At 46.8% G+C, this 70,381-nt stretch overlaps 5 protein-coding genes and 1 long non-coding RNA gene across 7 annotated transcripts; all 6 read right to left on the bottom strand.

Annotated features, from left to right (window-relative positions):
* Positions 1-15,041: 15,041 nt before the first annotated feature.
* LOC120646268 lies at positions 15,042-17,465 on the bottom strand. The gene is made up of 8 exons (XR_005664346.1): positions 16,752-17,465; positions 16,513-16,680; positions 16,333-16,446; positions 16,146-16,258; positions 15,837-16,077; positions 15,632-15,763; positions 15,355-15,426; positions 15,042-15,262 (listed from the first exon to the last, which is right to left on the bottom strand). It is a non-coding gene; the product is annotated as an uncharacterized LOC120646268 (long non-coding RNA).
* A 1,274-nt stretch (positions 17,466-18,739) lies between these two features.
* On the bottom strand, positions 18,740-21,693 carry LOC120646269. The gene is made up of 4 exons (XM_039922918.1): positions 21,500-21,693; positions 20,985-21,123; positions 18,917-20,875; positions 18,740-18,830 (listed from the first exon to the last, which is right to left on the bottom strand). Exon 3 carries the CDS (start codon positions 20,707-20,709, stop codon positions 19,465-19,467), a length of 1,245 nt encoding a protein of 414 aa, XP_039778852.1. The 5' UTR covers positions 20,710-20,875; positions 20,985-21,123; positions 21,500-21,693; the 3' UTR covers positions 18,740-18,830; positions 18,917-19,464.
* On the bottom strand, positions 21,615-22,811 carry LOC120645643 (vegetative cell wall protein gp1-like). Its single transcript, XM_039922413.1, has 3 exons — positions 22,786-22,811; positions 22,638-22,647; positions 21,615-22,283 (listed from the first exon to the last, which is right to left on the bottom strand). The coding sequence occupies exons 1-3, from the start codon at positions 22,809-22,811 to the stop codon at positions 21,615-21,617; spliced, it is 705 nt and encodes a 234-aa protein (XP_039778347.1).
* A 2,427-nt stretch (positions 22,812-25,238) lies between these two features.
* On the bottom strand, positions 25,239-35,539 carry LOC120644448 (NAD-dependent malic enzyme 59 kDa isoform, mitochondrial-like). 2 transcript variants are annotated; one of them, XM_039921074.1, is made up of 19 exons: positions 35,283-35,539; positions 35,064-35,160; positions 34,843-34,961; positions 34,555-34,722; positions 34,116-34,244; positions 33,878-33,938; positions 33,597-33,700; positions 33,436-33,519; positions 33,227-33,333; positions 33,024-33,129; positions 32,804-32,917; positions 27,447-27,512; positions 26,625-26,697; positions 26,422-26,508; positions 26,281-26,335; positions 26,133-26,204; positions 25,874-25,936; positions 25,638-25,752; positions 25,239-25,551 (listed from the first exon to the last, which is right to left on the bottom strand). In XM_039921074.1, the coding sequence occupies exons 1-19, from the start codon at positions 35,430-35,432 to the stop codon at positions 25,480-25,482; spliced, it is 1,842 nt and encodes a 613-aa protein (XP_039777008.1). In that variant the 5' UTR covers positions 35,433-35,539; the 3' UTR covers positions 25,239-25,479. The 2 variants fall into 2 exon arrangements, with proteins under 2 accessions (XP_039777008.1, XP_039777009.1); XM_039921075.1 differs by lacking the exon at positions 27,447-27,512 and having other exon boundaries at positions 35,283-35,535.
* Positions 35,540-51,424: 15,885 nt separating this feature from the next.
* LOC120645644 lies at positions 51,425-57,011 on the bottom strand. Its single transcript, XM_039922414.1, has 3 exons — positions 56,999-57,011; positions 54,855-55,723; positions 51,425-52,282 (listed from the first exon to the last, which is right to left on the bottom strand). Exons 1-3 carry the CDS (start codon positions 57,009-57,011, stop codon positions 52,262-52,264), a joined length of 903 nt encoding a protein of 300 aa, XP_039778348.1. The 3' UTR covers positions 51,425-52,261.
* A 5,272-nt stretch (positions 57,012-62,283) lies between these two features.
* On the bottom strand, positions 62,284-69,355 carry LOC120644449 (leucine-rich repeat protein 1-like). The gene is made up of 8 exons (XM_039921076.1): positions 69,271-69,355; positions 69,054-69,186; positions 63,222-63,293; positions 62,994-63,137; positions 62,778-62,921; positions 62,582-62,662; positions 62,438-62,490; positions 62,284-62,321 (listed from the first exon to the last, which is right to left on the bottom strand). The coding sequence occupies exons 1-8, from the start codon at positions 69,353-69,355 to the stop codon at positions 62,284-62,286; spliced, it is 750 nt and encodes a 249-aa protein (XP_039777010.1).
* Positions 69,356-70,381: the final 1,026 nt, after the last annotated feature.

The raw sequence follows: 70,381 nt of genomic DNA on the forward strand, positions 1-70,381 counted from the left end.
TGGAATTCTAGAGTATCGCTTATTAATATAGATATGGTATCTAGGTTAAACAAGTGTTACTGGATGTCGCACTTTCCCACGGTTTGTAGAGGTAGCCTATAGGTTGTGACAGACCTGTTTTGCGCCATCAAAACCCTCCACGTTCAATTAGGGGGTAGGAGGTCCACAACTAGTACCGTAATGGTTGGACAGTCTTATCTGTCCGTCATAAGGGTCTCCCGGTAGTACTAGGTTGACTAGAGCGAGGATAATCATGTGTATGGTGTAATGTATAATACAAGTTGTATAACTATTGACGCTCGATAACGACCCATTTTAAATGTCAATTTGATCTAAAAATCATGAGAATTTAAATCTCATGCTTGCATATTTTATCCAAAAATAGCCAATTCCACGTTTCCCTTAGAAAATATTGCTATATCAAAATTGGATAGAAATGCAGGTAAAACACACTCCAGGCTCCAAGCTACAAACCTGACCAGTCAGAGTACGCCGGTTAGACTCCCATGGATCAAAACAGGCCATCAGCTCCTGCATGAGCGCATAAAAGACGAGCATCAACATTAGTGGTAGGAGTTAATACTAATAAATTCCACAAAGTGTTGGTGAATATTTGTATGCAGGTTGCTTATGCTTGGCAGCCTAACATGAGAAGAGAACGCAGCCCATGAGAAAGTAACACACCATCGATCCAAGGGAAAACTCTCGACGAATCAGGCGCGAGTACGAGGATTGATGGGCCCACATGGCAGCCTAATATGCAAGGAGACGTGGCATGCATGGTTGCACCAACCTTGGGGCCCATCAGGCAGCTTCCAAACCAAAGGGGAGCCGGTTGGCCACCAAAACCGACCGGGTTTTGGTGCTACCGCCTTACCTCTTGCACGTGTCACCTCCTGATTGGTGTACAATGGTGGTTCCAGGTGATTGGAGGCTCAACGCGCGGCAGAAGAAGCCATGGCCTCCTCCTATAAATATGAGGGAAGGAGGTGAGAACAGAGACATGCCATTCACTTCCTCCTTTGATATTTCACTTTCATACTTGAGCTTTAGGCTCTCTTGGAGGCTTAGTGCTACCTAGGTAGTGCTAGGAAAATTGGGAGAGAGTGAGGGAGAGTCGGGGAGGTGCCGGGTTTGCGCTACTGGCACGTTTCTCCCACTTGTACCTCAACGGATGCTTATCAATCATAATAAGTATTCATGATCTTCTTTGTGCTTTAGCTTCTTAGTCAAGTAGTGCTAGTCCCCTAGTTGTTTATGGGACATTGTTCACTAGTTTAGTTAATATCTCTAGAGTAGGACTCCTGATAGAGATGGATGCTCTTGATCAACTCTAGAGATACTAGAAGATGGTGTAGACATGATGTCTAGACTAGACTCTACCTTTGGTTGTGGTATAGGCCCACAATTTGTAGAGGTAGCCTGCAGGTAGTGACAGCTATGTTTTGTGCTAGCGAAACCCTCCACGTTCGCGTATATCATAGTAGCTGTTTTACCATAACTCGCTGGTTTTATCCAGGGGAAGCTGGTGGCCTGAAGTAAACAACTAGTTAGCTCTACCTTATCTTTGATTCTTGGCCTTAGAAATCCTCTCTGTCCCTTACCTCTTCGATAGTGTGGTGTCCTGATGAATTAAAACCTTAGATAATATACCCACGTTCCTCAGTGGATACGATACCTTAGAATACTCTTGGGTGAAAGCTACGATGATATTCGTGGACGATATCCATGCGCTTGCGGATTCTATTCGTGACGCTACGAAATATCAACAATAATTAACTTAAGTACATGAAACTTGAGCTGCTAACTTCTTCCTTTCTCCCTGCCTTTATCCTATCCTGAGTTTGAGCATGAAACTTGTGTGTCAAACTACCTCTCATCCATTATTTATCTTACCCATATTTATGCAATTGAATATCCAATCAAGATTACTTCAGTAACTTACCTATATATTAACCGTTGCCTTCTCTGAGGAAATATAAGTCACACCCCTGGATTACTCCTGGGTAAAATGCTACAGCGGTATTCCGTGTGCTTGCGGATTTATTTGTAGTTTACGAAATCACCACCTTGGTGTTTGCAGGCGCCGCTGCCTAGGAACACCCACGTAGAGGTGATGCTGGTAAATGCCAACAACTGGATGATATTTCTGGATGTTTCTGGTACTGTATATCGCATAGTGTCTTCAATGACTAGAAAAAATTCTAGAAAATTGTATATTTACATAGATGACTAGGAAAATTTCTAGGAATTGTATATTTACTTAGATGACTAGGAAAATTTCTAGAAATTTGTATATTTTGTGGGTACACAATTATTTGAATTTCAAAATAATTTCATATTTCTTAATTGTTTTATTTGTATTCAATTGTTAGTTAAAATGAAATTCATGAATATTTCCCGTATATTGCATAATGACTTTAACTACTAGAAAAAATTCCCGTATATTGCAATTCTTGAATATTTCCTGTAAATTGCATAGTGACTTTAATGACTAGAAAAATTCTAGAAAATCATATATTTACTTATAGGACTAGAAAAATGTCTAGAAATTTGTATAGTGGCTATTTTGATTAGAACAATTCATATAAAATTGCATAGTGACTTTAAATACTAGAAAAATTTTAGGAAATTTGTATATTTCATGGGTACACAATTTGAATTTCAAAATAATTATATATTTCTTAATTGTTTTATTTGTATTCAATTGTTAGTTAAGATGGACCTACGTGGAGAGGAGGATGAACAGTTCCTAGTGGATATGATTGCATCCGGTAGCGGGGCTCCTCATGTCAAACAAGCAAATGCCAGCGAACAAGACCATGATGCCATCAATACCGACATATATCAAAATATGTGAGGTGACGGAATTGAGCAATTCGGAGATGATGATGCTGACCAAGAAGATAATGTATATATCATAACAGCAATCTTTCTGTTTAAATCAAATTTACAATGAGTAGTGACCATTATATGTATGTATTTTTTAGCCCTCTGGAACATCGGAGAAGCCTAAAAGAACAAAGCGAGGCCCAACTAAGAAATTGGAAGGTCGATACAATATAACAGACGTGTCTCCAAATGGCAAACCGATCGCTCCTGAAGAAGCCGCAAAGAAATGCATAAGACAATGCGGATGTCTTGTAAGGGACCACATCCTGATTAGCTTTAGGTTATGGAAAGCTAACTATCCAAGCGAGTGAAGGGATGTGGTACCTACAAGAGAAAAGGAATAGCTTTGGCGGGAGCTAATGAAGAACTTCACAGTTCCAGCTGAATCAAAAGCATCAATTAAGCACTGGACCCTGAGCAAGATGGCCACGCAAATGCAGACATTTAAGAAGAATTTGATGAAGACTTATATCAAGCAAAAGAAAACACCAGACTTTACTGGATAGCTTGCAAAGTAGAAGGAACACTAGGATGCATTTGTGGAATACAAATGTTCAGAGCTTGGGATTCAATGGGTGCAAAGGAACAAGGAAAACGTCTTGAAGAAAGTATATCATCACACTCTAGGGCAAGGTGGCTACAAGCACGCAAAACCAAAATGGGACAAGATGGAGTAGGATTTGATTGACAAAGGTATCACACCTGCAACCATCAACTGGCCTGAACATTTAAGGAACTGGTATTATGCTCATGGTGGAAGCTTGGACCCAGTGACTAGGGCGTGCATCTTTGGACAAAAAATTCAGCAAGAAGCCAAGAGACTACAAGAGGCCATACAAGCAGTTGCCAATGGAATATTCAATCCTGATAGAGAAAAGGATGAGTTGACTCACGCCCTTAAGAATCTAGAACATCCAGACCCATGGAAGTATGGGTTCAAGCAGTACATCGAATCGTACAGAGGTTGGCAAAGAAGGAAGAATAAGGAGAGAGAGCACTTGCGAAGGCTAGAGGAACAACTCCTCTCACATGATCCAAGAATGGCGGACGAGGTTAAGCTTAAAAAATGAGCCAGCAGCAGCAATCACAAGCGGTGCCTCCAAAGCCTAATGTTGCGATGGATCTATCTCTGCAAAAAAGTAGCTGCGCTTTGACGGGCCTCCCTGCTGATGCGGGAATCCCCACAACTAAAACAACAGCCCAGCAGTGCTATCCAATGGATGAGATCACCCAGCAGACACCTTGTGAGCTGCAAAGTGCCATTAAGAACTTAACATTCACGATTGTGTATGCTACTGCTATGCCAACCCAACCATGTGATGTGTACCATGGGTAGGAGATTCCATCTGGATACACTAAAGTTGGAGTGGAGAAGGTGTGCAATGATTGGAAAATGCTCAAGCTCGATATTCCTGGAGGAGACGGGGAGATGATACTAGCAGAGGCCATTCATGGCTACATCCTATGGGACAAGTGCTAATCATCCTCAAGGCTACTGATCAAGCATCAAGGCCGGCATCTCCGCAACCCCCTCAAAGGGCACCCAGCATGAATCCACCATCTCCGCGAGCTGCACCGTAACAGTCTCCTTCACCATCATCTCCTGGGCAGCCGTCGACTCCTGCTTCTCCGTCGTGTCCTGGTTCACCTTCTCTGCCACTGGCAAAGAAGAAAAAATAGGCATCGAAGTTGCAAGCATCGTTTAAGGAGCCTCCAAAGAAGAAATCCAAGGAGGCTTCTACATGACCCTGGGATGCGAGCTATGAAGAATGTAGAAAGTTTACTCAGGCCGCCGTTAAAGAGCACTTCAAAAAGAAGGAGCCAGAGAAGAAGGATAAAGCAATAAATCCTGGATATTTGAATTCGTCCGATGTTCCATGACTCAGAGCCCAAAATAAGCAGTCAATAGAACCACTCATTGTGCTAAACAAGGAACAACAAGGGCTACTTGCTTTTTTGAAATCAACAAAGCTCACGCCTGCTCAGATTACAGGGTCAACAGAATTTCCACAGTCAACAGAATATCCGGTAGCTTTAGTGGTTCGATGGCCATATAAGGAGGGCACCAGCTTTGTCCTCCCAGAGATCGTGCATGTGCTTCCAACCCAAATACGAAGGCTACATGATTGATAAATGGAAGCGATGTCAAATTTAAACTTCATGCAGGGCGCAAAGTTTACATATGATGATTTCCTTCGTGGAGAGGGTGTGATATGGTTGAATTGGGAAGAAGTGTACCAACTATACCATCAAGACGCCCTCGACATCTCTATCGTCAATTTGTGGTGTTCTTTAAATTTTATTTATTAACATATATAAGTAACGAATATTATTACATGATCTCAACCTATTGATTCCTTGTTTCATTTTGTACAATGTAGAATGTAGATTCAAACTTGCAGGAAAAAAATGGTACTACCACATCAGCTCCATGGACCCCAACGGTTGTGAATTGCGGGAATCTACGTGACAAGCCTACAAAAATATTTAAGAACTTATACAAGTACTTATCCGTTCAGCACTACATTCCTTACAACTTTGCGTGAGTTTTTTCTACCATGTAACTCTTTTAATTCGGTATAATTCAACATTTTTTAACCCAAACAAGAAGTGGCTCTGATTCTTATAATTTTGCAGTAATAACTGGATACTAGTTGTTACATTTCCTGACAAGAGGTTAGCTGTAGTTATGTACTCATTGAGGAAAGATCCAGAACTATAAAAAGATAAGACTGGCATGTTAAAAAGTCATTAATTCCGGTCATACCCCCTCAGCCACCATTCCGTTGAAATCATTCAGTAAATATATTTATTCATTTTCTATCATGCGCAGGGTTTGGAAGAAATTCATTCAAAAATATAGAGGTATTTTCAGCACCGAACTAAAATTTAAGACAGACTTTCCGGTGCGGACTGGATTCTGCTTTGCACATCCTATTTATTTTATTATATATTTAAATGGATATCTTACGACTTTATTTTCTCTTAAAGTGTCTAAGGTAGGCACAGGGCAATATTTATGCGCATACTATGTTATGGAGAACATCCATGGTCTAGTAGGTGCTCAGACGGCGTATACCTAATGGCAGACAGAAGTAAAAAACTTTGTCAATATTTCAACTCATTTTGTAAGTTGTTGTAATTAATATTCTCACTTTTCCATAGATCACTGCAATGTGAGATCAGCTCCTACCAGAGTAAAGGGTTTTTACGATTTAAGAAGCCCTTTGCGGATACATTAATCGGCAGGTCCTCAACAAGAATAGCGAATTCTACTATGATGGAGTGTCAAACATAGATAACAGGAGTAAATATGATAATATTGTGTAAAACTTTTGTTGCACTTAGTATATAATTAAGTATATGTATATATCTATATTTGTTTAACTTTTTATGTAAATAAGTATATGTATATACATATGCATATCTATGTATGTGTATGTAAATATATATGTGAACTCCAATAATATATATGTATATAGATATTCGTTTATATAATATTTATCCTTAATATTTACCTTATATATAGTAATTCATATATTCATATACATGTATATGTAAATTCCTTTATATATGAAAAATATTAAGAACAAATTATATATATATATATATTAGTGGAGTTCATACTTAGCTTGAATTCCAAAACAAAAGTATAATCAAAATAAAAAAGAAAAGAATGCAAAGGAAAAGAGGGAAAAGGAAAAAAAAGGAACCTTTGGCTCTTTTGTCCCGGGTCCTGACCCGGGATGAATGGTCATCCCTTTTGTCCCGTCTTGGCGGTCCCGGTTTGGAAACCGGGATAACAAGGGTTTCTCAACTGAGACAAATTAAAGATTCCATAGTAGTGTCTGCAGGGAGACTGTTAAGCATGAAGGGAAGGAGAGGTCCAGGGTTTTTTACTGGCAGTGGTAGAAGAATGCAGCCAACTTCAGCATTGAATTGAATGGTTGTGGTAGACTTGTAGTGGTAGAAAGGATAACCCGTGAAATGCATCTGCTAGTATTTAAGTGCTAGTAGTTGATTTACCTCTGTCAGTGTTGATTTCTATTTATTTCGGGCCTATTTTTTGTTAATTAATTTCAGTGCTTTTAGCTTTCAGTGATTTCCATAGCAGTAGTGGCTAGTGAGTCTTCTTTACTTTTAGCTATTAATTTGGGTAACTTATAGTTAATTGTCCTCATGCTGTGCTTTTATCTTTGTAGACTTATTATTCTTTCACTTGAACCATAAACATATACTGTTTGCAATTGCCATGTTAGGTCCGGATGCTGAGTTTACAGTTGACCGTAAACTCAGTAACTCACGGTCGATTCCATTTCCTTTCCGTGCCCCGCAGCCTTCCCCTTCCCCATTCCCCCTCACCATTTTCTTCCCTTTCCTCTCGACAGATCTGACCCCGCGGCGCGCCCTTTCCTCTCGATGGATCCAGGCGGGATCTAGACCGGCGCGCCACCACCGCCGCAGCCGCGCGCGCTGCCTCTCCCTTCCTCCTTTGAAGCCGCGCTCTCTCCCCTACCGAGTGCCGCCGCCTCCATGAGCGCCATCGCCGGATCCGAGCTCCCCGCAGCCGCGCGCCGCCGGATCCGCACTCCACCGCCGCGCGTGCCGCCGGATCCGCCTCCGCGCGCCGCGCGCCGCTGGATCCACGCTCCAGCGCCGCCGCGGGCTCCTCCGGCACCGCCGCTGCCGGATCTACCTCCCTGGATGCGGCGGCCGCGTGCTTCCCTGGGCCGCGCGCTCCCCCGCCGGTGAGGGGGACGACGTGACGACCAGTTTTTTTTATTTTTTAGCTGAGATTTTTTATTTTTTATGTAAATTTTTTTGTCTTTTTGTAATTTTTTCTCTTGATTTTTTTGAATTTATTTCGTACAATTTTTTTTGAAAATATTTTCTGCTCTTCATTTTTTTCTTTGATTTTCTTCTAAAAATTTTTTCTCTCTCCATTTTTTCTTTGAAAATTTTGCTGCTGCTCCAAATTTTTTCTTTAATTTGAAAACGACAAAAAAACTTACTATAAATGGTAAAAAAATATCTGAAAATCGACCGTACGGAGAGACTCCGTACGGTCGATCGTAAATTAGCGACCCCCATGTTAGGTGCCGCTTTAGTCCCTTGTCATTGTAACTGATATGCTTGTCTTTGTTTTTACCACCTTATCCTATTGTATCATACTTTTGGTTTTTAATTGCAGTGTCACCCCCGTTGCAATGCATTTTATTGCATACTATATGCTTGGTACAACGCCTGATGATCTCCCTAGTTATTTCCATATGAAATAACTGGACTGAGTCTCACATAGTAGCGAGAACTTGGCTTCATTGGTGTTTTTCTATGCACAAGTAGGAGCATTGGTTACGACTGTGTTTCATCACAAGAAACAATATACTTTTCAGTCTATTTGTGCAGGGACAACAACAGCTGAGGTCTTTTCTCGTCGACGGTACAAGTTGCAGCTCGACTTCTCTCAGCTTGGTCTGACGGTCTCCTGCTCAAGCTTGGCACTTTATCAGGTAAGCCGGTAAGGAACAGATATGAGGTTTGTCCACAGATGGTTGAGGTAGTTTATTTACTGCATAAACTGTTATCCTTTGCTTGTCGAGTGATCTAAAAGCACGAGCTGTTATGTAAATCATTATCTTCTTTAAATCGTTGTGACTTTTGGATGAGTCTTGTGGCGAATGATTTAAATAATATTTATTTCTTGCAGCCGTGGCTGACAGCACTAGTTTGGTGTTAAAGTATTTATCTGTAGCTCGATTCTTATCTTTTTTTTTAGTGCTTGGTAGTCAGTCCATCTGCAACTATCTCTATCTCTACTACTAAAAAATGCTTAATCTCTACTACTAAAAAATGCTTAAGCGGGACAAAAACTTCCGTCGTGTGTCGGGGGCGTGCGATCCTGCTAAGCTCGTTTCGTTCAGCCGCTAAGCATCTTGCACCGTCGGATTAGCGCTCACCGCTAATCTTTTGGTTCACCTCCGATTTGGATTTTCCTTTGTTTTTCCTCAGTGCATTAACAATTTAGAAATACTCAGAATTCAACATAGCCTCATAAAAAGCATATGAAAAATACTGTAAAAATGGTCCATACAGAAATCGCAGCGTGCTGATGGCGCCAAGCGAAGTTGGTATTGGGCCGGTAAGCAGATTGTCCCAAAGATCCAAGCTGATAGAGCTCCATGAACAAAAGGCCGGTAAACAGAAGGAAAAGTATATTGTGGTTTTTCTAGCTATTACCAACAACTTCCTTCTGTTTTGATGTTTCCTAGAGATGCAAGGATAGAGCTCCATGAACAAAAGGCTCTTTAGATTTTCAATCAATGGTGGTATGCTCCCAACTTGCTTGGAATAAAAGACTGTTGTGGTGGTATACTCCCTGTCTGGTTGTTCCCACTTAACCTCCTGCAGACTATCAGTACATTTTTTTTATGTTTAAACAATATGCAGTGGGTCAAACGCAACAATCTTTGCTATTGTCAACATCTGAAACTTTTTGATTCACAAATCACATACAGAAACCGCAGAATGCTGATAGCTTCTTGGACTCTCAGACTAGTCTATGGATTCGACGGAGCTAAACAGTGGTTACAGCCTTACCGGCCCATACTGGAGCTTCTTCCGTCCTCCCAGCAGAGCACTAAAGGCCCTGAGACGCAAGCATTTTCCATACTCAAGAAAAAAAACTATTTGTTTCATTTTACAATATATCTTCAGATAAGATTTTACTGAGTAACCTAACTCCGCACGACAAATATCGGTTTTTGTAAAGCAAAATAGCTAAAATCTTCCTTAAATTATGGTGCTCGGCTCAATTTGACCCATTAACTATAAAGACGTCCAATTCAGTTCCTGAACTATCCTAACCGGCTTAATTTCATCCTTGAAACTGACTTACCACGCCATGTAAGCTCCACTAGTCACCATCCATTCAGCTTTTTACCCTCTATCCATGCATACGGAATCACAATCTGTCTATCTCATCAAATTCGACTATCCTAACCGGCCCAACTTCATCCTTGAATCTAACGTGGCACGCCACATAAGCTCCTCCAGTCACCGTCCAGTCAGTTTGGTGTGTAAAATACCCTTTTTACCCTCCATCCGTACCGACAGAATCACAATCTGCCAGTGTTATCCTAAACGCTAAACGGTAAACAGTCGGTCATCTGCCGTTTAGCCTATTATTCGGGCAAAACAGGTGTTTAAACAGGCAAAATGACCGTTTAAATGGTCAAAACAACCAATTAAACGGAAACGGTGTACCACTGTGCAGCGTTTAAACGGTGTGTAAACGGACTAAACGACTGTTTAGGCTAACAGTGCAATCTGCCGATGACTCATCAAATCTGCGTGTTGTCCTTCTCCTTGCTATGGTTGAGCCTCTCCTTTAGCCCGCTACTTAAAAAAAGATTTGTAGGAACGTCACTTTTTAGAACGGGTCAGAAAAGTAACCCGCTTCTACAAAGTGAGCAGAACAATAGACACTTCAGGACGGGTTAAAAAAGTAATCCGCTTTTACAAAGGGAGCGGAACAGTAGACCCAGAACTGAAAATATATTTTTAAAAATAGGTGACATCATTACTCGTTCCTAAAATAGATGCTATTTTTAAAAGGGTTGATGATAACATCACCCACTCCTATAAATACCATTCGAAATTTGGATGGGCGGGCAGCCCGCTCTGCCGACCCCAAAAATTGAGTGGTGAGCGGCCTGGTTTGGGCGGTGACTGGAGAGCATGCTGCTGGGAGGGGGTGGCGAGTGGCTGGGAGGGTGGTGCCGCACTGCCCGGAAGGGTGGTGATATGGTTTTATGGATGGAGGGTAAAAGGGGTATTTTACGTCTCAAGCTGATTGGGCGGTGATCGGAGAAGTTTATATAGCGTGCCACATCGGATTTAAGGTGAAGTTGGATCAGTTAGGATAGTTCAGGGACTGAATTGGACGTTTTTATAGTTCATTTATAAAATTGAGCCGGCACTATATTTTAGGGATGATTTTGGCTATTTTACTTTTTTAACAAAACAAAATTCCTTAATCTTGACATAAATGCGCAACTTATGATGCTACATGCTACAAAAGGATGAAAAAAATATATATAACATGGAACGTACGAGCAGATTGAAACGGGCTTACACACGGATGTCCGAGCTATCATCATTACAGGTCATATGAAATCAGGTGCATGGATTGAAAAGAGTTGGTCCCAGCTCTGCATTTCGTTGTTGGGGTCCCTCCCATAGGCAATAGTCGCGTGAGGCTGCGGAGAATAGCTGCTGTTCCACCATTGCTGAAGTTTCCATAGTATTACTTGGCTACAATGAGTTATCTAAACAATCAGGAAAGGTATTTTATACAGCTAAAATGGTCAATATGACAATATCTGAATGATTTTTTTGACCTCAAGCGTTGAATCTTCATGAAATGGTTAAGCTTTCTAGTATATTTACTAGGGTTGTCCGTTGTCATCTTTTGAAAGGACATGTGGCGAACAAGCAAGTCCAGATCTAGACTCACTTTCAGAGTAAACCATGGACTGTGAGTCCTTGACCCTGGCCAATTATCTAGTGATGGTTGGCGTGCTGAATGCAGACATAGCGTTCTTGCATAACGAGAGTTCTTTTTAAATGAAATAATTTGGACATAGTTAACAAAAGATTCCTTTTTGGCCAACACTCTTGCAATGTAGTGGTAAGCTTCCTAGTTTTCAAAGACACCAACCAAGGTTCAGATCCTTATAGCAGCAAAGAAAAAACCGTCGCTAGCAATCTAGAAAATAGTGGTAGGTCGCTGGCATGTGGCGCCTGCGGTTGGTTTGGATCCACCTACCAGGGGTAGTGACAATGGTCGCTAACCAAGTGGGTTGTGCTCGCCCAGGTTACCGTGTAGCCCTATAGGGTGAAGCCGGAGTTCAAGAGTTTTCACGACTGGTTTGGCTAAGGTTTCCGTCTTTACCCCGTAGATCAAGTTTTTTTTAAAATTTCTTTTTTCATTTCGTTGAGAGCGAGAACAAGCGATGCATTCGAAGTAGAGAGAATTATTTTTTTTTGTCCCTATCGGAGGGGAAGCTCCAGCCGGGTGGCGGATTGCACCCGCCTAGCCCCAGAGGGTGAGTACTCGGGGAGATGGCTAAGCGTATGTCTGATCTAGGAGCAAGAACACGAAGAACACACAAGGATTAGAGTGGTTCGGGCCGCCGGAGCGTAATACCCTACGTCCACTTTGTGTTTGTATTCCTGAGTTGGGAGAAGGTGTGTGTTGAGTGAGTTCAGTGGAGAGAGCTTGCTTGTCCTGCGTGTAGCGAGTGCGCCCCTCTTTATAGTCCAGAGGGGGCACATACATGATTGCTGGTACCCCGACAAGTGGGCCCAATGCAGGTGCATTAAATGTAATGCACAGGTTACTAAGGCGCTGCGCCCACCGCTGATTTCTTCCGGTCTTGCCTTGACTTGTTGGCGTGATTCCAGTAGCATAGGTTGCGGCGTAGGCTGCTGCGTAGACCGCGGCATAGACTGTGGCGTCAGCAAGGTAGACTGCGGTGTAGGCGTCATGATGTAGAGGCGAGCTGTCGCCTCCGCATATTGCGGTGGACAGGCGCGCGCGGCGTCCGTGATTTACTGCTCACCTCGGTAACTTGCGACCCGGGCGCGCGCGGCGCCCGTGACTCTACTGTTTATCTGGGTAACTCGCGACCATCGTGTGGTCATTCGAGCCTACCTCGGTAATACGCGATCCACAGTGTGGACTGGCAAGGCCGCCCCGTGCTCTGCAGCGGCAGAGCACGCCCCATCCACCTGCATTTAATGCGGTAGGTGGGCGTGGGTGAGTCTTCCACCAGAAGATTCGCGCCCGCACCCACGCCATAATGCGGGACACGTGGTGACCTTCCAGCGGAAGGCTTGTGCCCGTACCAACGCATGTGGATGGGGACACATGGGGACCTCCTAGCAGAAGACTTGGGCCCGTGCCCTCGCGTGCGGGATACGTGGCGGTTCCGGATCCCTCCCGAGCAGCTCCCTGAACCGAGAGCGTTCTGGGGCCTAGATAGGTACATGGAGGCACCGGACCCATCTTGCGGGGGTCCGAATGGCACGCAGAGGTCCCGGACCACCTAGGGGGTCTGGGCCTGCGGCCAGAGGTTCTGAGCATCTCCTCTTCTGGGACACGTGGAGGCACCGGACCCGTCCCTGAACGGGGAGCGGGTCTGGGTCTGTTGACCCGGTGAGGTGGAGCCAGACACCAGGGGTCCGGCTGCTCAGCTCCTCAAGACGCATTTACGGATAACTACGTGAGCCTTGGCACAGTAGGAGTGGGTACCCCGTCTGCAGGGTACCGACAGTCCCTAAAATAATTTGAGCTTAGTTTCTTAGCCTATTTTATCTTGAACTTGGCTATTTGACCCCCAAAACGAGTTTTTATTTAGTTTCTTGACCCTTCCATCACCGTGCAGTATTCAAACACATCAGTTTAGGCTTTTAGCCAAGAAAATAAAAAAATTCATGAATTTTTAGTACTGTTCCCACTATTAAAATAATTTATAGGAATTTATAAATCTATTTTCAGTTTTTAAATCATAGAAAACCGTAGGAATATGGTAAGATGGTGAAAATTTCACTGGAGTCATATCTGAGCATGCTGCATCTAGCAAAAATGACCAACATGCCATTTGAGATACTAAAAAGTGGATATTGTTATTAATAGATAACTAGAGGTGACGGAAAGGTTAAGATCTATTAGTACCAATATCTACTTTTCAGTTGCTCAAATGGCATGTTGGTGATTTTTTCTAGATCCAGCATGCTTAGATTTGACTCCAATGAATTTTTCACTGGTTTACCATATTTTTTTGATTTTATGTGATTTAAAAACTGAAAGTAGATTTATAAATACCTAGAAATTATTTTACTAGAAGGAAAATACCAAAAATTCACGAACAATTCATTTATATTATCATTTTCTTGGTTAAAAATCTAAACTGATGTGTTTGAATCAGTGTTATCCTAAACGCTAAACGGTAAACAGTCGGTTACCTGTAGTTTAGTCTATTATTCGGGCAAAACAGGTGTTTAAATGGGCAAAACGGCCGTGTTTACCTGTAGTTTAGTCTATTATTCGGGCAAAACAGGTGTTTAAATGGGCAAAACGGCCGTTTAAACGGTCAAAACAACCGATTAAACGGAAACAATGGACCACTGTGTAGTGTTTAAATTGTGTGTAAACGGGCTAAATGACTGTTTAGGCGAACAATGGTTTGAATATAATTAGATAGTTAACCTTACTGTAAGTGACGGAAGGGCTAAAAAAACTAAATGAAACTTATTTTGGGGCCAAATAGCCAAGTTCAAGAGAAAAAGATCAAGAAACTAAGTACAATTTTTTTAGAACCAAGAAAATCGAACCACATATATGCATGAAAATGTATGTGTGCACAAACGATAAAATGTAACTCACATATATTTTTCAACAAAATGTGATAAGATGCTAAAGTTGTTTTACATAGAATTGTCACAATGTTATTTATCTTAACACTACTATCGTAGCACTAAAACCATTTCTATCGGTTCATGAATACTAGAAAAAAGACATGACTGCATCCACGCTTACCAAATATAATAACATATACTTATCGACTTTCTAACTAAAAAACTCAAACGGCAAGAAACTGCTGTCCCCCAGCTTTGCACCGGAAAGAAACCCTAACCAAACTGGCCGAGACGCACTACAGGAATCCAAGAAACTTTCGGCGGCCGAAAACCACAGAAAATAAGACAATCCCGCTGAAAATTAGATACTTTCGGCGGCTTTGGGCCAATTTTCGGCAGCAACACGGTGCCGGAAGAAAACAGCCGAGGATTAGAGTAATTTTCGGCGGCCACCGCCGAAAGTTATTAATTTTCGGTGGCAGTAGAGAAACCGCCGAAAATTACCCGGCACTGCTTAACTTTCGGCGGTTGGGTAGTCGCCGAAAATTAGCCTTAATTTTCGGCGGCTAAATTCTGGCCGCTGAAAATTATGCAGGTTAATTTTCGGCGACTTCTTTGTGGCCGCTGAAAATTAAGGGTTTTCCAGGTCAAACCTGACCCGGTTTTGTTGATATCATCAACACATAAACAGCAGATAAACAGTCACAGCAACAGATAAACAGTCTAGAAACAGTACAAGATAATAGGAGAAAGTTTATCACACATCATTCACATAATTTAACTACAAACTCCATAGCACCGCTCCAAATCATAACACAAGCTCCACATCTCACGGCAATAGGATGTCCAGCAAAGAAGGCATGTCTCACGGCATATGAGGGTTGTTGGAGTTGTGCCCGCTACCTCCGGAAGCGAATAGGTTGCTGCCAAAGTTGGTAGCCCATTCATCCTGTAGTTAGGAGTAAAGTCCGGCATTACAGAGAAATTAGGAGTTATACCATTATAAAGTAAGTAATAGTCATTGAGAACGAACAAACTAACCTCATCTCTAGTTGTAGTTGCTTGCTGTGCTGGAGGGGTTTGTTAGATGTCTCTCACATTTACTCCTGATCCCTAGTGTATAGAAGATGAAATAGATTTACTGATTCAGACAAGTATAGATTTACTGAAATAGAACAAGTGTAGTTACATGTACTAAATTTGGACAAGTGAAGCTACAATTGACTGATTTCGAGCTAGATTCAGTACATGTGTTTAGAATCTACTAACTTCAACAACATTGGGTAAATTGAATGGTATTTAAGCAAGTTAATCGAACCTCGGCTGCAGGAGGTCTCGGAGGAAAGAACTCAGGCAACATTGGCGGTGGTGGCGGTGGAGGTGGCAGTGGTGGTGGCGGCTGCCACGGTGGCAAGGTATTTCCGTGGCCATGCTGCTGCTGCAACACCGACTGTAAATGGAACCGGTTAGTAACACAAAGTGATAAATGGTCGAAATGCTAATTGTTCAGAAATCATACTTACGGCAATCCAAGCTTGCTGATCTGCGGTGTATTTAGCAAAGTACTCTTGCTGCTGCCTGTGGTACTCTTGCTTCTGTAAGTTGTACTCGTTTTGCGCCCTCAGCGCCTCTTGCAGATTCTCGATGACGGCATCTTGCTCCATGCGGCGATATCGGCTCGAAGTACAACCGGAACTCTAAGAGGAAGATCCCCTACGTGTTCGAATATCTCTCGAGTCGACCACCCCGGTAAACATGGAGTACCTTCAAAATTCGAAGTATGAAAATTTTAATTGCAAGTACGAAAACATTTTAAGAGATAGTAATCTCACCGTCCATGCACCTTTCCACCACCGCTAGCATGCAACACCTCCGGATCAATAGGTCCCTTCCGCCAATCGAAGTTTTCACCATGGTGTCTAACCATCTCCTGCCCATATTGGTCCTACAATTATAAAACAAATTGTGAACTTAAAGTTTGAATGTTTGAGAACTAATTGTAAATTGCGAACAACTAACCAATCTGTCTGATGCTTGCTGACTACATAGGACCTCCGGATGTGCCGGGTCCGGTCCCCTATGCCCCCGGAGATACACATCGATGGGTGACGGCTCGACACCAGTTGCCGCTTCCTGCTTGTAGCAATTAGTAGCATATAACTATATATATGTTTATGAAAGTGCTTTGTACTGTCCTACCATTCGTTTAGCCGTACGAATGAATCCATTGCCTCCAAACGTATGGTTGACACCCTTCGTGGCACAGCTTCTTTTCTTCTTTGATTTCTCTTGAAATGCTTCAGAAGCCCATAGTTCACAAAGGGCCCGATATGCATCTGGACGGTCCTCCAACCACGGGAGTTGGACCTGCACATATATTAATGTAATTAAGATATTCTTAAGGTAAATGAGTAAACTTGATCAGTGATATCCTTTACCTGTTGGTACTCCTCTGTGGACAATTAGGTATCTGAATACTGCCGAAAATTGAGTACTGGAAGCCCTTTCACCTGCTTCATGAACTGATTTGTAACCCGGAGCCTTGCATTTGAGAATGCATCCCTGCAAACCTTCCTTGCACAGACGTCTGCAGGATCCACACGGTAACGTTTCTGCAATATCGTATGTAATATTGTTAGTGCAGTATTTATAAACATGGCACAAATATCAAGAAAGGCCAAGTAATTTGCCCAGAAGGCATCCTTGACTGCTCCCTGCGCATTTCCAAACCGTGCATCTGGAGCAAGTGCAAAGTCCTTCCACGCTGTGCACGCAATAAGCTCACCGTGCTTGTTCGTCACAACTCCCGGGTTGTGCAAATGACAGAGGTTACCCAAGACGGCGTTAACCTGCCTATGGTGACCTCTGCCATCGAACCCCGTATCCTGCCATGAGCTGGACGAAGATAATTTAAAAAAGAGCGTCATGTAAAGAATTAAATAATCTAAATGAGCAAAGTTGTCCGTACCTGTCACCGGTTGGGATAATCAGCACCCTGTCATCCGGCCGTGTAGGCACCGAAGGCGGGTAGACAACGTGGCTCTTCCGAAGCCTCAGCCGCAGAAATTCTGAGCTTCTGGTCGAATCTACACCCAACAAGTCCTCGTCATCCTCATCGTCCTCTCCACCCACATCCTCCTCCTCTCCACACTTACCCTCCTCTCCAGCCTCATCCTCCTCCTCCTCCTATCCACCCTCCTCCTCCTCTCCACCCTCTTCCTCCACTCCACCCTCTCCACCCTCTCCGCCCTCGTACTCCTCATCTTCATCATCAAATCTTTGAAGCGCAATGGGTGTGTCTTGCAATTCTGGGTGCACACATCGCAGCAACGCTTTGCGCCTGGTGCTGCTTGAAGAACTCCCCTGAAAAAGTGTACTGCTCGCTTTGCTCGCTCTGTTCACGACTCCCTTCGTGGCTGTCTTGATCCTGCAATTCATCCTGTTAAGTGAATCAAAGTAGAAGTTAGTCCGATAATTATGTAAAGTAATAATTAAGCAACATAAGAACACATGAATAACATTTTAGAAAACAAGTTTTACTTCTCAAAATTCATGAGCATCACGATCAAGTAGTCCCCTCCGTCCTACGGTAGACCTCCTAGCTTTTCTCTGGGTAGGTTGTCGTTTCCGTCTATGTAGAACGGTGACATCATCACCGCATCCAACTAAAGAATCAAGTCCTGCACCAGGCTCGATACCAAAAGACATTGGCATTTCTTCTTCTTGATAGACCTCAGCAACGTTGCCATTGTCTATATGATAAGCAGCTTCAGCAGGAGTATGTAACCGTTCACGAGGATTCACTTTGTATACTACCTACCAAGCATCTAGCTTTTGACATGGATATGACAAATAATACACCTGCTCGACCTGGTGCGCAAGGACGAAGTTGTCGTTGCCTTCACTTTGTACACTACCTACCAAGCATCTAGCTTTTGACATGGATATGACAAATAATACACCTGCTCGACCTGGTGCGCAAGGACGAAGTTGTCATTGCCAGATAGACATTCGCTGTGTTTGATTTCAACCATGCTGAACTGGTTTTGTCGAATCCCATGAATGCTATCAAACCATTTGCAATCAAAGAAGAATACTTGTAGTTTCTTCTCGCCTGCAAAACTAAACTCGAGAATGTTTTGAATGATTCCATAGTAGTTAATTTCTCGTCCTTGTGCATCGACTGCCCTAGTCACAACTCCAGAGTTAACTGTGGCAGCACGAGGATGAGAGGCTTCAAATGAGGCTGACCGGAAGTGAAAGCCATCGACATCGTAACGCCCATAGCTTCTAACGACCACCCTCCCATAGGACAGCTACCTCAAGTCATCATGGACTGGAAAGAATTTGAAGTTACTTGGACAATACCATTGCCATGTAAGAGGATGGAGAAGATAAACAGGAGAAGATCGTACATAAGTTCGAAACCAGTCGATGAAATTAGGTCCTCTGTTTATCCCACGCCGTCGCATCGCAACTAGTTGCTTGTTCGTAGGTTGTTGTTTAGACCTCTAATTCTGCTTGTCGAACTCACTGTACAGAAAAAGCGGGTAAGGACTAGACCAACATGACTAAGGACCTGAATAATACGGGCAACACTTACATGAAATACGGTTCCATCTCTTCCATATTGGTATACATGTAGAGCAAAGCAGAAGTTCGTTCTTCTTGAGTATGTAGTAGGGCGTGCTGCTACTACTGGAAGTTGTGCCCCTCCATTGAAATATTTTGAGGTCACTGGTAGGAGGATTGTCATCCACATTGTAACGTATTGTAGGAGCATTGACATTGTGTTCGTCCACAAAATATACACTGGAGAAATATGATATCTCCTTAAGTGAAAATGCTTCGGCAATGCAACCTTCTACTCTTGCCTTATTGCCCACCATTGCTCTAAGATATTTGAGGGCCCTTTCAATGTGATACATCCACTTATACTGCACAGGGCCGCCAACCTTTGCTTCATAAGGAAGATGAACAAGAAGATGCTGCATCGGATTAAAAAACCCTGGAGGAAATATCTTTTCCAATTTACATATAAGCACCGGTATCTCTTTCTCCAACTTCTCCATCATAGCTTTCTTGATTTCTTTAGCACAAAGCTGTCTATAGAAATAGCTTAGCTCAGCCAGCGCTTTCCACACATCATCATCAAGGTAACCAAGAAACATCACAGGTAGGAGCCTTTCCACGAAACATCAAGGTAACCAAGTTGTCGTAAGCTTCAATTCCTTTCCACAGCTCTTGCAACTCTTCAATCAAGGGTTTCAGCATCACGTTGAGTTTTGGTCCAGGATGTTCTGGACCTGGTATGACGAGGCAGAGAAACATAAATTCATACTTCATGCAAAGAGATGGAGGAAGATTGTACGGAATAGCAAACACGGGCCAACAGGAGTAGGACGCAGCAGTTTGACCAAAAGGTCTGAAGCCATCAGTCGCTAGCCCAATGCGAACATTTCTCGCATCCTTAGCAAACTTTGGATCAAAACTATCTAGAGCCTTCCACGCATCTCCATCTGAAGGGTGCACCATCACTTCATTGTTCTCCTGCTCACCTTCTTTGTGCCACCGCATGTGCATGGCCATTCTTCTTGAGAGAAACAGTCGTTTCAGTCGAGGTGTAATGGGCATGTAACGAAGTTGCTTATGTGCAACCTCCGTTGTCACCGTTTCACCGTCATCATTTACGACCTCGATGTACCTCGCTTTGCCACATTTCAAGCACTTCTGCTCTCTCTTGTGCTCCTTCCAGAAAAGCATGCAGTTATCTGGACAGATATCAATCTTCCGATAACGCATACCGAGCCCTTTCAGTAGTTTCTTGGATTGATACATGTCTTTTGGCAGCATATGAGGCTGCGGAAGGACATCCCCAAATAATTTCATGAGCTCGTTGTAGCAATTGTTGGAGAAAAAAAACTTGGACTTAATAGCCATGAGCCGGGTCACGAAAGCGAGTAAGGTCACTTTCGTGTGTTCATGTAATGGCTCTTCTGAAGCTTTCAGGAGCCTGAAGAACTCAGTAACCTCCGGCGTTGGCTCATCCTCACTGTTCAGGTTGAATTCTAGCTGCATCTCGTCAAGCATCTCGTCCATCCTATCAATGCCCTCCCAATCATTCTCCTCCTCTTCTACTGCAACTGTACTGTATTTCTCGCCATGAAACACCCATGTTTCATAATCTGGCACGAAACCATTGCGACATAGTTGTTTGCTCACTGTGAACTTGTCAAACAGTTTCGCGTTCTGACATTTACATGGACACCGAATCTTATCGATAGTTGACAAAGAGAAGGCACGATTGATAAAATCATTACTCTTAGCTATCCATTCATCTGAGTGAGCCTGATTTCTATTCCAACCATCATACATCCACCGGCGATCATCACCCATACTTGCTGTGCCGGTGGAGGGAATCCTAATTTGATGAAAATTTGAACCCTTACTGCGTAAATGCTCACTGTGAACTCGTCAAACAATCAACTCCGCCTATTTTTGTTCAATGAGCTCTCAACAACTGCTTTCTTGTTTCAGTCCCAACAAAATTCCTCTAAAACCCCTATCACACAAACAATGTAGAAGCCATGACGCAATTTACAATTCAAAGTTTAGCTAGTACTGACAGTTCAATGCAATTTACAAGTTCAAGTTTTATCAAGAAGACTTACCTTCGATTCTCTAAAGCCGACGGGCAGAGGTGGCAATGCGTGCGTGGGGGCGGGCGGCACCGGCGGCGACGCTGGAGGCCGGGCGCGGGGAGGGCGCAGACGTCGTGGGCGGGTGCTGGCGGGTGAGGCGGCCGGCCTCCTGCGACAATGTTTGAATTACTAAAGGTTCATGTTCACCCTGAAAGTATTCCCAGTTGAAGTTTCAATCATTTATAAGCTCTGATTTCTCAATTTTTTATCCCTCTATTATAATCAACATGAGTTATTTTCCTTTGCTATTACTTTTCCTTTGTGCAGAAAGCTATCTTGTGAATAAACGGACATAATTAACATGAGTTCTCAGCATTTGTTAATGCAAAGATCCTGGCATTGATCAGTGGTGAAATATTCATACTATCAAATGATTACAGGGTTAATATTATGCTGTTTGTGATTTTTCATGTGTGCTAGATGTGAAATTGATCACATGTTCAAGAATGTGTACACAGTTCATTCTAGAAGAAGAAATAGATAACCTGGGTTGCGCTGGTTGAGGCGCTTGACGGCGACGGCGACGCGGTCCACCTTGCCGTCGGCAGCGGGGAAGGAGCCCGGTCCCGAACCTGCCCTCGCCAAGCTTCTGCGCGCGGCTCAAGTCGCCTGCCCGCGGTGGAGGCCAGGGCCGGAGGGCGAGGCGGCCAGCGGCGGCGGCGGCAGCAGCGCTGGAGGCCGGGGGAGGGCGTGGGGAGGCCGGGGCGGGCAGGCAAGGCGGCCGGCGGCGGCGGTGCTGGAGGGCACGCGGGGAGGGCGGTGCAGGCCGGGGCGGGGGAGGTGGCGGCAGCAGCGCTGGAGGGCGGGGGAGGGCGCGGGGAGGCCGGGGCGGGCGGGTGAGGCGGCGGCGGCGCTGGAGGGCACGCGCGGGGAGGGCGGGGCAGGCCGCGGCAGGCGGGGGAGGTGGCGGCTGCGGCGCTGGAGGGCGGGGGAGGGCGGGCGAGGTGGCCGGCGGCTGCGGCGCTGGAGGGCTACCGCGGGGAGGGCGGTGCAGGCCGGGACGGGCGGGGGAGGTGGTGGCGGCGGCGGCGCTGGAGGGCGGGGGAGGGCGCGCGGGGGGAGGGCGGTGCAGGCCGGGGCGGCGGGGGAGGTGGCGGCGGCGGCGCTGGAGGGCGGGGCAGGGTGCGGGGAGGCCGGGGCGGGCGGGCGAGGCGGCGACGGTGCTGGAGGGCGCGCACGGGGAGGGCGGTGCAGGCCAAGGCGGGCAGGGGAGGTGGCGGCGGCCGGTGGTGAGCAGATGCGGATTCGACTGTTGGTGAGCGAGACAAACTGGTGGCGCGGGGGGGGGGGGGTTAATCCGCTTAATTTTCGGCGGCCCACCCAGCCGCCGAAAATTAAGCGCCAACTTTCGACGGCTGTTAGGAACCGCCGAAAATTAGGACAACAGTTGAAAATTAGGACAACAGTTCGGCAGTCAGAGTAATTTTCGGCGAGCACTCCATAAGCCGCCGAAAATTGTTCTAGCCGCCGAAAATGTTCCGATTTCCTATAGTGACCTCCCAAAAAAACAAAAAAAGGGATTTTCTTTGCGCAAGGCAGAATTTAAAACCCGGCTGGTTGGTACCTACTCGTTGACCAACCGTACTACTAGTGTGTTTGCATTTGTCAACTTTATGTTCATACATCAGGTGTCCTGTAACAACAATATTAACCAAAGCTCAAAATTTGGACCATAAAGTTATTTATAGATGTTTAGTAGAGTTAATATGAAGCTGAGTTGGATGTAATTTCATGGGAGACTGATCCTTCAACTCAAGGTAAGAACTCATACTTGTCAGCTTGTTTCAGTTCAGCCATTATACTCAAGGAAAGTGTAAATCATGCATTAAATTTGCCTGACCATATCAGTATAGTCATTGGCTGGTTAACGGTTAACCACACATATTTAGATGATGTAGAGTAGACGTTCATATCTTACAATGCAATGTGGTAGATCACAGCTCACATGTTTCTAATCTGTTTTTTTTTCCTTTTAGACCATCCTCTTCCTTGTTTCTTTTAATTTCCTACTATAACATTTCTCTATAGTCCCTTGTAGTGATTGTAGAGGGCTAAAACAGAGGCGGTTGTGTTGCAGGTTGTATTTGGAAAGCGCGTGAGTAGGTGACGTGGGGCAAGGTTAACGCTTAAATTATATGTGAAAAACTCTATTTTTCAAATTATCTGTGTTCTAGATTTTCTGGAGAATTTTTCAAATATTGCTGGTATATGTTCTTAATTTTCTAGAACTTTCTCTATTTTTCTAGGTAAAGAAAAACTCTATTCTCCTTTTATCTAATCTTTTTCCTTAATTATTTTTACTTTCTTCACCAGGCTCTTTTTTACTTTCTCTAATATTTCACTTGCGCGCGCCGGCTCAACGTCGCTCGGCCAAACGCGCAAGCCCAGGCGCTGGGCCCCCTATCCATATCTTCTCCCGCCGCACGCCAGTCGATAGCTGCAGCCGGACAACACCCGCACGCGCACCCCTGCCTTCCCGTCGCTCGCCCAACATCCCGCCGCCAGGAATCGCTGCAGCGCCCCTCGATCCCCTCCTGCAGCGCCACCTCCCAACGCGCACACCCGAGCCCGCGGTCCCGTGCCCCTGCTGCCGCACCTCGCGGCCTCCCCCACCAACGGAGCAGTGCGCTGGTCGATTCGCCGCGGCCGTCGCCCGTGCGGCCAAGCCGAGACCGCCATGAAGAACCACACGCCGAACTGCACCTGCCCCGCCCCTCCTCGATGCCGTCCCGCCGCCGGACCACCGCTGCCCACAGAGCAGAAGGAGAACATACCGTCGCTGCCACTTCCCAGCCAAGTTTCCGACCACCACGGTGCATTCCTGCTGCAAGTAAGGTATAAAATGGATGCCCCTCGTCGTCCTCTTTCAATTTCGCCGCTTCCCAAAGCTTCTTGCGCGATGAATCGTCCGGAATTCGAGCTACAGTACCCGCCGGGGCACTGTTTTATCAGGTTTAAGTCCTTGAAACAAGGTGTAAATTATAGATTGCACGTTTTAGCTCCTTTTCGGTTTTCTTGTTGAGGTACTAGTAGCGTGTTGTACCGTAGTTTGTTTTTTAATAATTTAATATAGTTTTAATTTTATTAATATCTATCTAAACTAGTTTTTGTAATTAAAAATAAATTAGAGTTCTACCTCGATTTTTATAATTTTTGTTAACCTTACTAAATATCAATTTAGATATATTTTTAATTTCAGTTCAACACGAACCATAAAGTTCATACTCTCACCAGTTCTCTTCTAATTAATTATTTAATTAGTGACTATATATAAAATTTAACTAAGTTTATCTCATCTTTACAACTATAAATTAATGAGTTAATTATATATTGGATATTTCTTTTAAATATTCTTAATCTATATATAGACAACTATGTATAAAATTTATTTAAGTTTATCTCATCTTTACAACTATAAATTATATGAGTTAATTATAATATTGGATATTTCTTTTAAATATCCTTTGTGTGTTTTTTCTTAGTCAAAATAAATTTATCTTATAGTTTCTTTTCGGTTATAATACAAATTTTCCAACAGTTGTATCTTTCCAACCATAGCTAGAAACGTTTTAGCGTTCTCGCGATCGTAGTTTTAAAGAAAAAGTCTAAATTACTCCCAGTAATTATTCATTTTACCCTCATACTATACCATTTGGTTCAAACTACCCCCTAATATAATTTGTCTTTTTCATTTCTCCATGCATAGGTGGAGTTTTAAATTGAAATTTTACAACATAATAGTACACACCATAACGCATGTTAGAAAAATAATTCATATTTTTTATCATTATTTTGATAGGTTAGGATATTTAATAAAAAATTAATCACTGGAGTCCAAAACTATATGAAAACTAATGAGAAAAAATTATAAAACTTTTTCTAAATATGTATTGTAATGTCCACTACTACCCTATAAAATTTGAAATTAAAATTCAACTTGTGTATGGAGAAACAAAAAAGATAAATTATATTATGAGGTAAAATAAACTAAATGACATAGTTTAGAAAGTAAATTAAACCATATAGTTTAAGGGGTTATCTAGCGGAGTAAATTGAACTGTTTCCTAGTTTTAAAATTTACTGTGCTCTTTCATTGTTTTTTTTTCTTTTTTGCATTTGGTTTGTTCTTTACTGTACTTGTTTGCTTGTGCCCGATGCTTGCCGCAAGTAGAAGGAACTTAGTTCGAGAACTTCCAAGAGCAAAAGTTTGAAGAATCTAAGCAGTACGAAGCTCAACGGATCTCAAAACTGAGCATTATTCGGTGAATTAATCATGTCTAACAGTCCAAGCAAATGAATGGGGTGATACAAAGCCATATACGTGTAACGTCGGCATCAAATCTCCTCCGCCGAAATGCTTTCTAGCTGAGCAACTAAATAAAAATGGATAATAACGAGTAGCTAAAACAGAGGACAAGTCTGATACATTCCTTCGAATGGAATGTCAGGAACAGCTGCTTCCGATTTACTTGTCGCTCACAAGGGGGCTGTAAATAGGGTACCACATTTTGCGAGCGACGTAGTCCACCGTTTCGGACTGTCAACAACACGATAAACTTAGTTCAGACACTGCCGCAGGCTTGAACTATAGGAATGTGACATTAATTTCTGTGTAGATGGTACCTCTGACATGCTCCCAAGCTCCCTAGGACCCACATCGCAGCACCCCTCAGCAAGGTCTTCAGCAACAGCGGCACGGACAACTGCTGCGCCGACCTGTGCAGTGATGTGCCTGATACTGCAGTGTTTGGTGGATGTCAGTCAATCGTTAGTCGAAATGGACATGGAGTTCATATTACAATGACTAATAAGAAAGGATTGGATGGATGTGCCGGCATGCTGTAGCTGATGAAGCTAACCTGGAGACTGAAGGGAAGAGGATTCCTTTTCGAATTTCATCATCTGTGATGTATGATGCCAGGCTGCATTGCAAAAATAAGCAGATGTTTATCTAGGTTATTGTTCCTCAAGAAAAACAAAAGAATGATTCAAATCAGATTAGACGTTTGTGGAACCAGTATAGTTGATATCTTATGCCAATGGAACTTCAGCAAAGCTAAATGCGGGGGCACCTAATCTGGTGGGCCAACTATATATTTTTTATCAAGCAAGACTTACCACTCAGCTGCTGCTTGAAGCATGCCATCTGAAATATGCCGCGCACCTGAAAGGAGAGCTCCTAAACCAATCCTGAATATGACCAAACTTCCATCAGTACAACTCAAAAACCAAATACTTGTGTAGGAGAGGTGAGAGTTTATCGTACCCAGGAAACAGATACATGTTGTTTGCTTGATTAGCATAACCTGTGTTACCATTTCCTATGAAATCAAAACTTCAGCACCAGTGAAAATCTACTAGAAATTATTGCTATAGAACAATGCAAAAGAGAGTAGGCAGGAATTACCTAAAGAAACGTTACTGAAAGGGCTACCACTAGCAAATATTGCATTCTCTCCAACATGCTTGAATACATCATCAGGAGTACACTCAGCTGTAATGTAATGAGAGAGGACCAAAGTTAGCGCTTCATCTTCAGGTTCCTTTAAAAAGAAAAGCATCTCATCCTTGGGTTTCCTCAAATTATCTGTGAGTGGGCTGAGCACAAACCTTTAGTAGTTGGGTTGGACATTGCAAAAACTGCAGGGCGAGGGGAATCAGATTCTTTCATAGCCTTGAGAACCTGATTACATATGGAGTACTCAATTGTAAAAATATGATCACTTGGGAGTACAATTTGGCATTTCCCAATATGGTCTTATACACAAAAGAGAATGAGTGAAGCTTTGATGCTCAATTACAGTTGAACAATTTAACTAGGAGTATTCTGAATGGTGAAAGTTCATAACAAAAAAAAAATCGAGTACTTCACTTCAGTGGTGATGGTGCCCAACACTTTGATCAAGCAACATTATCAAACAATGGTAGACTAGATTAGGCAAGCAAACATCTCACAACAGCTAAACCACAATTTCTGTTCTGCTGCTGTGGAATTGTCAACAAAGTTCAGATATATTGGTCAAGATGACTCGTAGTCCCTTCACTAGTTAGGCCTGACAAATCTGCCTATATGAGAAAGGTATATACTTGAAACTGTTTTTTGGTCCATGAGATCATTCATGAATCATATTCAATCAGTCTAAAACGGGAACCTTCAAAACTATAAGTCTATAAGATTGACTAGATCTTTTAACTTACGCAGTCATTCACTGGCATAATAAGAATGCAGGTTATTGTACTGGGAATATTTTCTAGATTCATAAAACAGCTAAGATCACAGTCCTTAACCAAACTTAAATGGATAATCTAGTGCTAATAATAAGCACCTATACTGAGGACTGCTAAATCAGGATTGGTAAGATAGGAGAAAAGGTATTCCTTAACTTGTTGCGGAATCCTGAAAGAAGTAGGTCATCGGATACTTAAGCTTACCTCCTCATTAAATATGGCCCCAACTCCAGATAGTCCTAAAAGCACATGAGGTTTTACTTTCTTGACCTAACGATTATCAAACTGAATTAGTCCAAGCACAACAAGACTAGCTTGTAGGAAATAATCTAATATATTATTTTCAAAGCTCCAGCAGCTGAAAATGTAACTGTCATGGTGGGACTCCGGTATAGCAGGCGCAGCAAATCAAGGAAGGAGTCCTAGTCGGTTTGGTTAGATAAGATTGATTCGGTTAGAGTTTGTTTCCTTTGTGTGTTTCCAGGCTTGGCATATATAAGCCCTGACCTGTGATTAGTTTGCATCTAAGATTGTATCAAAACATTGGCCTGGGCTCCTGCCTCCTTGCCGCGCCGAGAGCTTCAGCCATAGCTCCGGCGCGTCGCCGAGGTCCAGGGCCACGGCCGCCTACTTCCTTTGAATACAATCTCCGCAACATTCCAAGTACCAACTCTCATACGTCCCTAGCCCGTGACATCTTGGTATCAGGAGTCTCTGGTTCCGTGTCCATGGGGGAAGACGGCGAGAAGAACTCCCTAGAGACGACCGTCGACGAGATGCTCACCACTCTCACCGACCTCGCCGCCAAGGTCTCCGAACTCGCCGCGCAGACCGCCTCCCTCAAACCCTTGCTTCCGCTGGTCAAACATCTTGATGGCTTGCCGGACAAGGTTACCACTCTCCAGGCGGCAGCGTTCGAGGGCTCGAATCAGATCGCCGCCCTGAGCCTCGCCGTCTCCCGCCTGGAGAAAGCGCACCGCGGCGAGAAGGAATCGGCGCTGGAGGACAACTTCGCCTCCGCGTCGGGCCCGCCTCCGCTCCGCGAGACGCCCCCACTGCTCCGCCGGGACCTCGACGACGACGGCGACGATGACCCTCGCTTCCACCCGCGCGCCCGCATCGAGTTCCCAACCTTCGACGGCAAGGAAGATCCACTACCATGGCCGAATAGATGCGAAACGTTTTTCCGGTGCCAACACACACCGGAACGCCGTCGCGTTCCCTACGCGTCCCTGCATCTCACGGGGACCGCCCAGCTGTGGTACAATCGCCTGGAGCTGACGTCGGGCACGCCGTCGTGGTGCCGTTTCGCACAGTTGGTGCAGCAGCGTTTCGGCCCGCCCATGACGGACAGCCCGATCGGCGAAATCATGATGCTCCGCCGGGACGGCACCGTGGACGACTACACCGACAAGTTCCTCACCCTCGCGTGCCGCGACGCCGACCTGACGGAAGCGCAGCTAGTCCAGATGTACACCGCCGGCCTCGTCAACCCCCTCAAGACGGATGTCGCGCTACGCCGACCCTCCTCGCTCGACGACGCCATCATGCTCGCCAGGGCGTACGAGCAGCGGCTGCATCTGTCGTCGACCGACCCCGGCAACACTAGGAACGCACGTTCCTCGTTCCGAGCTCCGTCGGCGGCGACCACGACATCACCCACGCCGTCGGCAACGGCCCGCGACACGGCGTCCTCGGCGCCAGCAGGCTCGGGCAAGGCCACGTCGCTCACGTCCACCCTGCCTCGCCGACGCCTATCTCCAGCCGAGATGACGCAGCGCCGAGCGGAAGGCCTGTGCTACAATTGTGACGAGAAGTTCGTCACAGGTCACCGCTGCAAGAAACTCTTCGTCATTGAGATCGTGGGGTTCGTTGACGAGGACACGTACCCAACAGCGGCCACCATCTCCGCCACCGACGACATGCCGGGCATCTCCCTCCACGCGATCACCGGCGTTCGGGCTCGCGGCTGCCAGACCATGAAGGTGCTCGTGTCCATCGGCACCACGAAGGGGATCGCTCTGCTCGACTCAGGCTCCTCTCACAACTTCATCGACGTCAACATGGCGCGGCGTGCGGGCGTTCCACTCCACCCGTGCCCGAACCTTTCGGTCACCGTGGCGAATGGTGACCGCGTGGCATCTCCGGGCAAGGCTACATCGCAGCACATCGACATCAAGGGGGAGGCGTTCGACATCGACCTTTACGCTCTCCCCTTGGGCGACTACGACATGGTTCTCGGGGTCCAATGGCTGGGCACCCTCGGGCCGATCTTGTGGGACTTCGCGAAGCACACGCTGTGCTTCACTCGTGCTGGGAAGCGGGTCTCGTGGATCGGTACCGACACCACACCAGGCCTGGCGTCCGCTGCTCTGATGAGTCGTGACGGCGATCTTCTCGACACCCTCCTGGAGGAATTCGACTCCCTCTTCGCCGAGCCCCAAGGCCTTCCCCCGGAGCGTCATCTATGCCACCGCATCCGCCTCAAGCAAGGCGCAGGAGCCATCGCCGTTCGGCCGTACCGCTACGCCCACGCCCAAAAAGACGAGCTCGAGCGGCAGTGTGACGAGATGCTACGCCTGGGCATCATTCGGCACAGTACATCGGCATTCTCGTCCCCGGCGTTACTGATCCGCAAGCGCGACGGAACATGGCGCTTCTGTGTGGACTACCGGGCACTCAACGACGCCACAATCAAAGACAAGTTCCCGATCCCGGTGGTGGAGGAGCTCTTGGACGAGCTGCGTGGCGCAAGATTCTTCACCAAGCTGGACATGCGTTCCGGTTATCATCAAGTACTCGTGCACCCCGACGACGTCGAGAAGACGGCGTTCAGAACGCATCAAGGCCTGTTCGAGTTCCTAGTGATGCCGTTTGGCCTCACCAATGCACCGGCGACATTCCAGGCTATGATGAACGACATCCTCCTGCCGTACCTACGTCGGTTCGTGCTTGTCTTCTTCGATGATATACTCATTTACAGCTCATCGTGGTCGGATCACCTCCGCCACGTTCGTACGGTTCTTCGCACATTACAGGATCATCAACTCTTCCTCAAGCGCTCCAAGTGCGCGTTCGGCCTGTCCTCGGTGGCGTACCTAGGCCACGTCATCTCGGAACGTGGCGTGTCCGTCGACGAACAGAAGGTGGAGGCGGTGCTATCCTGGCCGATTCCTGCTTCAGCCCGTGCCGTTCGGGGTTTCCTCGGCTTGGCGGGCTACTACAGGCGCTTCATCCGCGACTACGGCGCCATCGCCGCCCCGCTCACGGCATTGCTCAAGAAGGATGGTTTCCGCTGGAACGAGGACGCGGAACGCGCGTTCCGGGCCTTGCAGCGCGCCTTAACGGCGGCGCCCGTCCTGCAGTTACCGAACTTCGACCACGACTTCATCGTCGAATGCGACGCATCGGGCTCGGGCTTCGGCGCGGTACTACATCAAGGGGGCGGGCCGGTGGCTTTCTTCAGCAAGCCAATCGCCCTACGCCACGCCAAGCTTGCAGCTTATGAACGGGAGCTGATCAGTCTAGTGCAAGCGATTCGTCACTGGAGGCCGTATCTATGGGGTCGGCGCTTCATCGTGCGCACGGATCATCGGAGTCTGCGGTTCCTTTTGGATCAGCGCCTGACAACAATACCCCAGCATCAATGGGTGAGTAAGCTTTTGGGGTTCGACTTCGTGGTGGAGTACAAACCCGGTGCCTTGAACGTGGTCGCCGATGCTTTATCTCGGCGCAATGAACATGAGGGGAAGCTAGCAGCATTGTCTGGGCCCACATTCACCGTGTTTGACCAGGTTCGCCAAGAAATCAATGGAGATGCTGATCTTTCGTTACTGCGTGACGCCGTTCGTGGGGGCGTTAAGCCGGTGCAGTGGTCCGTGGTTGATGGCCTGATTCTGTTCAAGGGCCGCGTGTTCATCTCAGGATCGTCTGGTCTTCTTTCAAACATCCTGGAGGCTATCCATGGCATAGGACATGAAGGAGTGCACAAGACATTGCATCGCCTTAGAGCTGATTTCCATGTGACCAATGATCGCAAGGTCGTGCAAGATTTTGTGCGCGCATGTACAACTTGTCAGCGCCACAAGAGTGAACATTTGCAGCCTGGGGGTTTGCTGCAACCGCTAGAAGTTCCATCATCAGTATGGTCCGATGTGGCCATGGATTTCATTGAAGCTTTGCCCAAAGTCAATGGAAAATCCGTCATCTTGACAGTCATTGATCGTTTCTCCAAGGTAGCTCATTTCATTGCTCTTGCTCATCCATATACAGCAGTCTCAGTGGCACGGGTTTTCTTTTCAGAGGTGGTCCGTTTACATGGCATTCCTACCTCGATCGTAAGCGATCGCGATCCGGTGTTCACAAGCTCATTTTGGCGTGAGCTATTCAGATTATCTGGTGTGAAGTTGCAGTTCACTTCAGCCTTCCATCCGCAGTCTGATGGGCAATCCGAGGCAGCAAACAAGATCGTCTCCATGTATCTGAGGTGTCTCACAGGTGATCGGCCACGTAATTGGTTGGAATGGCTTCCGTGGGCAGAGTTTTGCTACAACTCGTCATATCAGCAGTCCCTAAAGACATCTCCCTTCCATGTGGTTTATGGTCGCCATCCTCCAACCATTCGTTCCTATGAGCAAGGGGACGCTCGCTTGCCGGCGGTAGACAAGGCGATGAGCGACCGGGATGAATTTCTTGCGGAGGTACGGGACCGTTTGGAGCAGGCTCAGCAACACTACAAGGCTGTCTATGATAAGCGTCATCGTCCAGTGGAGTATGCACCGGGACATTGGGTTTGGCTTCGATTGATGCATCGGCCTGCCGCTTCCCTGAATGTGCGAGGCCGTGGAAAGTTGGGGCCTCGTTTCTTTGGGCCGTATCAAATCTTGGAGCGCGTTGGTGATGTGGCGTACAAACTAGCTCTTCCAGTTGGCACTCGTATTCATGATGTCTTTCATGTTGGGCTACTCAAACCGTTTCATGGGGAACCGCCAGTGGTGATTCCAGCTTTACCACCGTTGCAGCATGGTCGTGTCGTTCCAGAGCCAGAAGCAGTGCTTAAGAGTCGGCTTGCTTGGGGCCATCTGGAGTTCTTGGTTCAGTGGAAGGGAGCTCCTGCAACAGAAACTTCCTGGGTTAACCGTGATGAGTTTCAGCGCTTATTTCCGAAGTTCCACCTCGAGGACGAGCTGCTTCTCCAGGAGGGGAGAGATGTCATGGTGGGACTCCGGTATAGCAGGCGCAGCAAATCAAGGAAGGAGTCCTAGTCGGTTTGGTTAGATAAGATTGATTCGGTTAGAGTTTGTTTCCTTTGTGTGTTTCCAGGCTTGGCATATATAAGCCCTGACCTGTGATTAGTTTGCATCTAAGATTGTATCAAAACATTGGCCTGGGCTCCTGCCTCCTTGCCGCGCCGAGAGCTTCAGCCATAGCTCCGGCGCGTCGCCGAGGTCCAGGGCCACGGCCGCCTACTTCCTTTGAATACAATCTCCGCAACATTCCAAGTACCAACTCTCATACGTCCCTAGCCCGTGACAGTAACCGTAAGAATCAAATTATCATACCACTTCAACAAGACTAGCTCCTTCATGGAGATCTGGGACCTCATCTGGGCCATAGCCTCTGGCAAAACGTGCTACAGCAGGATCCAGACCCTTCCTAGTTTTCGTAATAAGGCCCTACAAGGCACAACACAACAGGAGTGTATAAGTTAACAGCCTTTAGATTTCACATATAGCGGACCTTAATTAAAAAACATAGAAAATATTTTCTTGCCTAACTTACATCTTTGTCCAGAACCCAGAATTGATTATGTCCTTCACCAGTTCTATGGATCCCAGGCATCCTCAACATTGACTGTTTAGCCATGCTTAGCACACCTATCCCAGCACTGGATTCTAAAGAGGAATTAGAATGGACGAACCACACTTTTGACAACATACGGCACTGGGTACCATATAAAATAAACTGGAAAAATTCTAAGATACCTTCCAGCTCCCACAACGACTATCTTTTGATTTGTAAAATCCTGCAGAGGCCGGCCTTGTGCTCTAACAGCACCAAGTAGGCCAGCTAGAGCAACTCCAGCTGTCCCCTATTTTAGATAGGATGAGCCCATCAAACAATAAGATATAAATTTGAACGAACACAATCTTGCCAAATAAATTACATAATAACAAAATAGGAATCAAAGTACCTGTACATCATCATTGAACATGCAAAATCTGTTCCGATACCTCTGAAGAGTCTCAAAGGCCCATTTCATTTGGAAGTCTTCAAACTGTGTTTTTCTCACTTCAGAAAAGGAGCAACATTGAACTAGCAAATAGGATAACCTTAAACTTAAAGAGCACATACCTGCACAACTGCTTTAGGCCAACGTGCATGGACAGCCTCCATGAATTCATCTACAACGGCCAAGTATTCTTCTCCTTCCAACCGAGGTTGCCTTAGTCCTAAATCTAAGTAAATACCATTGCATAAGGTAGCAACAATGGATTTAGTTACTAACAAATACATCTTTTCTAAGCAAACAATATTCAGGTTTCCATTTAATCAAAGAAAACGTTATAGGTTGTAAAATCATGTCCTTACGAAAAAAAATGTTTAACAAATTCGGTTTAATGTATCCTACGTACATAGCTTGTCCTCCAGAAGCTTTTCATTATTTGTCCCCACATCAAGCATTATTGGAAGAACCTGCAAGTATTGGTGTATTTCCAGAGAGCAGGAAAATAAGAAAAAAGGAATGGCATAAATGGCAAGCTAGTGAATATAATTGATTTGTTCCAGTTGGCCGTGTTCTATAAAGTAAATGTAAAAGCAATTTATTTGTAGCTGATGCATGTTCATTCCAGAAAGACAGGTATTTCATACCTTTTGTGGGTTAATACCGGCAGCTGCAACATAAACATCAAGTTTACCAATAGGTATGCCTATCCCCTGAACACCAAGGTCACCTAAGCCTAGAATGCGACTCCCATCAGTCACAACTATCATGTCAACCTGAAAAGGTGTCAACCAATTGCGTGAAGGCAGGTCATAAAGGCAGAAATAGGATTAGTAATGCTGAATATTGTTTATATGGTCTCTAAACAGAAAGGTGTTAAGCAACCGAGAGTTTATCATGAAAGTAACAATAATGCAAGTTACTGTACAATTACTTCTAAGCATTGGCTCATGGCATGTTGAAAGGTCTAGGAAAGCACTAGCATCAATCAAATGTTATGATTCAGTTTCATATCTTTTTAACCGAATCGATACTCTAGAAGCAATACTTAAAAATAGTGCATTTAGACAGCAGTTTCAATTATACCTTCTCTGCTGGCCAGTTGTAAATCATCGACATCATCTCCCCCTTATCCTTTGCACTGAAATACATCCCGCGGGGTCGTCTGAACAGACCACTGTAATTCTCACAGACCAAGCCGACAGTGGGAGTGTATATTATCGGTGCAAAATCCTTGATATTGTCGATTAGCACCTGGCAAAAACAGAGCATATTATCACCGTACAAACACTCCAAATTAAGGGCGATCACCATTGCATCAGTTTTTTTTTAATCTATCTATCCAAACACGATACTGCAACACCGAGAGCTCACCCTGTAGTACAATGTCTCGTTCCGGTCGTGCAGCCTGTTGAGGATCCTCCACTTGGCCAGCGCGACGATGGAATCCGGCGCGCCCCGCGTGTTGTTCTCCAGCGACCGGAACGAGTTTACTGCAACAAAAAAAAAAAGCAAGCGCGGGAGCACGCATTTTCGCATCAGCAACGGCGGATTCCGACGCGAGCGGCCGAACGGCGGGAGGGGGGGGGGCTCACTGAATCGCTCGTACTGCTGCTCGAAGGACATGACCCGCGGCGGGAGCAGGCCCCGGAGGCCGAGGCGGTCGCGCTCCGTCATGGGGAACGCCGTGTCCTGCGCCCAAAACGGAAGGGAAGCCCAAAGTAAGATTAAGATGAAACCACATCAGAGCCCGCGCGCAATCGCGAGATCGGGGACGAGGGGACGCCGCGCGAGCGGATTGGCTGGCTGCCTACCTTGTTGTACCACGGGTCGTGGAGGATGTCGTTGCCGCGCTTGTGCACGATGCAGGGCCCCGGGACGGCGGCGCCGGCGCCCGCCTGGGGCGCGGACGACGACAGGAGCCGCCGGATCTGCGGCGACCGCCGCGCCGCCGAGCGCCACATCGCCGAGCGAGATTTCAGCCGACACGCTGCACGGCCGGGGGGCCGGACGCAACCAATGCTCGGCAGCTGCGTCCGGAGATGGTGGTGCGGTGGGGGTCTAAAATATGCTATTGACCCACCGGCATCTTCCAACGGGTATTTTAAGCTGGATGGAAAGGTCCAGCAATCTATAACCACGGGTACTAAAATCTCCTTTCTCCGTTTCAAAATTATAGGTCGTTTTTGCTTTGTTACAATTATAGATGATGTTACGCATTTAGATATTATATGTAGATATGTAATAATATTTATAAATCTAGAAAACCCAAAATGACTTATAATTTAGAATAGAGAGTATATTATTATAGACTTGCTAGCGTTTGGACATCCGATGAGAATTTTTCTATGGAATACTCCGTTACGACATCAAAATAAGATATGTGCAATATCAAAAATATGTAGGTGCAACACAGAAAAAATAAAAAAAACTAAGTAAGTCGTTTGACTCTCGGACACAAAAATTCCCGCCGGAACATGAACATCATGTTTCATGTAACATTCATCTTGAAACATGCGAAAATAATAATTGCAACATTGAAGATCAATTATCGAAACATTTGTCAAAGTGTCCGATGTTTCTTCCCCGGCCAAATGTCTATGTGTTAGTATTTCCGTTAATATTATCATCCGGTAATAAAACATTCGGCCTACGTTAATGTCTGGTAGTAACATCATTCGATACCAATATCTAGTTTTTTTTGTATCAGTTGATGTTACCACTTTATACTAAAAGGATCCTCTATGCATTACTCCCTCCGTTTCAAAATATAGGTCGTTTTGGCTTTTTTAGATTTATAATATTTGATATGCACCTAGATATAGCATATGTCTAGATATATAGCGAAATATATGAATCTAAAAAGTCAAAACGACCTACAATTTTGGAACGGAGAGAGCATTTTAAAAAAAATTAGCATATCTCTTCCCATCACAAGTGAGTGAGATAGTAAGGAGATATTGTGCGAGGCAAGAGGCCATGAGGCTGAATCTCCAAAGTCACACCCGCAAAGTTTGTGTTAAAAATTGTGACTTTGCCACATCGTGTGTGCCGAGTTTTAAATATTTTTTTATCTTTTTTTGATTTAGACTCGTACACTTTGGTACTGAGGAGAAACATTTGATGATAAAAATCGAAATTAGGTTTGACTTCGAAGTACTGGTCCAAAAACCGGGACTGAAACTGTTTCCAGTCGTGAGAGGGATTTTGAAGGGGACGCGTCGCCGTGCGTGCGGGCACCCGCGATGAGGGCAGGACAGGACAGGAGCACCCCAGTCGCGGAGGGGTCAGGTTTACCCGCCGTTTGACGGAAACAAAATTTCGGCCGAAATTTGCTAATTCCGAATGGAAAAGGATCTCAAATTCAAAAAACGAAATTTTGATGAATTCCGACCGAAATTTCGGTGATTTCGACCGATATTCGGTGATTTTCGACCGGAAAATTATGTAATTTGTGTTTTTCCTACTGTTCCTGAGGTCAAATGAAAAACTTTTAAATACCAACTTTGTTCAGTTTTTCGAGATCTACAACTTTTGTTTTACGAACTTTTTCATTTGAGCAATGATTTGAAAATTATTTAATTATTTCAAAAACTACCAATTAAAAGTCTTTCATTTCATGTGACAACTTCCATTTTCTCTCTTAGGCCTCAACTGGACTTTTATTATTCTTGTTATTGTGGATATGCCTATAAATTATTACAACATAATACATCCAAAGTATATTAGAATTATTACAATCCAAAGATACAACAGAGGCAAAGGCATAGTCCATACTAAGTCCATATAGCATATTCTCTGCATTTAAATACAACAGAGTACACCAATTGTTATATATATTCATCATCTGACAAGGAAGCTTAATTTGTGTAACAATGTTAGAAATTATTCTGTTGACTGCGCATACATTGTAAAATAAGAAAACGAATCTAATCTGTTTCGGTAGTTTACCATCCTTGATAGGACAAAGATACTTTATTCATGCGTACAAGGCAAGCAACCTATATAGCACAAGCCTAGCAGTCAAATCTCCAGACAAATTTTTATTTTAAAGTGTGAGTTCGGTCATGAAAAACATATTAATAGCTGGTTAAAATTTTCAAGTTCTCAAATACTCCAATCTGTTTTACTCCTACTACTTGCCATCCTAAAATAATTACGGTCTCTCACAAATTTTGTCGCTAACTTTAAGGAAAAGCATGCATATAGATATTATTACAGGAAAAAAACAATTCACATGCATGATACGTACGGATTCATCGTCAGAGTTAATTCTACATTACTACAACTTCTCATGGTTTCTGCGTATAGCTAGCAGAAGCGACATAATTAAAGAGTAAACGTGCGTGTGTATTGCACACTTGCCCATGTCATGTCCAAACCACAAGAAAATTCCTGACAAATAAAGAAGAAGCGTTTATGTGCGTATGAAATTGAATAGGTACCTCACCAACATCATGATAAACTAAAGTCTAGTTGAAGTCGAGGGGAGAAAACAAATTTTTGCACATGAAATGACGAGTCATTCAAATTACGGTTTCAAATGTTAATTTTAGCCTAGCAAATGATCTTAGATTTGAGTGTGTTCTAGTCCTATTTGCTCAGAAGAACACCTAGTTTTTTATCATATTTTTTCGAATTTTTTATAAATATTTTTGAATTTTTAAATTTGAAAACGAAAAATACCGAAAAATACCGAAATTTCTCTTCCCGGTAACTAGCGAAAACGAAAAAAACACCGAAATTTCGGCGAAATTCGACCAAAAAGTTGAACCCTGGGAGGGGTGGGTGCGTGGGTGCTGGGTGGAGCCGTGGAGGCCTCGAGGCTGGAGGGTGATGCGACACGGGGCGCGCACCGCGAGAGCACGGTCGCGGCGCGTGGAAACGCGCGGGGAACGGAAAAGGCCCGATGCTGTTTTTCGGTCGACCGCGCGGAGCGGTCGACGCGCGGGCCGCGCACGTGGGGGGCTAGTGGGCCACCCTCTTCACATATACCCTGCTTTTCCTAGTTTCAATTTTCACATTCTCTTTTCTAACTTTTATGTTTATAATTTTAATCTTCAACTTTTTTTTCTTTTGAATTTTTTTTATCTTGAAATTTTGTGTCAGAATATTTATCTCCAATTTCTCTATCACAGAAGCTTTTTGCTTCGACTTTTTTGGTGCCTAAATTTTTTCTTGTACAAAAATTTTGCACCACGACTTTTCTTTTCAAAATTTATGGATCTCAAAATATTCTAGTCCAAACTTTAATGTATTCTAAATTCTGTCTTCAAATTTTTTGTTTCTTTAATTTTTTTTATCTTGAAATTTTTTGTGAAAACATTTATCTCCAATTTCTCTATCTCAGAATCTTTTGCTTGGATTTTTTTGGCTCCCAATTTTTTTCTTGTACAAAAATTTTGCACCACGACTTTTCTCTCCAAAATTTGTCGATCTCAAAATATTCTTGCCCAAACTTTTACAGAAGCTTTCCGTTTAGAGTTTTTTTTCTTTCGAATCTATTTCTCAAAGCTTTGTTCAGAATTGTTTGTATAAATTTGGTTAACTTTTTTATTTGTATAAATCATTTGTGCTTGAATCATGTGTGCTGGGATATATCGACCGTACGGACCCGAACTTCCGGGCGATCGCAAATTAGCGGCCCCCGGAAAAGGGGAGGTGAGCTCTGGGCGCGGAGGAGCGCACTGCGCACGCGGACCGGGGGCGCGGCTCTACTAGTGAAGGCGTGTCCGTCCGAGGCGGGGGCAACCGCGGGCCGCGGCGACGAGAGTTCCGCAGGCCACAGCCCGAGCATAAATAAATTCGAAGGCATAAAGGAGGATTTGCTTGGCGCACCCAGGGGCACACACCACTCTGGGCTTGCCAATCGAAATTAAAGGGGTAAAATTAATTGTTTAAATTTATCTCATGTTAGTATGAAGTATCATACCTGCATAAGGATAAATTTGATCCTAAAACGAAAGTTGAGGGACTATATTGATCTATCTGAAATTGAGGTTCGAACTTGAGGATAAGCTGGCAAGCACAGGTTTCTAAACATGAGTTAGATATAGGTTGTGTGATTTGAACAACCAAGTAACGGATACAAGACATAGGCTGAGTTTGCCTAGCCTCGCCTACCTTTTTCTTTTTTTTAGGCGAGCGAGTTAGAGAAGAGGCTCCTTTTCTTTTGCCAAAGCAAAGACTCGCCTTTCTTCTTTTCTGACGGGATATGAAGACGGAAGCATGATGACTGAGATGAATAGCCCATCCTTTAGTGAGCTACTGAAAGAGGTGTTGTTAGCCAACACGAGTCATCAGTATGCAGAGGTATCATAAGTAAATGGATTCCGGTTATTCAATTCTTTGATAACCAAGGCCATTCTCTTATAATAATGTTGTGGGACCAATATGCCTATTTTGCCTTTTTGTTTCGACGAACGCATACAAGTCTTTCCATAGGTCCTTGTCATTAGGATTGTCATACCATTATTGTCAAAGAAAATGTCAAAACATTTATTTTGCTTTGCGTGCAAGCACCCCCCGGAATTCTTGATAACATGGCCACTAATTTGTTGAAATGGAGCCGCATTTTCTTTCCATGTACTTACGCTCAGATTCAGAATGCCTTGGCTCAGCATAAGCTGAATACTTGTACAAATGTACAATTCAACCTGATCTTATCTGAAAACCGATATAGTCTGGCTACAAACAATCGCCTAACTTGGTAGAGTTCTCCAAGTGTACCCTATTTCTCTTCCACATCTTTATTTTTTTGGAAAAAGTCAAAAAAATACTCTCCACTAGTTCCCCATCCTAATTCCCTATCTTCTAACAATTAGCAAATCGGGTTCCCTTGTACATAAAAATAGGCACGCTTGCGTCGCTCCCCATCGCCCCTCCCTCGCGACTTTTTTTTTTCTGGCGCTTTCTTCTTCCCCGCGCCATCTTTCTTTTCGCGCCATGGATCCAATCTATTCTTTTGGTTTTTCCCACGTTTAGTTTCTGTAGCCGCCGCCGCCGTTGGCCTACTCGCCATGGACTGCACATGCCGCCACTTCTTCCCGCACCGATTCCAGCCGCCACGGTGCGTCACCGGCACCAGTAAGAGGTAAAACGGAATCCTCTCATCGTTCTTTTTCTTTTCCCCAAATTTCAAGCCCTCTTGTGCCCTAAATCACCGGCAATCTGACATGCAAGATGCTTCTGTTTGCCAGCCATGTCCGCCAGCCATGGAGGTTTCTCGTGGAATTATCCTTGTGGGGCCACAACTTCTTATTTTTGGGAGAAAAATAAGGAACTATTGGAGATGGACTCTTTTTTGACTTCCCATACCTATTTGGGGAGTTGGAAAACATCAATTTTTGAGAAAAAAATATTAAGAACTCTTGTAGATGCTCGTAGCTTCGTAAATGGAGGAGGAACCTTTGTTGTGACCTCTACTATAGTGGAAAAAAAACTGAAAACATGGCAGGGAGCAGCCATGGACAGGACGCTCGATCCTTCAATTATTTGTACACGGCCACACGGGCATTTGGGCTGTGTTTAGATTCGTAAAATGGTGGTAAAAAAGGGTCGCATCGGATACTGTAGCACTTTTCGTTTGTTTGTGTTAATTGTTGTCCTATCATGATCTAACTAGGCTTAAAAGATTCGTCTCGTCGTGTACATCAAAACTATGTGTTGACAGCCAAATTTGGCATCTGCTGAGGCCGACCGGTCTGACCGGTCGGGTCTGTACAGTCCGAGTAGAATTAGGTTTCTTGTAAAGAGTCCTCATGTAATCCTACTCGTGAAGGGGTACGTCTTCCCCGGCCTATAAATATAAAGGCTAAGGCCGATTGAGGTTATTCCCAATCGAATCAATACAAAAATCGCATTACTTTTATCTCTCAAACCCAAACCTTTTCCACCCTAAATTGCTTTTTTTCCTTCGTCCCGGCGGCGTTTGAAGACGTTCTGAGTGGCCTGCCGACCTCAGAGCAACCCTACGATCACGAGTTCCGACGGGGTCCCTCCCGAGCTCGCTGTTCTAGGTCTTCGCGAGTTCCCTGCCTGCACCGGTCCAACGCAGAGTGGCTGCAGCAGAGGCTAGATCAATATCGGGCGCGTACGAACGATATGTGTGAAGCCATTGAAGATTCTGGTGATCTAGATAAGTTGGGCCAAGGGTTTACATTGGCCGATCCTTTAGAAAAGGTAGACATTGGTGATGGAACTATTCCTAGGCCGACCTTTGTAAACAAAAATTTATCGGCTGAATATAAAGCCGATTTGGTTGATTTATTAAAAGAATATGTTGATTGTTTTGCTTGAGAGTATCATGAAATGCCTGGTTTGAGTCGTGATCTTGTTGAGCATCGTTTACCAATTAAAGCCGGTTTTAGACCATATAAACAACCGGTTAGGCGTTTCAATCCCATTATTTATAACCGAATTAAAACTGAAATTAATCGTTTACTTGATGCTGGATTTATTCGGTCTTGTCGTTATGCTGATTGGATCTCTAATATTGTGCCTGTTGAGAAAAAGGATTCGGGGAAAATTAGAGTGTGCATTAATTTTAGAGATCTTAATAAAGCTACTCCCAAAGATGAATATCCTATGCCTATAGCCGATATGTTGATTAATGAGGCTCCCGGATATCGTGCCATTAGTTTTTTTGATGGTAACGCCGGTTACAATCAAATATTCATGGCCGAAGAAGATATATCTAAAACGGCCTTTAGATGTCCGGGATTTGTCGGCTTATTTGAGTGGGTGGTTATGACTTTTGGTTTGAAAATGCGGGTGCTACTTATCAAAGAGCTATGAATTTAATCTTTCATGATTTGATTGGTGTCATCTTGGAAGTGTACATTGATAATATTGTCATTAAATCGGCCGGTTTAGATCATCATTTAGCCGATTTGAGACTTGCTCTTGAGAGGATGCGCCGGTATGGTTTAAAGATGAATCTGCTCAAATATGCTTTTGGTGTATCGGCTGGAAAGTTTCTTGGCTTCATTATTCATGAGAAGGGAATAGAGATTGGTCCTAAGAGAGTTGAAGCCATGAAGAAGGTTGAAGCCCCTACATGCAAGAAGGATTTACAGAAGTTTTTGGGCAAGATAAATTTCTTGAGAAGATTTATATCTAACTTATCCGGGAAGATCGATGCTTTTACTCCTATTCTTCGGTTAAAAGATGAAACCGAATTTACTTGGGGGGCAAAACAGCAAGAAGCATTTGAGAAGATCAAGATTTATTTGTCTTCACCACCCGTACTCAAAGCACCTAGGAGAGGAGTACCTTTCAGACTTTATGTGGCTGCTGAAGACAAGGTTATTGGTGCTGTTTTGACTCAAGAGACCGAAGGGGAGGAATATATTATTACATATTTAAGCCGATGACTTATTGATGCGGAGACGAGGTATACATTTATTGAGAAGTTATATTTGTCTCTTTATTATGCTTGTACCAAATTGAGACATTATCTGTTATCTAGTACTTGCATAGTAGTAAGTCAAACCGATGTGATCATATGTTACAGAAACCGATTTTGAGTGGTAGAATCGGTAAGTGGGCTTATGCTTTGGTTGAGTATGATTTGGCTTGTGAACCTTTAAAATCTATGAGAGGCCAAATTGTAGCGGATTTTATTGTTGAGCATCGGATTAATGACAAGCATAATTTAGAAGTCGGTTATATTACTTGCACACCATGGAAGTTGTACTTTGATGGATCGGTTTGTGATGATGGTCAAGGGATTGATGCTGTTCTTATTTCTCCGAATGGTGCTGTTTTTGAATTTTCAAACCGATTGGAAGAAGAGTGAACAAATAACCAAGTTGAATATGAGGCTCTTCTATTTGGCTTGGAATTCATGCAATCCATGAGCGTGAAGCATGTTGAAGCCTTTGGAGATTCTCTTCTGGTGGTGCAGCAAGTATCTAAGGTATGCCAGTGTTATAATGGTTCTCTAAATGCATATCTTGATAAATGCCTCGATATTATTTTCTCTTTCGATGAATTTATTATCAAGCATATTCCGAGGGAGGAGAATGGAAAGAAAAATACTCTGGCACAACAAGCATCTGGCTATAATGTTACGAAAAAATATTTCAACATTCGCAAGCCGATGCAAACGAAAGCCGTGTGTCTGGTTCTGGACCCACCGGTCCGACCGGTCAGCGCAACCAGTCTGACCGCCCAGACCGGTCAAACCGGTCCAGAGACCGGTCTGACCGGTGATGCAGCTGTTAGTTCTGATTCGGCCAAAAAAGATGATTCAATCGTCTCGGCCGAAGCCTAGGATTGGAGGGTTTCTCTTATGTCGTATTTGAGAGATCCTGGTCGTGGCGCAGAGAGAAATATTCGGCGTTTGGCTTTCAAGTATGTTTTAATTGACGATGAACTTTATCGTCGAACTGCCGAAGATTTGCACCTCAAATGTTTAGACTCGGATCAGGCCCGGGTTGCTATGGGTGAGGTTCATGAAGGTATTTGTGGTACTCATCAATCGGCTCCTAAGATGAAGTGGTTACTTATAAGAGCTGGTTTTTATTGGCCCACCATGCTATTCGATTGTTTCAAGTATTATAAAGGATGTGAAGAATGTCAGCGGTTTGGTGATTTGCAATTGGTGCCTGCTGCGTTGATGCATCCTATTATTAAACCATGGCCGTTCCGAGGTTGGGGGTTGGATTTCATTGGACAAATTAATCCTCCATCTTCAAAGGAGCATCGCTTCGTGTTGGTTGCTACGGATTATTTCACTAAATGGACCGAAGCGGTTCCTTTGAAAAATATGACGCATAAAGAGGTAATTGAGTTTATTACTGATCATATTATTCATAGATTCGGCATTCCATAAACTTTAACAACAGATCAAAGTACTTCATTTATATCAAAAGAGGTGCGTGACTTTGCCGAATCTTACAAGATTAAATTGCTCAATTCATCTCCATACTATGCTCAGGCCAATGGGCAGGCCGAGTCTAGTAATAAGATTTTGATCAAATTTGTCAAGAAGAAGATAGAAGAAAATCATAGGAGGTGGCATGAAGTGTTATCCGAAGCATTATGGGCTCATCGTATATCTAGACATGGTGCTACTAAGGGTACTCCTTTTGAGCTTGTGTATGGTCAAGAGGCCGTTTTACCCGTTGAGGTGAATCTGGACGCATATAGATTAGCAAAACAAAATGACATCTCCGCTGTTGATTATCATGATATGATGATGGATAATATTGATGAGGTGACCGACAAGCGTTTGAAGGCTTTGAAGGAAATTGAGAAGGACAAGCTTCGGGTGGCTAGAGCCTACAACAAGAAGGTAAAACTTAAGTCTTTTCAGGTTGGAGATCTAGTTTGGAAGACAATTTTGCCTCTTGGGATGAAAAGCAACAAGTTTGGCAAATGGTCGCCAAGTTGGAAGGGTCCATACAAGATCATCAAGGTTATCTCCGGTAATTCATATATGATGGAGACGATGCAAGGTGAGCGTCAACCTAGATCTATCAACGGGAGATACTTGAAGAAATTTTATCCTAGCATATGGCAAAGTGCATGAAGACAAAGACGGCCGGTATTATATATCACCCTTAGTTTTGTTTTTAAACTTGTATGCTCTGTGTAAAATATGTACATCAGGATAGTTCTTGTTTTTTGGCTTGTGAAACTCACCAAAAAGCAGGGGGGGCATATGTTGACAGCCAAATTTGGCATCTGCTGAGGCCGGCCGGTCGGGTCTGTACAGTCCGAGTAGAATTAGGTTTCTTGTAAAGAGTCCTCATGTAATCCTGCTCGTAAAGGGGTACGTCTTCCCCGGCCTATAAATATAAAGACTAAGGCCGATTGAGGTTATTCCCAATCGAATCAATACAAAAATCGCATTACTTTTATCTCTCAAACCCAAACCTTTTCGAACCGTAAATTGCTTTCTTCCTTCGTCCCGGCGGCGTTTGAAGACGTTCTGAGTGGCCTGCCGACCTCAGAGCAACCCTACGATCACGAGTTCCGACGGGTCCCTCCCGAGCTCGCTGTTCTAGGTCTTCGTGAGTTCCCTGCCTGCACCGATCAGACCGGTCGGTGAAACCGGTCAGACCGGTCCGCCCAGGGTTTTCGCTGTGTTGATCGTTTCGACGATCGTCGCGCGTTCTAGCGCATTCGAGTGCGTTGGCGCAATTCTGTGTCAACACTATGCAATTAGTTTTTTTATTTATCTACATGTAATGCTCCATGCATGAGGCAAAAGATTTAATATGACAAGTGAATAGTAAAATTTGGAGAGAGAAATTTTGAAACTAAACACATGCTTGGTCGGTGTCGCCCAGCAGGACGCATCGATTTCCAATGGACGGATGATATTTTTGCATACAAGCCTTGCCATAGGTCCTTGTCGTGGCATCTCGAGCATCGGGTAGATTATGATATTTTTGCTGCCGCACCAAGCAGCAGCAGCATTCGTCGTCACGCTTCCGTTGACGCAGGAAAGCTAGGCCGCCGCCCAAACGGCCGCCGAGGAGAATCGGAGCTGGATGGTGGGCAGAGGTGCGTGCACAGACGCAGTCGCGGGTGATCGTGGACGAAAAGAACCAGGTGCCTTGACTTTACCCGAAATGGATCCGGCACATAGGCTTAGCCGTTCGTGCAGGTGGCTGGCCAGGTGTGCGTTCCGCCATGCTTTTCTCTGCCGAGCTTTTCGGCTATATTCGGTTCCATCCGGGCGGAAAAGCAGATGAAGCCGACCTCGGAACTGAAAAATATATACACCACGTACTATAAATTACGAATCTAATTTCTACAATGTGCCTAGGACCGGAACCGCGACTAGAGGAGTGTAGACAGGAGCAAAACCTATGTTCCAAAATCAATCCGACACACCTGTGTTCTAACGGTAAAGGTGACACAAGCCAACTCGTGAGGAGCTTATCATAGGAACCGTTAGAAAAGTTCGACACAAAGTAGAAGCAAAAGAAAAACAATCTACTCAAGTGAGGCACAACACAAAAGCGGAAGCAATGATTTACCACCGAAAAAACTTTTTCAAAATTTTTTGCAAAAGAGTTTACTTCGGTAAGCAAGGATTAAAACCTCTTTACTGAGCAAGCGGAAGCAAGTCCTAAATAACTGGTCTAAACAGCAGCTTTTGATTGATCTAATCACGTTACTCACGAGGCCAACAAATCATGCAAGCAACCATTAAACAAAGGAATCAATAGTTGTCCACTTTAGCATGATAGTGACACTTTTTTTTATAAGAATGATAGTGACACTTAGCTTTCTGTTGCCACCACTGGCGCCGGCCTGCTAGTGTTCTCTGCTGCGCCGGCCCGGCCTGCTGCTCCTCGGTGGGTGAGGGCCTGGCAGATGGTCGGCACGGCAAAATATCGCGCGTATGAAGCCGCATCAGCAGCCAATTCGGCCTTTTGCGGCCCAACTTCAGCCCATGAAGTTTTCTTCCACCTCCGTCCATCTCGTAGCTGCAGCTTCTCCATGGCTCCGCGCTATCGCCGCTGTTTCTTCCACCATCCATCTCATCGCTTGAGCTTCTTCTCCATGGCTCCGCTCTGCCACCACCGCTTCTCCTTGCGTTGCCGCTGCACTAGGATTAGGATAGGGGTTCCGTGGTTCGGGCTGCCGGGGGTCTGATTTCTTAGATTGGGAAGGTCTTGGGCGGCGGCGGCGGGTTGTGGGCGGGTCAGCGAGACGGTGGGATCCCACGGACGGTGGAGGACATCCGGTGGGAAGTGGAGGCGGTGAGGGCATCACGGTGAGTGGCCCGACGAAGCCAGCGGTGGCGGGCAGCGACGGGTTAGGGCGATGGCAAGCGGTGGACACAAATTAATATGGCGGGAGGAGCCACTGGAATGAAACGGGAGGGCGGTGCGGGGCGAACGGCGGCTCGATTTGATAAATTTTGCGAGGAAGAAGATGATGCCTTTGTGGGCTGGTTTTTTAGGTGAGCTGCTTCTTGGGTGTGATAGATAACCTCCCCTGACAGAAACTTGCTTCTTGGGCGAACGGCGGCTCGATTTGAGAAACTTGCTCGAGCTGGGGCTAATGGCGCTCGTGCCCTGAGCGGCTAGTGCCGCACCCCACGTGCCAACTTCGCGCGGGGCTATTATAGAGGAGCGCCCCCGCCTGCTCGGACTCCGATGTCGCCTCCACCGTTCCCTTCCATCGCCGCCGTCCCTAACCAATCTGGTCGCCACGCCGCTCAACCACCACTGCGCCTTCTCCTCGCCCCCGTTGCCAGCAGCCACCGCTAATCAGATGTCCGGCTTGCGGAATATTTGTCTAAATTAGACTGGATTAAGTGCACTAACAGTCATCTTAATAGTTAATCAAGTTAATAACACTTAAAACGGTGTAATCTGACAGTCTCTTAGGTAAATCGCGATAAACTGTGGTGATCATGGATTGAAACATACACTAGAGGTCTCACACGAAGTCGAACACAGCTGATACAAGCATGCACATATTTTCAAAATTTATTTACAACATAGAGTTTTACAAATCAAATTTGAAAAATTTAACAGAGTTGCATCCCCCGCGCCATCTCCTTAGCACCGAGCTGCCTCAAGGCCTCAAAGTTGAGGTGCCCAACACCACCCGTCATCGTCGTGTCGAGCTTCAAGGCAAAGGGGCTGCACCACCTTGGCATGGAGAACGTAGAGGCGGTTGCTCCCCCTGCTCACATATGCGAGAAGTCGGTGATGAGTGTCCAAGATGCGAAGCAGTCCATGCTCGATCTCCACACATGACCTGTTCTCACCCAGTTGTGCCAAGTTGATGATCTAGTTTCGCAGTGCTTGGATGTAATAGACTCCGGTGAGCAGGTGATGCTCACCGGCCTTTGCGATGAAGATGACAGATCTGGCACCCTCGATCTCCACAGCAGTGGCATCCCCAAACTTGATGGAGCCTCTCACGGTTGAGGCTAGGTCAGAGAAGTAATCGCGCTGCCCGGTCATATGGTGGGTGGTGCTAGTGTTGAGGTACCATCTGTCGATCTTTCCATTGCCCGCGCCTTCCTGAGGAAGGGGTGAGCTCGCGGTTCGTCAAAGTGGGCGACTCCCATGACAGGAGAGGAGCGTAGCTTGACACTCCCATGCATCAAGTACAAGGCCGACTCATCATCGACATGAGCCTCAGTGACGTGGGCTTGACCGCCATGCTTCGGCTGCGTGCTGTCCTTGGCCCAATGACCAACCCAGCCACAGTTGCAATAGGTGTCGTCCGTGTTCGCCTTGCGCTCCTGATGGCGCCATTGCGGTCGCCCCCACGCGGACATGGAGCCTTGCCCTTGTCCTTCCTGTGTGGTCGACGTGCGTGGCTGCTCGACGAGCCTGAAGCCACTCCTTCTTCCGCTCATCCCGTGGCTGCTCGACGAGCCTGAAGCCACCCATTCTTCCGCTCATCCTGACAAGCACGCCATGGATCCTCAGTGAGAAGAAGCTTGCCACCTGCGGTGGTCGGCTCGACGGGAGATAGCTTGCATTCGTCGATGGCCTTGAGATGCCCCGTCACCTCCTCGATCATGAGCACGGAGAGGTCCAGCATCGTCTCCACCTCCAAAGCATCCTGAGTGTACTTGTTGGGGATGATGTAGAGAAGCTTCTCATCCGCCCGCTCCTCATTGATGGCATCGTCGCTGAACGTCTCCATCTTCTGCATCACGCCAACGAGGCGAAATGAGAAGTCATTGATGTCCTTGCCCAGCTGGAAGATCAAGCGATCCCACTCCTGCCAAAGCTTCTGAAGAGTGGACCGCCACGCACGTTCGCTACCAACGCGCATCTGGTGATGGCATCCCAAGTTAGCTTGGCGGTGGGCTTCTTTGCAAGGACGGATGCCATCTCCAATGGACGGCCGAAAGAAGCGCCTCGAGGGCACACCCACATCTGCCATGCCTGAAGCTTGACCTTCATGACCGAGCTCCAGTTGGCGTAGGACGTTTTTGTGACGACCGGCCACGACGTGCCACTACCGGAGTCTTTGAAGACCGTCTGGACGACGGGGGATCTGCCCCGCCGCCCGGTGGGACGCCGATGCCGCTCCGGGAAGGTAGAGGCTCAACGATGCTGCTCCGAAGGTGAATAGTTATGTTGATGCCTCTCCATCTACCAATCACCGTTGTCATCACTGGCGGCGGCCTGTGCCGCGCGCAATGGGATCATGGCCTCATCCAAGACCCATTGGGCTTCTGCGACACGGGCCGCGCGCGCCTCTGCTTCGTGCGGACTAGTCGCCGCCGAACTGCTGCAGCCTCCACAGCCGCTCGCTGGGCCTCCTCCTCGTCCTCGAGAGCCTCACTCCGCCTGCGCCATACACCGCAGCCACTCCACCCGTGCGCATGCTGCTCGGCCTCAAGCACCGCAGCATCGCCTTCGAGTCGACGGCTCGTGCTCGATGAGACAGAGCCGTGGTTCAAGCCGCGGATAGAGGTAGAGGATGAAGCCATGGTCAGAGAAGAGTCCCCGCGGCCTGCTGCGCTGCGTCGCCCGCCTACGCCCCTGCTCCTCATGCGCACCTCGCGCTGCATCGCTCTGCTCCGCTCCCTCGCACGCGCCGCCTGGGGAGAGAGAGGATGGAGGGGAGATGGGGCCGCCAAGGGGGAAGCGCCTGCGCTGTCGAGAATCGGGGACAGAGGTGGCGGCGGGTGAGGGAGAGGGGGAGGAGCATGGGAGAGAGGGGAGGAAAGAAACCCTAGGCACTTGATATTAATTGTTGGCCCAAATGGATCTGATTTCACTTATAACAAGGCCCAATAGGTAGTCTCGATACATGTATAGACTCCAAGATGGCATATTCTAAAGAATATGCTACTAGACTTTGTAGACACCTTAATAGACTCTTAACACCTTAGGACACCGATACAAGCATATTCTGGTGAGTATGCTATAACATGATAAAAAGACTTAAAAAGAAAAATGGTGCTTTAACATAGGCACCAACCTTCTTTTATTAGCAGCCAGGTAGGGAAGAGGAGAAGAGAGACTGGGGCTAGCATTTTTCTTGTCTAGTTGTACAGTTTCTGCAGCATAGCTGAAACAGACTCGGGTTCCCGAGAGGAGAACCCGACTCTCTGTATCATCGTGATAGTCTCGGGATCAGTAGCTATCACATACAGAACTCATTTCAATCGAATATCATAGACATATCTCACGTTTACAACATCACATGGGTTTATTTATTACATAATCCAAAGGATTGTAATACGAATCTCAGAGTACAAGCCCCTTGGGCTAAAGGAAAATAAACAGAAAGCGGAAACGATATCTAGTCTTCTGGGCAGACTTCATCTTCACGAATCCTCACCACAGGCAGCTCGGAGTGTAGCTCGGGCCATCCTTCACATCATCTTTCTTTGTCATCCCGTCGACTCCTTTACTCGGATCCTGCATCTATCAGGCTATCCCCCAAGGACAGGATAGATTCACGTCACCATCCGTATGCAAGTTTTATGTGGATGCAAACGGTATAAGATAATGCCAATGATAGGCTATGTTTTCCTATGCAAGTAATATATATATATATATATATATAATATATATATATATATATATATATATATATATATATATATATATATATATATATATATATATATATATAAGTCTTCCAAAACACCATTCAACACGGGCAGCTCCGGCATCCCGGACTCCCGGTCTCCTATCTTCCACTACAACTGTCTTAACCCTATTTCAGTGCGGGAACTCCCTCTCCCCGCACCTCAGCTGCTATCTGAGCAGGAAAAGTGGACTAGGGGGAGGTAGAAAAGTATATGTGGATCTAACTACAGTGTGGTACCAAATCCAGAGTTGTACATGACCGAGTATGCGGCTATACGTATAGTTTTCACCCTGCAGGGGTTGTACACCTGTACCCACTCGCGCCGAATCCAGCCGGGGATCAGCCGACTTTCTTCGAGGCACCAGTCAACGAAACTAACGGCTACGGCACCATCCTGCTTCCGGTTTGGGGCGCGTCCTCCCACAGAAGGTCGCCCGGGGTTGTGAAGCAATCTAGAATGGAATCCTCATGGATCCTGCGATCGGGGGCTCAGGGTCTCGCATATTCCCCCTAACACGGAAACTCTATCCTCCTACAGGTATGATGCCGCGCATAGCTAGCTCGGGCTGGGTCCCCCCTCATAAAGGATAAGTGGTGTGCACGTTTGACATAGTTTCGTCACAAGGGCCACAAAGTCAAGTCCTTCATCCGGCCGAGGCGAGCGTCTTCATCCAAGTTAGCATTCCGTCAACACGGTCTGCAATCGATACCCATCACAGGCATCGCCTCCATTACTACACATCTACTATGTTCCCACGGGAACGGCCTAGCACCCGCCACAAGTGCCCTTCACCCAATTATAGGTGCTGCTCAGGATCATGCCCAACGCACAATCCCCGGCTCCCGATCCGAAGATCAGGGAAAGAGTCCGCTCGCCCCCGCTGTAACCTAATCACCAACTCCCATATATGTGGAGGCAACTTCCAGCAAGCAAGGACTATCACCTCATATATTCCCATACCCCAAATCTCACACATAGTAGCCATAGCATCTAACAAATCAAAGATAAGTATGGGAAACAAGGAATACTAAATGGCCATGCAGGCTTATCTCATCATACTCAATTTGGGAGCGTAGCGTATCTAGCAAGCAATGCCTAATAGGTATTCAATCGCGGACAGGCGTGAACCTGATAGGTCTTCGTGGCCTTCCTTGGTCTCTGACGTCTTCTGGTCGTCCGGTACGTCCTTCTAGGTCCTCCGGGTGTCGGGGTAGTCCTTCTGGATCCGCTGGTTTCTCGAAACATCGATCAACTCCTTCTCATCAGGACCTAGTCGTAATTACGCATAAATATAGAGGCCAAAGTGCAAGAATGCACAAATCTCCTCAAATAAGATTCAACTCACAACAAAACCTATTCTATCAGGTAGATCATGATTTTAGAAGAATTATGAAACTGGTTCATAATTTTCAGAGATCCGGTTAATTTATTAAGAATTTTCTAAGACTAAAGCATTTTTTGGAATTACTAAATAATTATCCGAAAAAGGAAAACACACAGTTAGCCACGTGGCAGCCTCTGGGCGTGTCACGTGTTATGCTTACATCAGCATGGAGGTCAGCCACATACTGACATCATCATGGTTGTTGATGACGTCAGCATTGACCTGGTCAACATTGACCAGGTCAATGGGTCAACTAGGGCCACGGCCAGGGGTCAGTTGGACCCACATGTCAGCCACGCTGCGTCAGTGACTAGTAGGGCCCACACGTCAGGTTGGGTTTAAAGAAAAAGGAAAAAGGCTACAAAGGTTAACAGACTCAAAGGTGGATCTGGTCGGTTCTCTCGGCCCAACTTGGCTTGGCGGCTCGGCTCGATGAACTGGGCCGCAGAACGGGTTTCGGCCCATCTTTCCTTCTTCTCTTCTTCCTTCCTTCCTTCCTTTTCTTCTCTGGCCGACGACTTGGGCCCACGTGGCAATGTCTTCCTCGTACTGACAAGTCGGGTCCGCTTATCGACGACTGCTAGATCTGCTGTAGTTCCACCCAGATCCGATGTGGTCACTAAGGCATGTGTGCGTGCATGCATCTGGAGGAGTGTGTGTGTGCGCGCGTCACTAGGGTGCCTGACGGAACAAGGCGGCAGCAGCGCAAGGGCGTGTTCAAGGTGACAAGGCAAGGATGGAGTAATGGCCAGGCAAGGCACGATAGCTTGGAACAGAGGTTCATCGGCGAGCTCGGTCGGGCACGGCCAGGGCCAAGGCGAAGCCTTTGGCCGGCGGTGGAACGCGACGGCAGCGCGGTGGACAAGGTCAAGGCAAACTTGGCTCCGAACCAAGGCGCGACAGTTTCATATGCGTGTAGCGAAGGCTGCGACGCTCGAAGGCTGAGCAGCGGCGAGGTTGAAGGCGGGGTCGTGAGCATGGCCGAAGGGCATAGCTCGACGGCCGCGAGGCAGAGCAAGGTTGGGCTCAGGAACGCACACGCACGACAAAGGCCTGTGTGATTCCAGTGTGTGCGTGCCCGCGGACACCTGGGAAACAAGGGCTGCAGTTTGGTGGTCGGCAAGCTTGTCGTGGCGAGGAAAGGATCGGAACGGATCAAGGACATCAAGGTCGAGGCAGAACACAACGGCGAGGTGGGTGCGCATTCGCGGGCAGAACGCAGACGTTCTCAATCCACAGACGCGACAAAGGCAGGACAAGGCGAGGGCAACGACGAGGGTGATAATGAGGTCACGACTTGGTCCAAGCACGGGAACGCGTCGACGAAGCGACGGCTCCGTGGGCGGCGAAGGAACACGACGAGCAAGGAAAAAAGGCACGGGTAGGTGACCGGCTTGGACGTGCGGTGGTGAACCGAGTTCGTGCACACGTTGATACTCGGGGAGCCGAGACATGGCGCAGCGAGACAAGGACCAAGCGGGGTCAACAGGCTTGGTGTCGCGGTGAGGGCTAGACAGGGCAGTGGTGACAAGGCGAGGGTGGAAAGCGACGGCGACGCAGCGAACAAGTCAGAGGCGTCATGTCGGGTGCACGAGAGTGTAGGCTAGCAGCAGCCCACAAGGTGTTCGGTCGCGTCGGGGGTGGCGTGTGCGCGTGCATCAGCACCAAGGCGGCGCTCTAGGCTACGACGAGACGAAACGTGTGCGGAGCGAAGGCCAGGCCACGCGTTCTCGTGTAGAACGCAGGCGTCTAGATCCACGGCGTCGCGACGGGTCAACGGCGATGCGGCAAGCAAGGGTCAAGACGTGGTCAGGGCAAGAGGGCCTAGGGAACACGTGTGCACGTGTTGTGCTCAGCCAAGGGCCGCAAGAACATGGGTGTGATGCGAACGCGACGTTGTGTTCGCGTCGGGCGGCGTTCGCGCACAGCGAAGCCATGACGCGACGGTCTGGCTTGGTTAGGATTGCACAAGGGTCCAAGGCGAAGCCTTTGGTCGTGGAACGGCGTGCACTCGCTCGAAACGTGACGTTCGGGCCAAGGTGTGAATGCAAACGTGTGGAAAGGGTTGCCCCCAAGGTGTTCGACATAATGCCCCAGAGGGCCAACCATGTCGCGGACGTGATTGTGCGGCGACATTTATGTCCCAAACAGCGTGGCATGGCTAGGCTCATATACAGCTAGGCGTGTGTGTGCCAGGTGTCCAAAGGTGCGACCTTTCGGTCGGGACGTCCCTCGTGTGTGTGCTCGCGGCCACCTGGCGTTCCAGGACAACGGCACGATGCCGGCGGGGCAAGGTATGGCGACGGTGTGGCTGCGGGTTTGGAACGCGGCGCGTCAGGCTCATGCACAAACATGGGACTGGAAGTCCTATGGCTCGACTACAGTGGGTTCATCGACGATGTTTGCGCTCGTCGGCAGCACACGGGATCGGCGAGGGGCTGAGTAGGCGGAGCTCACCGTTCGGGCTCGAAGAGGGCAAGGTCGGGGCCATGGCGAGGCGAGGCCGGAGGGTTGAGGCCGTGCCGAGCCGAGCCACTGCGTCGACGTCGGCGTACGGGTGCGGGCGCGGTGTCGAGGTACGGTGGCAACGTCTCCTCGGCCTGGCATTCTCTCCCTCCTCGTCGGGCTCCGGGCGCCGCGGCGGCGCCGGTCCTCCTCCTCCCTCCTCGGCTTGGCGACGTCCAGGCGGCGGCGGCACTCCTCTTCTCCTCTTTTCTTCCCTAGGCTCTTTCCTCTTCTCTTGGGCGCTGCACAGGTGTTGAGGGCGGTCGCCGGCGCGCAGGGACGCGCGGGGGCGCGGCCTGCTCCTCTTCTTCCCTTCCTTCCTTCCTCCCTCCCTTCTTCTTCTTCTCTGTTCCTCTGCGCAGGGCGACGACAGCCTCGACAGGAGGGGCACGGCGGCCAGAGGGCGGCGGTGAGGGGAACGCAGAGCGGCGGCGACGAGGGGGCGACGGCGTGGCTTGGGTCAAGGCCCAGCGGCGCGGAGGCCAAGGCCCGGCGGCCATGGCGCGACGGCCACCGGTGCGGGCCCGCACTGGACAGGAGGTGTGGCCACCGGTGGCGCTCGGCCCTGGCGGCGCGGGGAGCTCCGCCCCGAGCCCAGGGGCGGTGGCTGACGGCGAGGCTTGGCGGCAGCGCGAGCAGGGAGAGCAGGGAGGCGGTGTGCAGGGGGAAGAAAGGTGGCGGCGGCGTGCACCGGGAAGGAGCTGGGACGGCGCCCGGGCGGTGGCGACTGCACAGGGGCGCGTGCGGGTGCGGCTGCACGCACGTGCGAGCAGCAGGGCGGGCAGCGTTGCAGGGGAGGTGAGAGAGAGAGGTGGCGGCGGCTGTAGGGAGAGGGTGAGAGGGATTAGGATAGGGTTAGGGTTAGGCTTTATAGGCATCGGGTTGGGCTTTTTGTGCCGGATTGGGCCGGATCAGGCCGCATAGGCTTGTCATGGTGCTGGGTCGGCGCATGGTGGGTGCGCGGGACCAGGCCAAAAGGCTTGCTGGGTTGGGTCGCATCGGGGGTCTGGTTTTTGGATTTAATTTGAGCGGCTCAGCTCAGATTAAATCTGACTCGACGAAGTTAGCGTCTGAATTCAAATTTGATTGGCACAAATCAAATTTGAATTCCACACAATCTCAATCAAGAAATTAAATCCAAATCGAATTCGAGTAAACAAGGTAGATGCAAATAAAATCCAAGTAACACCAAATATTCTTACACTAACAATACATTATCCTTAATTTATAACAAAATTATAATTTACTAGGAATTTAGGGAGATAGAATTCCTACTTAATGAATTATTTTCAACACTAACACAATTTTTTTTGAAATTCACATTTTTTGACTTATTAAAGCCGTCAATATTGTACTTTGTGAAGAATGATGTCCCAACCCTGACGTTCAGCTCTGGCGAAGTGCAGCTGCTGCAGCAGTTGCAAACTGAGTAATGCCTCGCCGAATTCCGCTGTCCGAAAGATACTGGTGGTTTAGTGAACTGAACAATCTGTCATGCTTTTGTTGACCCAGAACATTCATTCCTCCTGATCGATGTTGTTAAGCTTTTGGCTTGTACTCTGCCGGGCACAGAATACAGGCCAACGCGATCCGTTATACTGGATTGAGTCGTGGTAGTCAATGCTCATGCTTAGGAAAATAAGAAGGTGAGGTTTGGATCACACGCAATAATTTTCTGATGTGCAAAAGTCAAGAAAAAGAAAAGTTTTTCCACGGAAGCTTCCAACCACACGTGCGTGCGTCATCATTGAGTCAAAATGTTTTGAACACGGGAGCAATTATTTGTTTGCTTTTTCTTATTTTAATATGCACTGGTTACTGGTTAATGGAACTTCTCTAGCTATTCATGACTTGTAAGGAAGTAAAAGTTTGTCTATAAGGATCGAGCTGATTAGTGCTTGGCTCAATTCCATTGAACATTTCGTTTAGAAGAGCTTTGGTGGGTGACAATATGGTATTGTGGGTTCAGCTAGTTTCATTAGTAATGAACACCAAACTAACAGAGAATAATGATGCTTTTGAGTTGGGCCTGACCAAGAATTCTAATTTTACTGTCAAATCCTTGTACTCGGATTTTATGCAAGCTGATAGGATACCTGTCAACTGCATTGTGTGGAAGCTGAGGGTACCTTTGAAGATAAAGATTTTATTTTGCTATTTAAAAAAGGGGTGTTTTTAACAAAAGATAATTTGATTAAGAGAAATTGGAAAGTGGGAAGCAAATGTTGTTTTTGTGACAAAGATGAAACTATTCAGCACCTTTTTTCGATTTTCATGTGGCCAGATTGTCATGCTGTCTTATTTTCTTTTGGCATTCAACCACCCGCTAGTGTTTCACATTTGTTTGGATCTTGGCTGAGGGATTTTTCTCTGAAGCTTAGAAAGCAATTATTGGTAGGAGCAGCGGCAATATGCGTGGCTGTGTGGTTGAGTCGAAATGAGGCAGTAGTATTTAGTCGAAAGATTTTTAACTCCTTTTTGCAGGTTATATTCAGAGGGACCTACTGGATCAAGTTCTGGTCGCAGTTCTCTAAAGTGGAAGAGAGTTTTTTTTTGAAGAACAATTGTCTACTGATAGAAGGAAGGGTGTTGGAGTTGTTTGCTAGAAGGGGATGGAATTTCATGAATCACCTATCTTCTTAGGCTAGTCCCAATGGGTAGTTTCATTTTGTTGTTTCCAAGAGTGCCACATCACCAAAACACAAATGAAACCACGGATGAAACTCAATCGGTCACTGCACAATGTATTGTTTCATGTTTGTTATTTTATAGGCTCTTATCACATTTAATTCTAAGACTCATCAAGAGTTGGTAACTGTGCATACATGGTTTCATCTAGATGAATTCATCTCTCTCATTAATCTAGTGTCACATCATCTAAAATAGTGACATGACACTCAATTTAATGTGCATGAAACTCTTATGAAACCTCCACTAGGAGTGGCCTTAGGTGGTGCAATCAGGTTTGGTTAGAAATAAAGCTTGGCCTTGGTTATGGTGTTTCAGTGCTCGTGAAAACAAAATGAAGGACGAGAGAATAATAAATTTTCACACAAGGGAACACATGCAAACATTTACGAGAACACATATTTCATTAATTTTGGTCTTCTACAAAATTCATGAATACATAACTCGCGACAGCTCGTCTTCTTCTGTTTTTGCGTCGATGCTTGAGGAGAGGTCTAACTATTGATAGAAATTTAGGCAATTTCAGTTGCAACTTAATCCAAAAAAATATAAACAATAGGTTTATGATGTCAGATATGTGCATGTGTGATCTAAACATGATTAACATATAGATGATACTGGTTGTCATAAGAAAATTATATCCATCGGCAGAGCCGGATGCACTAGTCGACATAGTGCCGGTTGATGTAGTCGTCCCGCTTCATGCAGTGTAGAAAGGAAGCAATGCCGATCACTAGAGACACCAAAGCGAGTAGTCGTGCCGCTTGCGGACACTCCCCAAAAATGTGATCGCCAGCCTTCACCCGAGCAGGCTAACTCATGGATAGCAACGTTTTGGAGCCCTACTCTTCCAGCGCTCATGTGCGCAAGAACAGGAACGGGGACAACTTTGGAAGGAGCAGAAGTATGGAAGCCAGTGCGTGTTCAAAAATCACAAAACTACGAGTAAGTCATGCTATTTATTTACAACTCAGCAAACTGAATGGGTGCAGAGACCAGCAGCAAGGCCGGCCTAGTGTGGAGTAAAAAGCTCAGCAAACTGAAATGGTGTTATTTTGCTTGAGCTGTTGCTTGAATTTCTTCTTGTGAGAATTTTGAGGACCTTTCTGTACCACATGAGCACTAGAATTTGCGTCCACAACTTTCTTGCCACGGACATCTTTAGCTCTTGCCTTCTCTTCAACATTCAAAGAGCCAATGAGATCGGCAATGCCAAACTCCTATCTCTTATGTTTTAGAGAAGTAGCAAAATCAGTCCAAGTTGGTGACAGCTTGGCAATGATGCAGCCCGCCACAAACTTTTCTGGCAACACACAACCAAAATTCTCAAGTTCTTTCACCCGTACTTGTATATTATGAGCTTGTTCTACTACAGAATGGTACTCAACCATTCTGTAGTCATAAAACTGCTCCATGACGTACAACTCATTACCGGCGTCAGAAGCTCCAATTTGGCCTCTAGTGCATCCCAAATTTCTTTACCAGTGGACAACATCACGTATGTATCCACTGTGAGTCTTCTAGCACGCTGATCATTGCCCCCTTGAACGTAGTATCCACATCTATGAATGGCTTCTCATCCTCAGTAGTATGTGGTCCAAGCTGTCTAGGTTCGACAAAGAAATAGCAGTGCATAGCAGTCAACCATAGAACACACCTCTGATGCAACCTCTTGTAATGAGCACCCTCAAAAACATTTGGTTTCAACATTTGTGCAAAGCCGGTAACCGAAAAATGCCTATCACATTTTTGGATTGTTAGAAATTTAGGCAATTTCAGTAGTAACTTAATCCAGGAAAATATAATCAACACATTTGTGACATCAGATATGTGCATGTGTGATCTAAACGTGATTAACATAAAGATGATAATGGTTGTCATAAGAAAAATATATCTAGCGGAGAGCCGGATGCACTAGTCGATATAGTGCTTGTTGATGTAGTCGTCTCGCTTGATGCAGTGCAGAAAGGAAGCAGTGTCGATCACTAGAGACGCCGGGAAGAAGACGACCACCGCATCACCAGGAAGGAGAGGACGAAGTGAGTAGTCGTGCCGCTTCCGGACACTCCCCAAAAACGTGATTGCCGGCCTTCACCCGAACAGGCGAACTCACAGACAACAGCATTTCGGAGCCCTACTCTTCTAGTGCTCGTGCGCGCAAGAACTGGAACGACCAGAACGGGGACAACTTTGGAAGCAGCAGAATTATGGAAGCTAGTGCACATTCGAAAATCACAAAACTATGAGTAAGTTTTGCTATTTATTTACAGCTCAGGAAACTAAACGGGTGCGGACACCAGTAGCAAGGCCAGTCCAGCGTGGAGGAGTAAAAAGCTCCCCAAAAAACCCAACTCTGCCTTACATAAAGTTGCCAGTGTGGAGTAAAAGGTCCAGGGTGGAAAGAATCACCTATTCAGATGACTTATGAAAGAAGTGCTATGGAAGCTTGCCTTTTAGAACTTGAGAGGCATGGTTATGCGATTCCAAACTTGTCATGGTTCAAAATCAGAGCACGTCAACAGAATCAACATGATATTGTTAGTCATTGTGAGAGCCTTACACAAGATAATCTATATGACATGGATGTGAGTTCTTGTTAATTTAAAGATATTACGGTACTTTCTTTGATTGTGCAAAGCAGTTCATAATATTTGTCTTCCATCTCCATTACAGGATATCATTGAAATAAGTTTAGAAAACATTTCATGTTAAGTCTTGGAGAACTTGGGTTATCATTGGTACGAGGGGGTACACCGCTTGCCAGGGACGGCCTTTACCAGACTTGTATTCAAGTTTGATCTACCCCATCTCCTCCCGCGGAACCAATGTTCACCATCTATGGCAAAGCACTTCCTCGTAGAGTTTAAGCAAAGGATAGTGCACTTATCTGTGCTTTGATTTTTATTGACCAAACCCCGAGGTACAAGATTGGTGATGTTAACTATGTTTAATACCTCTTGCTCACGAATAATATTCGTTAAATAATGTAATGTATGCATGCAATTCGACATTTGCACCTTGGATGAACAATCACAATGTAATATGTATCAACTTTATCAAATATTTTAATCTCATGTACTTATTCAAGTTTTTGAGGCTATGTAGTGTGATGTGCTTGTATATGTAAATCAATTTGTGTATATATATGTAGATTGGAAAATTTGTTTCCTAGGACGGGTCACCCCCTCACCCCGCTCCAGGAAATGCATTTTTAGGGGCGGGCCAAACCGCCCCTGGAAATCTATTTGCAAGGGCGGTTGGGGGGCTGGCCCGCCCCTAAAAATTCATTTCCAAGGTCAGGTGGGAGGGCGGGTTGACCCTGCCCTGGAAATGTATTTTTAGGGGCGGATAATACACCCGCCCCTGCAAATAGCTATGTTTAGCTAAGGAAAGCAGGGGCGGATGCGGCATCCACTCCTAAAAATGTTGTTTTACTCGCCCCTACAAATGGTTTATGCAGTAGTGATCTTTATTAATTCAAGATTAATTAGTTCAAATCTTGGTGCTCCCTCAGGAAAGCTATACAAGAGCAGAGCCAAAATCTTCTAAAATCATGGGAGATGGGGCCCACATGTCATATGCTCGACCATGCTAAAATGTATGCTTTCAAAATAACTCATCAAATAGATGTTGCGTATATATATACTTTGCCACATCTCGTTATTATTTTTTTAGCATAAATAACCATCAAACATTTAGCTTGGGTCTGTGGCTAAGACCGTCCACAGCGGCCAGAGCAAATGAAGGAGCAAATGCACTGTTTGGCACTGTAGATACACTGTTTGGCACTGCAGACAGTGGAGGCACGGGGAACGAGAAGGGGAAGGAGCATTTTGCTCCACCGGATGCTCCGGCCGCTGTGGACGGTCTAAGCGTCAGCGTTGTTGGTGCGGCCAGCGTGCTGATCTCTTTAGCTTTCTGTTGAACTTAGTTGTTTGTGGGTTGGCGTATGCCTGGACAGCCTATGTGCACAGTTAGGATTGAGCTGATTGGAATTCTTTCCGGCTTTCCTCAACAAGATGCACAGTTAGGAAATACCTTGCCAAATGTTTCTCTCATAAACCATTCTATTTCTAGCATAATAGAAAAGAAGTGCGGTTCTCTTATAATTTTGACTTATATAGTTTTCAGAAATTTGTTTGCTTATTTTCATTGTGACCAGTTATATCTGTTCTCTCTAAACAAGGCATTGCACATACATATCTCTTAATGTTGGACGATGTCTGATGTTTACCTGGCCCAGCCGAATTCTTGGCTACGAGCCTACGACAAAATGTCCCTCCCATATAGCAAGGTAAAGTATCCTTTTATCTTGCATTAGGACAAAAGTTGTCTCTTTTCTTTTTCCAGAAAGATCACTTTCGTTTAGAAAACTAGAGATTTCCCATCTCATCTCATTTTTTTAGAACACGCAGAAGATCTGCGTATCTTAATCCCAAATCCCACCTTGGACCTGAATGGGATTGGTAAATAACAGTTAAAAAAGAGAGCTATTAAAAGCTACATTAGTTTCAGGACCTGACCACTGAAGCACAAAGGGATGAAATCCCTGACAAGTACAGCAGAAGAATCCTACTACAAGATATTTTGAATCGTACTACAAGATATCTTGATCAATCCAAGTAACTGGATTTATTTGTTTATTTCCAATGTATGCATGATGAAAAACAATGTCATGATCCATGGACACTCATCAAGCAGTCTTCAGCTTGTCCTGGATAACCGCCGTCACTGTCATAATGTCAGTGTGTAATTCTTGTAAGCATCACTATATATTCCATATGCGTGTACAAAGGAAAACCAAATGGTAAATTTATCAAATCTGCAGTTTACATTCACATTAGTACCTCTGAATCCTGATGATCTGACTGTGCCAGCCAAGTGGTTCTTTGCAATATTTCTGAATGAAGACGAGTTTTTGAATGAGCTCACTGAATATAACATAGCTAGTAGAAGTTATGAAGATGTATTAATGTTACTGTATTACTCACAGCTCGGTCAAATTCCCAGAAATGATAACAGAGAGGATTTCCAATGGAACTTTACCGGACAGCATGTTCTGGTTCAACTTCCTGTGCAAAGAAGAGTCAGAAGTCAAAATCAGCCTCTGAGAATTTTAAACCACACTCACATGCATTTTTTTGACTACCCAGAAAATTATCTGTGAATTTGGGGAGTATGACATACAGGAACTGCAATGTTTTGATGTTGCCAAGGGAGGACGGAATAGAGCCACTGAGCGCATTCTTCTGAAGTTTCAGTTCCTGAAGGTTAATTAGATTGCCCAAAGACGTTGGTATAGCCCCGGTCAGCTTATTCTCATACAACCTCCTGCAGAACATTAGCGCAATTAGCAGGTCAGCAAATAGATAGGCGTACGATATTATTGTAAAATTTGCATACAGATATCGCAGGGTGCTGATGGCGCCAATTGTAGCAGGTATCCGTCCACTAAGCTGGTTTTCATAAAGATCCAAGCCGACTAGTTTAGTCAGGTTACCCAATGTTGCTGGTATTCTACCGTTCAGGCTGTTGCCATACAACTCGCTGCAAAAATCGGTAAACCAAATTTCAGAAAACCGTTCCGAGTGTCCCAAATGTAGTGGCTGCAACAAGTTATTCAATTCTTACAGGTACTGGAGGTTCTTCAGTCCTCCCAGATCTGGAATTAGAGGCCCTGAGATGTCTGCGTTCCCCAAATCCCTGCAAAAAGCAAGAAGAGGCACTTGCACTTCACTATAAACGTTGTTTCCAGATAAATTTACACCATCAGATACTGTTGATGAATCATAAGAAGTTCTGATTTCTTGAACAAAAGCAGTCGTACAGATTCCATAAGAGCATGCACGACTGGGATGAAATGACTGATACTTTCCAAGAAGAAAACTGATATTATCCAGATCTTGAACAGAAGTGCAGAATATCTAATTCATTGCCCTATACTAAGACAAATTTTGCAATAATTGAAAAAATAGGAGCCATCCATTTGATAAAATCCCACGGTGGTGAAGGTAGGAAGTATCCAGAAGTACCTAGGGTAAATTATCATAGATAATTACCCATGCTCATGCTTGCTTTTTCTATGCCTAGTAGTAGTAGCACTAGCTTGTACTCAGTCAAGCCTGTCATTTACTCTTAGCCGGCAAATGACTGTTGTGCATAGTAGCCGCTGCAAGTTGCAGCATGATACCAGTAGATGGCTGTACATGTAATAGTCATGGCTGCATTGTATTGTAGAGCCATGCCTTGTAAATTCTCACTTTGACCGGTGTGTCTATAAAGAGGAGAGCAGCTGCAGCTCAGAATCTTAAGCAGCTCCACTTCGTGTGCTCTTCCTGAGTCCTTCTTCTTGCTCTCATCTTCTTCCTCCACCTGCAAGCAAGAGGGTGTTGTGTGTGTGAGTGAGTGCCAACAAGTGGTATCAGAACTTGAGTGTTCGAGCTTGGTGGTCATGGCTTCCCTGGATTGTGAGCATGGGCGCGGGCGTTCTCAGGAGCGTGGCCGTGGGCGCCAGACGGCGTACGTCGTGAAGAAGACGGTGCGGGACGTCGGCGGCGCGCAGTACCCCATGCTCACTCGCACGAACTACGCCGAGTGGGTGGTGCTGATGAAGGTGATGCTCAAGGCGAGGCGCCTGTGGGCGGCGGTGACCGTTGGGCACCGCTGACGAAGAAGACGACTAGTCGGCCATGGAGGCCATCCTCAAGTCCGTGCCGGCAGAGTACGTCGTCCCGCTCGGCGCCAAGGACTCCGTCAAGGAGGCGTGGGAAAGCCTGGAGATGATGCGGCTGGGCGGCGACCGCGTGCGCAAGGCGAAGGCGCAGCAGCTCAGGCAGGAGTACGAGGCGATCGCGTTCCGTGATGGAGAGGCCATCGAGGACTTCGCGCTGCGGCTCACCTCACTGGTAAGCCAGCTAGCGCATGTTGGCATCGACATCGGAGAGGAGGATGCGGTGGCCAAGTACCTGCGGGTCGTGCCACCCTGGTTCGCGCAGATTGCGCTCTCAATCGAGACGCTGCTCGACATGAGCACGCTCTCGATCGAGGACGTCACCGGGCGGCTCAAGGCGGTCGAGGACCGCGCGGAGGCCCCTGCCCGCACGACTACCGACGGCCAGCTACTGCTCACAGAGGAGCAGTGGGCAGCGCGCCTGTGCGAGAGGAAGCAGGGGGAGGGCTCCTCTATTTCACGCAGCGGCGGCGGTGGCGGCGCTCACGGCAGTTGGCGTGGCAAGCCACGGCGGAAGGCGGAGGGCGCCGGCAAGGACGGCGGAGATCGTGCCGCCGACAAGGATTGTTGCCGCAATTGCGGCAAGATCTGGCACTGGGCCCGCAACTGCAAGGAGCCGCGGCGCCAGGAGCGGGCGCACCTCGCCCAGGATGACGAGGAAGAGCCTGTGCTGCTCATGGCGCAGGTCTGGGCCATTAACACCGAGGCAGAGGACCGCGGCGGACGCGTCGAGCTCGATGAACCGCGCGCACGGGTCAACCTCAGGCGAGCAGAGGATGAGGCAGAGGAGCTGTGGTACCTCGACACCGGCGCGAGCAACCACATGACTGGGAACCGCGCGGCCTTCTCCGAGCTCGACACTGGAGTCGTCGGCACCGTGAAGTTCGGGGACAACTCCGGCGTCGACATCCAGCGGCACGGCACGGTCGTGTTCTAGTGCAAGAATGGCGAGCACAAGGCGCTGACGGATGTGTACTACATCCCCAAGCTCCGGAGCAACATCATCAGTATTGGCCAGCTCAACGAGTGAGGCTGCCAGGTGCTGATCGATGGCGGTGTGCTCCAGATCAGAGACCGCGAGCGGAAGCTGCTCGCCAAGGTCGAGCGCGGCAGGAATCGCCTCTACACCTTGGCGCTACTCATTGCGCGCCCGGTGTGCTTGGCGGCAAGGTGCGACGATGTGGCGTGGCGCTGGCACGCGCGCTTCGGCCATTTGAGCTTCGATGCTCTGGCCAGGATGGCGCGGCAAGGCATGGTGCGAGGGCTGCCACTGATCGAGCATGCCGGCGAGCTGTGCGACAGCTGCCTTGCCGGGAAGCAGAGGAGGCTGCCATTCCCCAAGAAGGCGAGCTACTATGCTGGAGACACCCTCGAGCTCGTCCACGGCTACCTCTGCGGGCCAATCACACCGGCAACGCACGGCGGACGGCGCTATTTCCTGCTCCTAGTGGACGACTGCAGCCGCTACATGTGGCTGCACCTGCTGTCGAGTAAGGACGAGGCGCCAGCGATGATCAAGGAGTTCCAGGCGCAGGTGGAGACGGAGACGGGGAAGAAGCTACGCGTGCTGTGGACGGATCGCGGCGTCGAGTTCACCTCGGTCGAGTTTGGCCTCTACTACGCGGGATAGGGCATTGAACTCCACCTCACGGCGCCGTACTCGCCGCAGCTGAATGGCGTCGTGGAGAGGAGGAATCAGACATTGGTCGGCATGATTAGGAGCATGCTAAAGGCCAAGAAGATGCCGGTGGCATTCTGGGGCGAGGTGGTGAGCATCTTGAACCGCGCGCCCACCAAGACCCTAAAGGGCACGACACCATTCGAGGCTTGGCACGGGAGGAAGCCAGATGTGTCCTTCCTCAAGACATTCGGCTGCGTCGGGCACGTGACGAAGACGAAGCCCAACCTCGCCAAGCTGGAAGACAGGAGCACTCCCATGGTTTTCCTAGGGTACGAGCGCGGGAGCAAGGCTTATCGGCTCTACGACCCGGCCAGCAGCAAGGTGGTCGTGTCCCGCGACCTCGTCTTCAACGAGGCGGCGTGATGGGGCTGGGATTCCGACGATGGGGAAGCGACACCAGGTGGCCTGAGCAGCTCTTTCACCGTCGAGTACATTGTGTATCCGGTGCGGGGGAGCTGGCACACGACGACGGGGAAGCAACACCCTCGAGCGAGTCGCAGAGGACACCCTCGAGTGCGACACAGGGGGCACCCTCGAGCGAGCCGCAGGGGACACCCTCGAGTGCGACACAGGGGGCACCCTCGAGTGAGTCGCAGGGGACACCCTCGAGAGCGGCACAGGGGGCACCCTTGAGTGCGACACAGGGGGCACCCTCGAGAGTGGCGCAGGTGACACCCTCGAGTGAGGCGCAGGTGACACCCTTGAGAGCGAGGCAGGGGACTCCGATCTCCGCCGCAACGAGCACTGTTTTGTCGATTCGCTTCATCACGCCTCCGCCGAGCGCCTCCCCGAACATCGACGCCGATTACTCCGACGAGCCACTCCGATTCGGTCTGGTGGATGACATCGTTGGCATGGGGAGTCCGCCCGGGCAGGCGGCCCATGAGCTGGACGACCTCGACCTGCATCTGGGCAACGCAGAGGAGCCACCAAACTTTGCGCAGCAGAACAGGAGGCACGCTGGCGGGCGGCGATGCTGGAGGAGATGGCGGCGGTGGAGGAGAACTGCACGTGGGAGCTGGTGGATCCGCCGGCCGGTTGCCGGCCAATTGGGCTCAAGTGGGTGTTCAAGGTGAAGCGGAATGAGCGCGGCGAGGTGGTGCGGCATAAGGCACGACTCGTCGTCAAGGGATTCATGCAGCGCGAGGGCATCAACTTCGAGGAAGTCTTTGCGCCGGTGACGCACATGGAGTCCGTGCGCTTGCTGTTGGCGCTGGCGGCAGTGAGGTGCTGGAAGGTCCATCACCTAGATGTGAAATCGGCATTCCTCAACGGAGAGCTCGCCGAGGAGGTGTACGTGCAGCAGCCGCCGTGATTTGTCATCGCCGGCGAGAAGCACAGGGTGCTCCGCCTGCGCAAGGCCCTGTATGGGCTGCGTCAGGCACCGCGCGTGTGGAACATCAAGCTCGACGCTAGCCTCGCGTCGCTCGGCTTCACCAAGTGCGCCACCGAGCACGCCCTCTGCACACGACTGTCGAAGGGAGGCCTGGTGATCGTCGGCGTGTACGTCAACGACCTCATCGTCACCGGAGCTGAACAGCAGGACATCGGCGCATTCAAGGAGAAGATGAAGTCGATGTTCTGCATGTCAAACCTCGGTCTGCTCGCCTACTACCTCGGCATTGAGGTGGAGTAGACCGGGAATGCCATCACGCTCCGCCAGAGCGCCTACGCGAGGAAGCTGCTAGAGTGGAGCGGATTGGGCGAGTGCAGGGCGTGCCAGACGCCCATGGAGGAGAAGGTGAAGCTGTCAAAGGACAGCACTGCCCCCTTGGTGGACGCCACGAGCTACCGGAGCATCGTCGGCGCACTGCGTTACCTCACGCACACGCGGCCGGACATTGCGTTCGCTGTGGGGTACGTGAGCAGATTCATGGCGGAGCCGCGGGAGGATCACCTCGCCGCGGTCAAGCATCTGCTCCACTATGTGGTAGGGACGCGCGACTACGGGCTCGTCTACCCAAGGAGGAGCAGAGGAGAGCTGGAGCTGATTGGGTTCAGCGACAGCGACATGGCGGGCGACGTTGATGGACGAAAGAGCACGACTGGTGTGCTCTTCTTCCTTGGAGCGTGCCCGATCTCCTGGCAATCGATGAAACAGAAGGTCGTTGCGCTGAGCACTTACGAGGCAGAGTACATTGCGGCGGCGACGGTATGTTGCCAGGGAGTTTGGCTGGGGCGGCTACTGGCAGAGCTAACCGGAGAAGAAGCTCGGGCACCCGTCCTGATGGTGGACAACCAGTCCGCCATCGCCTTAGCAAAGAACCCCGTCCACCACGACCGGAGCAAGCACATCGACACCAAGTATCACTTCATCCGTGATTGCGTCGATGGTGGACAGATCAGGCTCGAGTTTGTCGAGACAGCTCGACAGCTCGGGGACATCCTCACCAAACCACTTGGGCGCATTCGACTCACAGAGTTGAGGACCAAGTTTGGAGTTGAGGAGATCAAGCAAGAGCAGTGCAATTAGGGGAAGAATTGATAGATAATTACCCATGATCATGCTTGCTTTTTCCATACCTAGTAGTAGTAGTAGCACTAGCACTAGCTTGTACTCAGTTAAGCCTGCCATTTACTCTTGGGCGGCAAATGACTGTTGTGCATAGTAGCCGCTGCAAGTTGCAGCATGATAGCAGTAGATGGCTGTACATGTAATAGTCATGGCTGCATTGTACTGTAGAGCTATGTCTTGTAAATTCTCACTTTGACCGGTGTGTCTATAAAGAGGAGAGCAGCTGCAGCTCAGAGTCTTAAGCAGCTCCACTTTGTGTGCTCTTCCTAAGTCCTTATTCTTCCTCCACCTACAAGCAAGAGGGTGTTGTGTGTGTGTGAGGGAGTGCCAACAAATTACCTAGTACTTCCAAAATGTGGGACCAAGTAACAAAAAGGGGGAAACCAAGTACTGATTTAATTTAATTTTTATAGATCAACGTCCAGAAAAAATTTAAGGGAATAAGTACCTGAAAGTACCCTTTGATTCTTTACAATCATTGTAAAAGAGCTTAAATGTTCTTCGCAATATTGATAAGGGAGAAAGGGAGCGACGTACACACGGATGACAGAGTTATCATTGTTGCAGGTGATATGAAACCAGGTGCAGGGGTTGACAAGGGTTGGATCCCAGCTCTCCAGCACATTGTATCTGTCCTTCCATTCCTGCCTTTGCTTGTACAGTATGTCACCTTCAAGTCTCAACAGAATGTTTCAGAAAAAAGACTAAACTTGACAACGATGCATGCAAAATGATAATTTCATATGCAGTATACCTTCAGAGTTGCAGCTTGCATGTGTTGCAAGAGCAATGAGGAAACTGATCAGGACCGCTGCTGCTGCTGCAAACTGAGCCACCATTGATGCGAACCTGAGAACTTCTTGGCACACTGAAATGTTGAGGGGGGCCTCTTATATGCAGTTGCTTGAATAAATAATGGGGTGGTTTTTGAATCTTCCCTGGTATAGTCTGGTTAGTCTATTCCTTGGACTGAATGATGTACCAAGCAAGTCCTCCACTAGATTTAATCTAGTATTATTCTGACCAAGTAAACTTTGAGACCTTGTAACCATGTTCAATTCCTTACAATGGTGTGATAGCAATTAGCAATAGCCTACATGGTGTCTGGATTGTAGTAATTGTAACGGAAAATGAGATTTGTTTTCAGTACACTAGAAAAAATTTGTTGGGCGAATTCCAAGTTATGAAATACAATTATTTTTAACCTTAGATTCAAACGAGACATGGCGATTCAGCGTTTCACACGAAATTATGGGAGTGACAACGCTCAACTTTGGGATGCCAGAAAAATTTCCATTGAAAAATGTATACCTGTAGATGCCAGAAAAATTTCCAATGAAAAATGTATACATGTAGACTGAATTACCTCTTGGTTATCATTTGTCAATCCTAACAAGTACTCTACAGAACATACTTTTCAACTAACCTTAGAGTCTGAATGGGAGTCTGAATGTATGAATGGAGATCTCTGGCTATTTTCTCAACGGTAAGCAAAGATGAATGTATAAATAGCACTTTTACAGTGCCCACCACGAATTAGTTTTAATTGTTCATTCTTATTAATCTATTATGATTTGAGAATTTTTACGATGATTAAAAAAATAACAACCGTCCATTTGATAGAATTGTACGATGGATAAGATAGGAAGTACCTAGAAGTACCTAAACTAAAGTACCTGGTGGTACAAAAATGTGGGACCAAGTACCAAACAATGGGACCGTACAACAACAATATAGCCTTTTTCCCAAGCAAGTTGGGGTAGGCTAGAGATGAAACAGTGGGACCGTATACTAATTAAATTAATCTATTTAGCTACAGGGTTACCCCGCCAAGATTGGTTTCCCATATGCCAGGGAATTAGCTC

Source organism: Panicum virgatum, chromosome 8K, assembly GCF_016808335.1.
Source record: "Panicum virgatum strain AP13 chromosome 8K, P.virgatum_v5, whole genome shotgun sequence".
NCBI lineage: Eukaryota > Viridiplantae > Streptophyta > Magnoliopsida > Poales > Poaceae > Panicum > Panicum virgatum.

Excerpts from the sequence above, each read along its gene's own strand:
- LOC120646269 (XM_039922918.1), bottom strand. The coding sequence starts at position 20,709 with ATGGGTGATGATCGCCGGTGGATGTATGATGGTTGGAATAGAAATCAG.
- LOC120645643 (XM_039922413.1), bottom strand. The coding sequence starts at position 22,811 with ATGGCTGAACTGAAACAAGCTGACAA.
- LOC120644448 (XM_039921074.1), bottom strand. The coding sequence starts at position 35,432 with ATGTGGCGCTCGGCGGCGCGGCGGTCGCCGCAGATCCGGCGGCTCCTG. Across the intron at positions 33,520-33,596 it reads GGCCTAAAGCAGTTGTGCAG|TTTGAAGACTTCCAAATGAA; the intron begins GTATGTGCTCTT and ends AGAAAAACACAG. Across the intron at positions 33,334-33,435 it reads TGTTCAATGATGATGTACAG|GGGACAGCTGGAGTTGCTCT; the intron begins GTACTTTGATTC and ends TATCTAAAATAG.
- LOC120645644 (XM_039922414.1), bottom strand. Across the intron at positions 52,283-54,854 it reads GCCCTCTTCGAGCCCGAACG|GTCCTGATGAGAAGGAGTTG; the intron begins GTGAGCTCCGCC and ends AATTACGACTAG.
- LOC120644449 (XM_039921076.1), bottom strand. The coding sequence starts at position 69,355 with ATGGTGGCTCAGTTTGCAGCAGCAGCAGCGGTCCTGATCAGTTTCCTC. Across the intron at positions 69,187-69,270 it reads TGCAAGCTGCAACTCTGAAG|GTGACATACTGTACAAGCAA; the intron begins GTATACTGCATA and ends TGAGACTTGAAG. Across the intron at positions 62,922-62,993 it reads ATCAGCACCCTGCGATATCT|GAGGTTGTATGAGAATAAGC; the intron begins GTATGCAAATTT and ends AATGTTCTGCAG.